This window comes from Labrus bergylta, chromosome 2 (assembly GCF_963930695.1).
Source record: "Labrus bergylta chromosome 2, fLabBer1.1, whole genome shotgun sequence".
NCBI lineage: Eukaryota > Metazoa > Chordata > Actinopteri > Labriformes > Labridae > Labrus > Labrus bergylta.
In genome coordinates this window covers 9,143,235-9,215,323 of record NC_089196.1, presented here as the reverse complement: position 1 = coordinate 9,215,323, position 72,089 = coordinate 9,143,235, and the positions used below count along the sequence as shown (strand labels likewise).

At 40.7% G+C, this 72,089-nt stretch overlaps 3 protein-coding genes across 3 annotated transcripts; 1 reads left to right on the top strand and 2 right to left on the bottom strand.

The window, feature by feature from the left end:
* Nucleotides 1–45,824: 45,824 nt before the first annotated feature.
* ccdc92 (coiled-coil domain containing 92) lies at nt 45,825–53,191 on the top strand. The gene is made up of 4 exons (XM_020631028.3): nt 45,825–46,024; nt 49,242–49,414; nt 49,984–50,025; nt 51,324–53,191. Exons 2-4 carry the CDS (start codon nt 49,279–49,281, stop codon nt 52,130–52,132), a joined length of 987 nt encoding a protein of 328 aa, XP_020486684.1. The 5' UTR covers nt 45,825–46,024; nt 49,242–49,278; the 3' UTR covers nt 52,133–53,191.
* Nucleotides 53,192–55,013: 1,822 nt separating this feature from the next.
* Nucleotides 55,014–59,343, bottom strand: chmp7 (charged multivesicular body protein 7). Its single transcript, XM_020631027.3, has 10 exons — nt 58,777–59,343; nt 58,522–58,693; nt 58,009–58,194; nt 57,759–57,892; nt 56,679–56,727; nt 56,470–56,589; nt 56,274–56,372; nt 56,133–56,187; nt 55,821–56,054; nt 55,014–55,731 (listed from the first exon to the last, which is right to left on the bottom strand). The coding sequence occupies exons 1-10, from the start codon at nt 59,037–59,039 to the stop codon at nt 55,676–55,678; spliced, it is 1,368 nt and encodes a 455-aa protein (XP_020486683.1). The 5' UTR covers nt 59,040–59,343; the 3' UTR covers nt 55,014–55,675.
* A 1,062-nt stretch (nt 59,344–60,405) lies between these two features.
* Nucleotides 60,406–69,609, bottom strand: lgi3 (leucine-rich repeat LGI family, member 3). The gene is made up of 9 exons (XM_020631156.3): nt 68,991–69,609; nt 68,119–68,190; nt 66,980–67,051; nt 65,583–65,654; nt 63,972–64,043; nt 63,545–63,714; nt 63,284–63,448; nt 63,111–63,201; nt 60,406–62,274 (listed from the first exon to the last, which is right to left on the bottom strand). Exons 1-9 carry the CDS (start codon nt 69,191–69,193, stop codon nt 61,545–61,547), a joined length of 1,647 nt encoding a protein of 548 aa, XP_020486812.1. The 5' UTR covers nt 69,194–69,609; the 3' UTR covers nt 60,406–61,544.
* Nucleotides 69,610–72,089: the final 2,480 nt, after the last annotated feature.

The following is a 72,089-nucleotide window of genomic DNA, read 5'->3' as shown; positions in this document are numbered from 1 at the left end:
ATAATGGTTAACAAAAAATTGCCCAAAAAATCTAGTGATTTCTTTGATAAAACAATCCATGTGATCAGAAGCAGTACCGTGTTTATTAATCAAATAAAAGAAAACGCTACAACTTTTTTCTTCAAACATAAAATGCTCCTTAAATAAATACAGTCAAAGTTAATCATTTAGTTTCTAAGCTATGCAGTTAACAGCCTAAAGGAAAGGCAGTCGCAGCTGTCAATCAAAGTTCCTAAATTATGCTTCTTTTTTTCCAGATGAATGCCACGATTGAGGGGCTTTCCGTAATGCTAAAGGCTAAAAGTCAATAGGACAACATTATGAGTTACAGCTGGTTAGCCAACCACATGCAAGTATGATAATAACATGCTTAACAACTTTTGGTACTTTCATTTTCAGAGCCGAATAATGGATGGATATGAGTGAGAGCTGATGGAGAGCTTCAGAGAGAGGGAGTGCCCTTTAGCTCGCTCTTTTTTTAACTCCCCGTGGGTTCATGGAGGCTCCTGTGTGGCTGCCCTCAGCATTCGGTTACCTACAAGAGTCTCATGTGTGTAAGCTTACATCAGGGGCCACCGGCTGCAGGAGCATGGCTCTTATGTTATGACAGTGTGCGTCACCTTTACTGGAAGCTGAATCACAGAGGTGCAGTTTTGGGGAGCATGCAATAAAGCATTTGTGGAGGCTACTGCTTTGAGCATTGAGTTACTGTCAGATTTCTTTCTCTGATTATCGGTAGGTCGGGTATAATTGGAGTGTTAAGTGGAGTTCATAAGTATGCTCAGTGATGATGACAATGATGATGATGCTGGAACACGGAAATGGAACACGTTTTCTAAAACAGCTTATTCAGTCATTATTTTCTTAAATATATTTTTGTTGAAAAAACTTATATAACTTAGTATTAGTGTTAGTTACATGTCATCATCTCTTAACGGTCTGATCCTAAATTTGCCCCTGCATGGTTCCACATCACTACATCATGTGAAAGTATGTTTCCACAATATGAACACAACAGTATCATAATAGTAGAAGGACAACTGAGGATGGCAGTATGGAGTGTAACGCACCATAACTTTGATCAAGCTCAGTACCCCTATTCACACTGCCCATTTAAGGCACAATATGCCCAGTGGCCTCACGCATTCACTGTGAGTGTCACATCGGGGTAATGGTGGACGAAGTGATCCCACCCACCTTCGACGCTGCCATCTGAGGTAGAAAAAGATGCGTTACAGGGGCGTGCCGAGAACGGCATAGCGTTGTGTGTTTGTGCATGCCTCAGTATGTGTGTATGTGGAGCTCTTGATCTTCACGTTGTGCTTCTGCAACGCTGTGATGTAATGTGAATTTACAGACTGGGACAAAAATATCATGCCATTGCAGAATCAATATGAATGTACAAAGACACAATGACGGTGGAGCTTCGTTAAAGCGCTGTTGTGAAATCACTCTCTGATGAGGGCTAATGACATCATCAACCTGCCCTCTCACGTGTGAGGAATGATCTACACTTTATCCTGTTGGCAACCACAACAGGCAGACAATTCTTTTTTTTTTTTTTTTTTACCAAGGATAGATTGCATAGTCTGGTTCAACAAATTTGGCCATATGTGTTCACATAGCACCACTAGCGAAAAATGTGGGGAAATATTCAAGAGTGCAGTGCATGTGTGAAAGGGGCTAAAGACAGTCTTTATATCTATTTTGTAAACCTGTCTGATTAGGGGACTTCTGTTTCTCACCTAGCAGGATTTGATTCCCGTCTCTGCTAGTGTTTTGATGTTAATAAAGGAAGTAAAGATGGCTTAGAAGAAGTTCTAATGAAGATATTGAGAGTTAGAAAAGGGAATTATCAGAGCTTCTCATGGGAATATCTAAGGCCTCTGTGGCCTCCATTTTGACAGTTTGAAGGCAGTACAGGTGGTCCAAGCATGTCTCAGGTTCTGAGCTGCTTATGTCCTCAAACAGAGTCAGCAAACACCCTCCGCCCACACACAAACACCAGTCAACCATCCCACAGCACCTAATGACCATCAATCTCCTCATCTTAGGCACAGACAACCAGGAAAACAATCCACCAATCAGCTTCTCCTCTGTCTTCATTGCCACCTTACCCCTTTATTTAGTCCTTTTTGTTAGTCTTCTTCTGCAGACACCCTCACTACTTCATTGCAATCATTCTTTTACTCACACACACTGCTTCTCTACTTTACCGCTGTATGTATAACAGGAATCCACGGCTAGGCTCCAATGAAACTCAATCCTCTGTGTGGGAGTGGAAGAAGGAGCTGCATGCTTGAGGGAGGTCACACAGGTTTATGGGGGGTCACGCTGGAGCCCACCTAACAATCCTGCCCCGGCGCTGATCAAACAGATGGTGAGGTGCTTTGATCATGCGCCCTTAGGTGCTTGCCACATCCCATGTCCTCCAACAAGTTCTGAAGTTATGTAAGTATCTCAAATGGGAGGCCAGCTTCTGGTCCAGCACAACAGCTCTGCCCTCCACCCTGACCTCCTGTCCCCACTCAGTCTTGTGACTACAGGGCACGGGGAACGGTGTTGGGCATCTGAGCCATGCCTGGAAGGTGACTCCTGGAGCCAGTGTTGGGTTTCAAACTCAGCCTACAAAGCGAGAAGCAGGGGCCATGTACCACCGCTGTCAGGGCGGTGAGGGGGATATACAGGGGGGTGGGGGAGTAGACATAGAGTTATCAGAAGAGGAGAGGGAAAAGATCACAAACCCGTAATCAAGAGTAGACAGAAAATAAATAATGGAAACCAACAACAAATGGAGTATTAATAGTTGACAGGTGAGGCTGAGAATGATTTCAACATCCATCTACAATGGAAAACATTCAATGAAAAATAATAGCTGACAATTTGGGCTCTGTAAAATTTGATTTTAATTAAGTTAATGGTAGATACAAACAGTTTATACTGCATACTGCCTACTTACATGTCTTAGTATGCCGTTAGCAACAAACTAAACTACTGGTCACAAGACTTTATCAAACATATTTTCAGTCCGAGCTACGTTGGATGAGCAGCACCAAGCTAACGTGACGGCAGTTTTTAAATCGAATTCAACAACAATATAAATAAGTTCATTAGTAATACAGCTTCTTAGTTTAAAAAATACATTATTTGAAAACATATAAGCCATATCACAGTATGACTACTTTTATTTGTACGCTACTTACTGGCTGGCGAGCTCCGCTATTGGACGGTCTGCAACCCCAATGCATTTTAGGGGAGTTTATTATGACCAGTGTGCTCCTGTATCATACTTTAAAAACATGGCCAATCGAATATAGATCCAGGCATTCCTCAATGTGATGTCATATTTAGTATGAATAGTTTTGCAAACCCCTCACACCTGCCTCTACGCCAAATATGGTAACTTCTGATAAAAAAATAAAAAAAACCCAACATGGCAATGACCACAATTCCAAACTTGAGGTCTCAAAAAAATGGATGTTGATGAACCAATGGTTTAAGTCATATTGTCTTCTTCCATTTGCTATGTACTATGAAGACACACACACACACACACACACACACACACATTAGTTTAAAATATCATTCTTAACGTTGTGATCCTAAGACTGTTATGTTGCCCCGCCCAAATATTTGGACAAACTGCTTTTTGAGTCGACTACATTCCTCTTGAACTCTCCTGCCAATAAAACCCTTTGATTGAGTCAAATATTAAATGAGAGAGAAACACCAGCTTCATAAACACCCCTGCTGCCGCTGCAATGCATGCCGGGCATGAATATGTTTCACCAGAGAGCTTGGGTTCTGACCACAACTGACAGCCCACAGACCCCAACACTGAGGGAACGCTTCATTTTAGGGAATTTGATGGTTTCTGGCACTAAATCCTAAGATTTTATATATTTCAGTTTGGTTCATAACTTGTTATTATATGTTGGCTCTGAGCAAACACTGACCACAGGCTAGGATTAGGCTCCTGCAGGGACAATGAAGTCTTAAGGATTAGCACCTTTATCATAAGCCAATGCAATATCCCACTAATTTAGAATAAAGTTATCGCACCATGAAATATGTGGTAGAGTCTTTTATATCCAACACACAGAAGAAAACTGATGTTTCGTGATTTATTGTTCACTCTTCTGCATAGCTGTCAGATCTGCTCTGTTTTTGTAACAGATAATAAGAGATTATAGATCTAAGTCCCAACAGGTTGATTCAAACACTTGAGGTGAATCCACTCCCACTCCAGGCAGGAATGATAGGAATGAACTCCTTACCCACATCCTCAATTGTCGTCTTGGGAAGCTGGTGGAGGAGCAAAGTGTTTATGGAAGGAACAGTCATGTAACTGCCATCTGCAAGATCAGTCCATAATTAAAAAACCTTTTATTACCTCTGTTGTTGTGTAACTTTGAAGTGGAATTTGTATTTTGTTGAGTATTATCAGTGAATTTCACTGAATATAATTTGACCTAATCTGTGCAGGAAGTGCCTTAAGTTAAGACAGGGGCTTTGTTCATAAACCAGTGTTGAACTCATTAAAATGAGTTGGGTTATGCATCTACATAAGAATTCAGATGATACCCAAAGTCATGACCAGAAGTGACCTGAAGTCCAGGTATCTTCAGGATTTTCCAGATTTGTAACTGTGGGTTCAGAATTCTCACCTGTAAGTAAAACTCAAAATACCTCACTTTTAAAAATCTTTCAATCAATGCAATCATTAAATCTTCATCTGTATATCACCAATTCAAAACAAATGTTATCTCAAGACACTTTACAAGAAGAGCAGCAGGTCAAGACAGTACTCTTTGTTATATTATTGACAAAGACCAACATTACAGTAATCAATCATCAGCACAGCACTAAGCAATGACAAAGAAAAAATGGTAACCTCACAGTTTAACCAGAGAACGTTAAGAATATAGCTATCAAATTTCATGGCACTTGATCTTGTAGTTGTTGAGAGATTATATTAAAATCACAACTACAAGAAAATGGAATTTCAGATTTTACAATTTAGCCTCTGAAGACCATTTATAGCAATCATTCAGTCATTACTTTTTAATATTTAAGTCCATAAAGTGGTAGAAACACACAGGGACAAACAGAACAATGTTGCCACATCGGGAGCTAGGACGCTGCTGTGGCAATTACAATAAATAACTCATGCTCCACAACCACACCTGTGACCAGAATGACAGACAAGTTAGAATGGATATACGTACTGTATGTGCTAAAGTATGCATGCATCATTCACATGCTGCACGCTCTGTTACACTAGTGTGTACGCCATTCGAATATTTTTTGCACTCTACAGAAATAAATCACAGCTTCAATGTTAATAATGTGCAGACGCAGAACATTCTGCTCTAATGTGTCTAGACAGCGGACGGCAGGAGATGTATTGGTCACATGCAGCATTCATAAAAGAGACAGAGACACGATAGCGTGATGCAGCAGTGTTGTGGTGTCGATGACAGATTATACAACAAGGCTACATCTCTGTCTCTCAGACAGAGGCATTTCTGGATCGTCCTATCACGCTCTTCCCCTCGCTCCCCTCTATATGTTTGTTGCTGGGCCACAAACTTGCAACAAGCGGAGCCAGTTCAAGTGGGCTAAACTTAACTCCCAGGCTACATGAATTTTGGACATTAATTACCACACCCTTCCCTGTCAGTGCCGCCTTCTTTCAAACACATGTGTCTCTGCCTGCAGCTAAACTAAACTGCAGCAGGCTATAACTGACTAGAGGGCAAAATAATAATGTAACATGCCAGCTAAATGTACAACACAAACAAAATACTGAGAGGGAGTCCATCTAAATATATCCTGGAACTGCACCAACTATAGCGCCAGTGGCACCATCCAAAAATATATGGTATTGTTATGGGAGGAGGCAGCAGGCTGGGTGTTTGGGCGGATTTGGATATAGTAAGTGTCTTTTTTTATACCAACAACCAGACTGTTGCCTGGAGAAAACCTGAGGCTTAAAGAGATGATAGATCATGCTTGATAAAATGTCTACATCTTTTTGAAAATATGCAACAAAGTTTAATTACATTTATCTGTTTCCCAGTGTGTTTTTGTGAGAGGTCAAAGGTGAGAGTGGGAGTAAAAGTGTGTTTACATTTCCCAGAGTTCTTATCAACACTGGCAGCTGAGAGGGAAACCTAATCTCACCTTGACCTTGAACCTGGGAGGGTGAGTCCCGCGTAAAAAAGCTCCCACCCAACACACACACACACACACACACACACGCACACACACGCACACACACGCACACACACGCACACACACGCACACACACCCAACACACAAATCACCTCCCACTAAGCAGATTTTACACATTTTTTGTAAACATGTCTTATCTTTAGTTTTCACTTACCACCCTCTTGCAGAAAAGAATCTGGCATGAAGTTTTTTTTGTTTCAAAGGAAAATCCTGTCAAATCTGTATTTTCATTCCATTTACCTAACTACTAACATGACTTATGGGCTGATAAATATTGAATACCGGTTGCGCTAATGGATCTCATCTGTTTTGGAAACTCTTTTAAAAATGTGATTTCAATGGACTTTGCGTCAATAGGTTGCTCTTGTGAAAATAATAGGATCTAGATGTGCCACTCCTTCTAGCTGTATGACCTGATTAAAGGGAGTTTGTCTGAGGGATTTTACTGCATGTAATCCATCTCTGTTTAGATACATGGGTAGATCCTTTTTCATGCTGGAACTGTTGTGTCTAACATTTCTGGCAGCAGCAACAGCAGCACGGTTGCAATTTCTAAAAGAATAAAGAAGAATAATGGAATAGTTTAATCCATTTAAAGTCCAAATTCATTGAGAGAAAAAGACTAAATGTAAATGAGACACTGAACCTTTAATAAATGCTTCAATGTTACTGTCTTGCATAACTTTACATATTTAGATTGTACACAAAGATGCTAAGAATCAGACAGACTGACTAGATTTCCCACTCATAAAAATTTTATTTCTTCACTAAAAGGGCAGAAAAAAAAGTGATTGTTTTTCACATCTGCATTTAACAGCTTTGCTTTCAGAACTGGGCAAATGGTCTGTCAGCAGAGTTTTACTTGGACTAATGTTAAGATATATTGCACGAGCTTGTGGGCGGTAAGAAATCAAGTGCTGCTGACAGTCATGTAGTCAACCAAGACTTAGTGCTTTTCTGGGAATCTGAGCTCTTTATTAGATTGGAGGGGAAAAAGCTACTGTGCGTCTAGTGAAGAAGTCCTCATATTTCTCTATCAACACCAGATCATCCGGTCCGACCGTGAGAGCGGATGTCCGGTGGGCCGGTCAGGTCGTGGTCAACCTGAGGCTCCATTACTCCTCTTCCACCACCGAGCAGAAGCTGTGTTACCTGGGGGCTTCTGTAATGTTTTTTGTCTTATAGTGGGAGAAAGAAATGGTAGTTCATTACAGAGCGAGATTGAGAAAGCAGCAGCTGTGCAAACATGGAGTCCAGCAGGTCTGCGGCACATAGGGAGCAAGTGTTAGAAGGCCTGTGGACCAGGAAGAGAGACTTTTTCTACTTGACGCTTTCTGGTCTGCTGATGTGTTTGTCCAGACTGCAGATTTAATCTAGTCTCTTCCTCAACTGGCTGATGGTTGTCTGAATAGGAAATCTCCAGGTATATTATGTTATTCATTGTAGCTGAAGTTTCCTGTGAAGAGGACATTGGGTCATATCCACTGACATCTATTAATGTCATAAAAGGCAAGTGAGAGAAGAAAAGTAGTTGATTGATTCCTACAATGTGATTGCTTCTCCCTTGTGTTAGGGACTGGATAAAAAAATAGAAACCACTTTTAGGGAGGATATTTTATAACTGTGCAGTAAATAAAAAATTCCAGCCTTCACAAAAAAACTTCACCTACTGGCACTTTTTTTTAACATGTGAAACAGATAAGGAAAAAGGATATTTAAGAACTTAGTAAAGTTATACTGGCAAAAAAAAAAAAACTCTTTTCACCTGTTTTGGACATTAGAGAAGAATGAGGAAGTTAAACTAACAATCCAGACTAAAATCACCACAGCTGCATTAGCCAAATGAAGGAAAAACAACTGTGAGCAATACAATCTGAGCATGAATGCACACATTTAGACTTCTAAAATCACTTTCCATAATAAGTGGATCAGAGATGTGACTATAATAACATCTACCCCATTGAGAAGTAAACCAGCTTCTTATTCCTGAAAACCGAGAGTTAACCCTTAAATTACCTCGATAGCTTTGAATCCTGCTTTGTAGTACAGACCCCAGGTGCAGGAAAACATCAAGAAGAAAAAAACATCAAGGCTAACACCGGCATCTTTTCCTCTAGCTGATTGCCGGAGAAACTGTGACCACCATAGCGCACATTCTTCCATTAATAATTCCCATGCATCTTGCAGGGATTGAGAAAATTGCTGTCATAAGTGGTACACAGACATATGGTGTTTCCTCCATAGTAAAGTACACACAAAGGAAACCCCACCCTCTCCTTTGTTTACTCTGTGTTTCCTGCCCCCAAACAAACAGCAAGATGGTCTTAATCAAAACATTGTGAAAGTGCAAATGATTTTTGAACGCAGCCTGCTTGTCTAACTTGAGCAGCAATCCCATTTGAAACATGTGACAGAGAGTAATGTGTAGCATCTCTGTGCCTTCTAATTCTCCTGCCCACACAAACTTTTCTCTTTCTCTGCAGCCTATTTTCTCTCTCTGCCTCTCATCTGTTCTGCCTCTCATTTCCCCCGCGGCCTCGGCCATTAATTAGCGCTCGCTTATAGGAAACAGATGACTTTTAACAAATAAGGGTCATGTTTTGAATTGCTTTAATACTTCCATTCCCAGTCCTGAGTAACAACATGAAAGCATTACTCTGTCAGTTCAACCCAATGGCCAAATATTCACAGAGGTTTAAGAGTGGCAGGACAGCTGGAGTGAGAGCTCCAACACACACACAAAAACACACACACACACAGGTTCTGAGTTATCCTTTTGGCCACCACTGCTCACCATGTTTTCCCAGGCGCAGTTAATGTTTTGATGGGCAGGCAGGCCGATTCACAATCAGTGCCTCTATCTAGAACACTTCCTCATAACCATTTCAGCACTCACGATTAAGCCCAGGCAGTATCTTACCTTAGCCCTGCTTTCCTCTGCACTGTAAAAAAAAAAAGTCATGATAACATAAAATTCTAAGTTAGTTTTACTTCAACTCGATGAAAATGTTGTGTTAACTCAATTTTATACATTTATGTCACCTGGAAAAACCTGTCCTTCATGAGTAGAAACACATTGTATATCCCTGTTGACAAAAACATAACACATATTACCATTACGTCACACCGACAAAACCATGCAGAGTAACGATTCAGAGAATAATCCTGAAACACAGACGGATGAGATTCTTAATTCCCCCGTGTTACATTGCACGGCTCCTTTTTGTTTGGTATACAGAGTTTTCTCCGAATTACACAAAAAGTTTACCTTCAGAACCCTCATATTTCTGTGTGAGGATATAGTGGTATGTTTTCTCGTCACCACTGGATGATTTCTCTACCAAAGCCTAAAAAAAAAGAACCTACATCTTAATGTTGGTAATGAAAGCCATGGAATTATTACAACTGGTGACATCAAAGCCATGGGTGAAATCAGACAAACATTTCATGGCCAGTCACAGGAGTTCACTTGTAGTGTGCCTTATAAACACTCTTACCCTGGTAAGAAGGATCTCTTGTGGGGGACTGTTAAGGAACAAGCAGTAAGGCATAAGACAAGTTTAAAGAGCCCGGCAGAATGAAGGCGATCCAAGAGAACTTCCAGGTGTTCCAGGTGTTCTGGCCACATGTTACTGTAAATGACAATGTCATCCAGATATGCTGCAGTAAAACCAGAGAAATCACACTCCATAAGTCACTGGAAAGTTGCTGGAGCGCCATGCTAACCAAATGGCATTACTGTGAACTGAAAAGGGCCCCGTGGTGTCCTGAATGCTTTCCTAGCCTTTCAAGCAGTTCATCAATTCTTGGTGTTGGATAGGAATCAAATTAAGAAATTTAATTCAGATACCTGAAATCAATGCAGAACTTTATGCTTCCATCCTTCTTTGGTATGAGCATCACTGGGTTACACCACTCGATGATCCCCCAGGGACAGCAACAGGTCAACCTCCCTCCTCAGCGAGTCCAACAGGCCCTCAGGGATCCTGTAACTTAATCTTCTCACAGAAGCACCTTCTCTAACAACAATGTCATGTTCAACAATATTTGTTCTGCAAGGACTTCCCTGGAAAACTTCTGAATTACAAATAGATCTCACCTGAAGCCTTTGGCCTTCTGAGAGGTTACTGAGATCATGGTCTACCAGGTCACTAGAGAGAGGTAAGTATTGTTCATCCACTTCTTCTTTATCCAGCACACTTCTTTTTAGCATCACTTCTTTTTTTCTTTTAGGTCGTTGCACCCAGTCATTTAAGAGATTTATGTGTAGCACACTACTTGAGCGTCAGTACCCTGGTGTTGATACCTGTAATGTAGTTGGCCCAAGCTTCTTTAGGATTTGGAACGGTCCTTGCCATTTAGCCAACAGTTTGTTGTCATCACTAGTTAGGAGCACCAACACTTTCTGTCGAAGGATCTCTACCTGGCTGACCTGTCGTACCAGGACTTCTGTTGCTGCTGGACGTCCGCCATGTGCGATTGGGCCAGCTCAAACCATTTTCTCCAGCCACTCTCTCATCTGGATGACATAGGATACAACGTTAACAGATCACCCACAGATCTCTCTCAACAGTGCCAACGGCCCCCGAACTTCATGTCCATACGAAAGTTCAAAAGGAGAGAAACCAGTGGAGGATTGGGGTTCTTCTCATTGATCCCAGTCTGTACCAGTGGCGTTTACAAACTTTGGAGCATCTTTTTGAGGGTCTGCTTAAAGTCCTCTGTTAGCCTATCCATTAGAGGATAATATGGTGTGGTCCTGAGGCTCCTGATACCCAGTAACTGGAACACCTGTTTCAGCAGTTTAGGCATAAAGTTAGTTCCCTGATCAGTTAATATTTCACAAGGGAAGCCCACTCTTGAAAAGAATTGTACCAAACAGGAGAGCAACTGCTTTTGCCTTTATGGATTTCAGTGGAAAGACTTCTGGATACTTGGAGCATTGTCTGTTATAACCAGCATATAACGGTTTCCTGCTGTGCTTCTATCTACAGGACCAACAATGTCCATCCCAAGGCATTCAAATGGGGTGCCAATAATGGGTAGTGGTTGAAGTGGAGCTCTGGTGGGTGTTTTAGCAGATGTTATTTGGCACTGAGGGCAACTTTCACAAAACTGAGCAACATCTCTGCGCAATCCAGTGAAAATGTTTTTTAATGCGAGCTGCGGTTTTGTGTTTGCCCAGGTTGCCAGCCCAGGGAACTGAGTTCCTCAAGGCAAGTATGGTGTTTCTCGCTGCTTGGGGAATCACTAGTTGCAATGCTGACTCTTGTAGACGATAGAGTATGCCATTTTGCAGGATATATTGTCGCTGGTACTGCGTCGAGGATTTCAACAGGGCAGATCGGGTTCGATGCCAGGTCTTGTGGCAACGACGGATATGGGCTTGGACAGATGGGACCAGAATGTCCTTTTCCTGAGATGGAAAGAGTGGTAGTTGATAACCATACAGGCATTGGAATGGTGACATACCTGTTGCAGAGGATGGCAGGGTATTATGGGCATATTCCACCCAAGGCAGTTGGGAGGACCAGGAAGCGGGGGTGGTGGACACCAGGCAGGGGAGTGTCTTTTCAAGTTCCTGGTTAGCTCTCTCCGCTTGGCCATTGGTTTGCGGATGAAATCCAGAAGAAAGGCTGATGGTGGCCCCTAAGGCAGAGCAGAAAACTTTCCAGACAGCAGAGGTGAACTGAGGCCCACGGTTGGAAACAATATCATAGGGAAGGCCGTGGACCCGGAAGACATTCTTCACCAAGATGTCAGCTGTTTCCTGAGCTGAGGGCAGTTTAGGCAGAGGCAAAAAGTGTGCAAATTTACTGAATCGATCAACAACTGTTACCATCAGAGTTACCATCAGAAGCAGACAGACCAGAGACAAAGTCAAGGGCCAGATGGGACCATGGCCGACGAGGAATGGGCAAAGGACGCAATAGACCAGCACTGGGTCGGTTGGGTCGGAAGAGTTCAGTTAACACCAGGGTGACAGGTAAGTTTCGAGGAATGAGCCCATTGAAGCACACTTGACTTGACAGCATCAGGAACAAGCGGGAGTCCCCTGGCCTGAGGGTCTTATCCTTCTTTTTGACGAAGAAGAAGCCAGCTCCAAGGGGTGATGCAGATGGACGGATGATCCCCGCGGCCAACAAGTCCTTGATGTAACTCTCCATTGACTCCCTTTCAGGCTTGGAGAGGTTGAAGAGGCGGCTACTCGAAAGAGGGGCTCCAGGCAGGAGGTCTATGGACCAATCGTAAGGCCGATGAGGAGGTAGTCACTGGGCTCGCTCTTTAGGAGGTAGTCACTGGGCTCAAGTGAGCTGGAGGTGGCTGGCTGGCAGGCTAGTTGGCAGTAGAAAATCTGGGAATGGCACAACGATCCGACAGAGGTGTGTGATGTGTGCAGGCAGGTGTGTTGATTGAAGATCCAATGCAGGTGAGCAGAGTGAAGAGGACAGAGTGGAAGGGGGAGGGGAAAACAAAATGCACCACTCACTCAGTACTCACACAAAATGCCCAGAAATAAATAAAAAAGACACAAACCTCATGCAAACTGGAGTCAAGAAGCAAGTACTTTACATTCCAAGTCCACATATAGATAACAAATTAGCTTTTTGCTAGAGGGTTTTGTTGGCCTGCTAGCTGGCTATAGTCATTTCACTTACTTCTTGGATGCTTTTACCTTTTGGCTGGATCCATTTCCCAAAGAGCTCCTTGAGCCTCACATACAACTCTTCAGGGCTCTCATCAGCGGCCAGCGGTGACCAGCGGCCGCAGCAGTCGAGACACAAGACGGGCCTGTTGGCAGCAAGCATTGAATGTGCAAATTATTGATTTTTTGAAGTTCATTGAATCTGAAAATGCTGAGAAAAGTGACCGATAAATGGTAAATGCAGCAAAAGAAAGGCAATGGTTTTTTGCACATTATTGGGTGGAAATGTTTTTACAAACAAGCCAGCACAGTATTTGAGGTCAAAAGATTTAGATTTGCTATCTGATCTGCTTTTAAAGGTTGAAGAACTTAGGTTGGTTGGTTTCTATGATAAAACAAATTACCAGTACCTTTTTGTAATTGTTATTTGAAAGGAAGTTGAAAGTTTCCACTAAAGCAAAGAGAATCACTAAAAATGTACCAAACTGTTTTAAGTTGACTAAAATAGAAATATATTTTCAATTTAAATTGATGAATTCAATTAACTCAATATTTTAGGTGGATTCAACTTTTGATAAAGTATTTTTAATTTTTGATTTCAAGTCAAAAGAAATTGATAGACCATTTTGCCTTAACTAGATAACTTCACAGGAACTGAATTGTTTTCAAAAGTTTTGTTAACTTAAATATTTAAGTACAACTGACTTGATGTCAAGTTTATTTAACTAGAAAATTGTATTTCTTTGGAATAATCACACATTTATCTCAACTTATCTTTTAAAGTTCAGTTAACTTAAAGTTTTAAGACAGCCCCGGACACTAACTTTTTAAAGTTATATCAACTTTTTTTTTTTTTTTTACTGTGTGGAGTCGACTGCTTCCAGACATTTTGTGGTTACATCTCAAGTTCTCCACTTCAGGGAGATTTCCCTGATTACTGTCAAAGTGCTCGGTGGGCGAAAATGGCTGAGATTAACCCTCCTCATCTAGTGCCTCGCCTGTACAGCCAGATTCTTGTTTTCCTCCATCTTTTTACATCTACAGGATTTGTCATGCATGCACTGCAGCTCTAATCCTCTTTAAACAAGTCTCTGCCAATGTCACACTGTGTGTCCGCTCACTTTCTTTTAGTTTCATTTGACTGGACTTGTGTGGCCTCCCCAGATTTTTTTTCCTCTCGCTCTTGGCAACTTCAGAGGCACAAGCGTGAAACTCTGTGTAACATCTGAGTTGGACGTCAGCCCGATCACTGCTGAAGGATTAATGTGCATTGATGTTCCCTTCAGTGATTAGCAAAGGCAAACAAACACAAACCAGTTCTTGTAAGCAGCTGACCTCCCAACCCCTTTTTTATGCACCTCATAAATCCATGTGGTCATTCTTCCTTTACCACGTTATTTTGAAAATCTGTTACTGCAACATCTGAGTCATTACCCCATTTATTTTATTTGTATTCCACTTAATTTTAGCAGTTCAAATTGCTTTAATAATGTCCAACTCTCTTTTTGGCTGCTCACAGCGTAACTAATCCTGGTATGGCTGGCGTTCTGCTTCTGCACTGTGTCACTTTCTCTACTCTACTGCATTTTTTGAAGAAGAAAGATGGCTTTCATTTAGGCGGAGCGAAACAGAGCACCGGGGGAACTTGGTCCTCTGACATTTCTTTACTGCACTTTGTGAGCAACAAAACCAACTGGTTTTATTCTCCTAATGAGACAGATCATTTCTTGGCTAAGTATGGGTACTTTTTCTTATTGACCACCTTTGGCTTTATGAATTTGGCATTCTATGACACCACAAATCATTGGATTCAACTTTAACTGCATAAGCTGTTGAAATTTGATGGTTTACAAAGGATTATATAAAATACTCTGTTTCTTTCTTTGTTCTGTGTGAATCGATAATCTCTCTACTGAAGAGAACCTCCATGTGTAACCGATTGAACATATAGGGGAGCAATATATTTAAGCCTTTATGGTTGATTTAAACCATCTAAAAGTGATCAAAATGTATCTCTACGCAGATGATACTGTTTTATACTGCAATGCTGATGACCCCCACGTGCAGCGAGCACTCCAACTTTACGCACACAGAATCCCCAAAAGTTTAAGCACAAAACTCCTCAAATTCAAGCAAAACTTGCATAAAAGTAGACTACCATCAATTTTAACGTTTTAACATTTACTTGATCCAAAAATGCTCCAAAAAAAAAACTACCAACCGAACAGTTTAACTAGGTACTGATTACCAGACAAATACAAAAAAAAAAACATCCATTCAGTTCTCTGGATCAGGAGATGAAGATACATGTGCATATCTCCACTAATTAGATTTAACAGAGATGAAGAAGTGTTAAGAGTATGAAAAAAGAAAAGAGAAAATGAAGCTCACCCCTCTGACCAGTAAATGGATCATTTGTTGACATTCTAAGGCCACTGGTACATCATTGCTGGTAATTATGACACACACCACTGTGTTATATATGATGAAGTAAGTTGGCCTTTCCAGTCAGGGATGCAATTTTCATCAAAGCCATTGTAAGTGATTTTCCATAGCCTACTGGGTCCACAAATCCTTTCAGTTATAAGTTGATTTTTCAGGAACCAGAACTTATTTATGAGAAACTCCCTTTGCATTACATTAATCAGTATCTGGGAGCTGTGATGTCAAACAGAAACACATTAACATTAGTGAGTTTATAAACCTAGACAAAACTTCTGAAAATTCTGACTAATTTTTTGGGGTTAGCTACTGAGTTTATCCATAATGTTTTGTGCCAGCCCTCTAGTAAAAGTGAGAACGTAACAGGATATGTTAAGGAACATTCACTGCGAACAAGCGAGGCATTTTTTTTATCAAGAAACCAGTAAGTGACTGGTGTGTTCATCTTACACGTAATGAAAGTGCTTCATACTCTTTTCTGCTTGCAAAAATGTTCTCGACCTCTTTTTTGATACAGTGAATACGTCCAAGTATACATAGTGTTAAAATAGTCCCCCCCTCCCCCCTCCTGTATCACAGCGGAAGTCTCTTGCTGTAAGGTGCTTATACAGTATGTATGTGAACGAAGAATTTCCAAAGCAGCCTGGAAAAAGAAAGCAACAGTGTTGTGTTTTGAAGCAACATTTTGTTACTTGAACTAATGGTGTGCGAAATGTAAAGGTGGGGTGAATTATTAATGTCTTCTCTATTTCAATAGAAATAATACAAGGTTAAACGTAGATGTTTTAATTATACCAGAGAGCAGCTTGATTTAAGAAGTAGACAAACTATTTGACTATAAAATGGCATGCATTTGTCCTGGGTATGTTCACCATACCCTCTGTTAGTGGGGGGTTCTGGCAGCTCCTTAATGCTTCCTCCATAGTTTTAACAAGTATTTTTTTTTACTTGCCTCTGTGTGGATAGGCCACATTCCTGCAGCGTCATGCTCCCTGCTGCTGCACAGGAGAGCAATTTTAACTGCACTGCATAGCATTGAACAAAGGTGAACACTCACTTTCTGTTGTTAACTTCCTTTTTTATTGCCCTGAAGTAGCCAGAAGAGAAAGGTGCTATATGAAGGATTTTTTATTGTCTGTGTCTGCTAACCAGTTTAAAGATATGGTAAAGTGCACAAATTCAGGGCTGAACTGTAAGAATTGGTGATGAAAATACTTTGAAATGGACCATGGAGATGAAAAAATCCTACCCTACTGTACCTAACAAAATAATTATGATGAGATGCACAAGGCACAAATGGAGGGACGGGTGTAGCGCTGCACCAATCAACCTCCCAGGCCAACCCACTCCTCACCCTCCTAGTCATAGCAGTGCTTATTGGCAGCCCCACACCCTACACTAAACAAATATACAACCTGGTCTGGTGCTGTTTAGCTTCCTCTCCCTCTCCTGCAGCCTCCACGGGCTGAGATGCCCTTGACTTTGTCTTTTGTGCTAATTCTCCGTGGTTAGGAGAATAAACACCACACTGTTGGTCCTGAACTCAGGGGAGGCCACGCTTCCTGTCTGCACAACCTGCTCTGTGGGAGAAAGAACAGAGGACTGACAGGAAAGAAGGTCAGGGAGACAGAAAGAAAAGGCAGATGAGGCTAAGAAAAAAAAAGGCAATAGAACATGTGTGTGAATAAGTGAAAAGGCAAAAATGGGGAAATATAGTTGCAGAGGAGAAGAATGTAGTGCATGTCTGTGATTTGTTTGACTTTGGTATTTGAGACTGAACAGTCTGGTGAAGTTTCTGTAAACAAACTTGATCTTTTCATCTTTTTCAGTCTACTTCACTTCCTACAAACAACAACTGCTTTCATATTTGCCTTGAATGCAGTCTAAGTCCTGTACTGCATTTTTTATTGGCCAAACAACTTAAACTAATTTGGCTGCTGATACATTCTCATATGATCTTTTTGTTTTTCAGAGAACAAAACTTAAAGGGATACTTCACCCATGCATTAAGCTTTTTATCATTAGAAACCTGGTAGTATTTATGAATGGTCATGCATCCTGCCCTCATTTTCCCCTGAGATGGGAAATCTTTGTATTTCTAAGTCTGAAAAGGAGCTTCCAGTGACGCAAAATGATGATTTTTGCGTCAGTGGACGTTGGCCGCAGGCCGGGCTCCGCGACACAAGACCGGCCTGTCGGCAGCAACCATCTCGCGGCTATATTGCTATATTGCCGCTATAGAGAAAGCTTATAATGCCGAAAAAATATAAATATAGCGGCGGGACGGCCCTAACCCTAACCCGGCAGCAACCATCTCGCGGCTATATTGTTATATTGCCGCCGCCGGCCGCTGCCGGCTCAGCAGCAGAGACATGATGCCTGCTTGTCGGCGGCGGTGAGGACGAGAAGCCGGGGGTGGACTGGTAGTGTCGGTGCTCTCACTGTTTGCCTATGGTCACAGACATAGAGTCTGTTTTCTGCCAGGAATTGCCAAGATCAATTCTGGAAGAAATCTCTGAATCAGTTGAGGAAATGGCCTTATGTGTTGAAGTAAATATGTCTGTAAATGTTTTTATTACTATATTTCTACTGCTATATTGTATATTTTGGAGAAACTGTAGCGATCGAATTTCCCTCTAGGATTAATAAAGTATTTCTGATTCTGAACTAGAGGACCTTAGTGGGAGTGGCCTGTGGTGCTGTGCATTCTGGGATTTGGTGTCTTTCATCAACATGAACCAAAAAGACACTTTCTGCCTTTTCACGGCCAAGAAGGCACCAACTTCAAAATGTATTTCACAATTCTACTACATATATGACCCAATGTCAATACAGATTCATGTTTCAACAGGTGAAGTATCCCTTTAATCTTATTTTGCCTTCAATTCTTACATTGATTTGCACCAAGTGGCTATAGAAAGTCAGTCTAAAAAGTCAGTGCTGTAGTGCACTTAAACTGCAGTTCCTTGAGTGGTCACTTGAGGCTTTCCTATAGGGCCCTATTTTAAAATGCCTAACTTTACTGTTTTTTACGAATGAGTATTAGGGCCAGATTAAGGGTATTTTCTCTTTTGAAATTTTGTTATTTAAGTCATGAATTCACAAGATTAAAGTCGTTATTTTAGTCTTTAGTTATATCAGTAGAGCAGCAGCCACCTGTACGAAAATATGGAACATGGAGCATCTTGTGAGGTTTTACTTTAGTAAACAGTGTATGGGTGTCAGGATTGTTGGCTCTTACCTGCAGGGTGTAGTAATGAGAAGCAGGTTTAAAGCTCCAGACTGTTGAAAAACAGAACACAGCAATACAATAAGTAACCAAGACGATTAGAGCCCTGTTGCTAAGTTCTAAGTTTAGTTGATGAATCATACAGTTGCATCTCTCAGTTCTGTTGGCACTGAACATGTTACAGTCCCAAAGAGCGGAAGAGATATTAATAATATTTTTCTAAAACGAGAATTGTTTTGGATCTATACTTTAAACACCATGTCTTCTAAGGGTCTAAATGAAGAAATGGACTTTTGTCCTTTTTTGGTCTGATGTTGGTTTTTCTCTTAATGTTGGTAATAAATATTGTGAAGGTGTGGTCCACCACTTACCTATCTTTGTCTTACTTGATAACTATTTTTTATATGTGCAGGTACACAATTTTTTCTGTGATTTATCTGAGATTGCTCAAGTAGTTGTTCATGTGACTTTGTTCAAGTGTATTAAAGATGGTGCTGTGCAATGTCACTTTAGTCTGATGAAGAGCAGGTTGCTCGAAACATCACTGCTCTGGTCAAATACATTTTTTCTGGAGTATTAGTGCCCTGCAATGTGTCAGCCATCTTTTTTTTTGTCTTTCATCAACTTCCTTGTTCGACGCAACACCTGCCCTCTGTGCTTTGGATGTGCTCTTTGAAGTTATCCATTCATGTGGACTTGTAGCTCTAACTCTGGAGATGTGTTGGATTGAGCTTCTGCAAGTCCTCTATGTTCCGAATTGTATTTGTTCTTCTAAATATTAATACATAGATAAGTTTCCTGCACCCTGCTTCTTTATGATTATTTTTTATCTGTTGATATTTTAGGTTAAAAAGCGAACAGGACACCAGCTTTTTCTGGGATAAATGAAGATATTGCATTCCATGAAGATTTTTGAGCCTTAAGAAAGCTCAAACATTTGACGGGTTCCAAGTTGCCTCTATCGCTTCCTTTTCCTTTTTCTCTGTCTTCAAGACATCTGGCTGCAAGCATCTTTCAGATTCCATCAATACCACAGTGAGGGGGGAAACCCCACAGCTGAAAAAAGCAGCCTCAGCATTTTGAGTGTGGGCCAGCTCATATCGACTCCAACAAGCTCTCAGTCATCTCACGGAGCTCTCCGAGCTACAGACCTGTCTCTGCCAAGAGGAGGGGAGCCAGAGGAGTGAGAGGTGAGGTGCGAAGAGGGAGTCCATATATGTCCCAGTAAAAACCAGGGGGTCAGTGGCAAGAAGGAGTAGTTGTGTGTCTGTGCGTGTTTGTGTGTGTCTGTCTGTCTTTGAATGGCAGCAAGCTCCAGCTGTTGTGTTTCATCTCGGCAATTAGCTGCAATCAGCTCTCTGAGCTCTCTGGGTGTTCTGAGACACTTTCACACGCTGGCGATCCACCGGATATCCCCCATCTCCATCTCCAAATAATGCGCGCACACACACACACACACACACACACACACACACACACACACACACACACACACACACACACACACACACACACACACACACACACACACACACACACACACACACACACACACACACACACACACACACACACACACACACACACACACACACAGACTTTTACCTGGAAACTTAACACTATAGTGTGAAGCTTTTTCCCCTGTAAAAGCAGAGAATGTACCAAACACGGTTTACTTGCACATGTATGTGTGTTGGTGGTTGTTTGTAGCCAGGTCTCTGTGGGCCTCTGCAGCCCGTGGCTCTCGCTCTGTTCAGACTCCACCATGTGCTGCACACATGTTCCCATCAGCTCTGTGAATCAGTCTTTGTGTAGAGCAGCATCCTCCACAACAGTCACTGTATTTCCCCTTAATGCGTACACAGAACTCATCCACCTTTTCACCTGAGTAAAAGCACCCTCACCCCAAAATGCTGGACAACATGGATACATACACACACAGGTAAATGCACACACATAGTTTAAAAATTTCTGAACGCATACGTGATAAATTTGTTATTGTGGACACAGGCACACAGAGAACAAATTCAATCCCCTACCTTTGTTCCATTATACTGTGACTGATCCCTGTTACCAGGTGGATTAGGGGACAGTCCTGTGAGCTTGCTGCCACTTGTGATCCCCCTGCAGGGTGTGGGTCGAGTTGGCCTGAAGAGACACCGCAGGCAGGCATGGATGACTGCTGTTCTGCTGCTCTGGGCAACAGCTGCTGAACAAAACTGATCTGAAAATGTCCACTCCCAGCTCCCATAAACAGGACTGAGATTTGATTCGTATGAGGTACTTAACAACTGTGAGCTTACCACTTACACACATACACCATGTACACATGAAAATTGGTCTTTAACACTGAGCTTCAACTGTTCCTTCTATATTCTTTAGTTCAAAAATACACCAAATCCCAGAATACATTTATTAATTTAATTTACAAACATGATTGCATGATTATTATCCTAATTCACCTCACACACATTAACGCTATCATAAGAGTTGTTTTGTGCGTCAGCTCCATTGTTTGCTTATTAAATCATTCAACAAAAAAGCTATTGTAGCTTTTTTGAACACTTTATCATACTAGGGTATTAGAAAAAAAAAACTATCCTTTCATCCAGTGTATCCTCTGGAGTAACTAGGGTTCATCTTAAAAGCAGGAGATATGGTGACTTCACGTCATCTTTATATGACTGAATTGCATTAAAAAACTACAACAGGCTGTACGGCTAATATACAAATAGACTATATGAAGAATACTAATTCTAAGAACTCAAAGTTACATATATCAATACTGTGTTTTTAATTCATTCAATAAAATAATTGTAATTCATTTCAATCTGTGAACATCTTGTTGTCATGTCCAGCTCGGTGTCTTAGGTTGTTTTTATTTCTACTTATTTCCTGTTTTGGGTCACTAACCTTTCCTCTCGTTTCAGATCCTTCACTTCCTGCCCTCATGTGTTTCCCACCTGTGTGATTGTCTGCCCCGCCCTGATTGTTCCCAGCTGCATCTCGTTGTCTTCCCCCTCACCTTTAGTATTTAGTCTGTGGCTTCCCTTCCTTCTGTGCCAGTTCGTCTTTGACCCTTGTGAGAAGCGTTCAAAGCCTTTTGGTTCCTCTTGGATCCTCTTGGATCACTTTATTGGATTCTGTCTGCTTAAGAAGTAAAGACTGTTTTTTTTTCCCCAACCAAAGACTGTGTTGTGAGTCGTGCTTTTGGGTTCAGTTACCTGTGGTTTCGTTATACTTGTCCAAATTTGCTGATTTGATTTCCAGAGATACATGTGATAAGGCAGGAGCTTTCCCTTTCAGAGAAGCCCTAATTTTCACTACTTTCATTTTTTGATCACAAAAAACATCCAAAAAAGTAATTTTGCAGTAAAATATTTTTAACAACCATCCGTTTCATAAACTAGACATGTTCAAGTTATGAAAATGGTTGTGCTTTGTTCTACCTCAGACAGGGGTATCTCAACTTTTAGGGGCTGACATTTGTCTACTACTTTCTAATAAGAAACAACAGGAGGGAGACAGATCACCTTTTCAACAGCACTTTACTGCTCGCCACATTTAAACCATATCATTTAGCCCCCATTTAGAGACAGGACATTGATCAGTCAGAATCCTTAGGGAGAGAGAGCGGGGAACGACATGCAGCTACAGGTCGGAGTCGAACCCGGGCTGCCTGCTTGGAGTGCTTTAGCCCCTGTACAGTACATAGGTCAAGCGCACCAACCACCAGGTCACCCACGCCCTGATTCAGAATATTTCTATCATAGTAACAAGATGCTAAATAATTTGCATGTAAATATACAAATAATAACTTTTTTAATCTCAAATTTGTAAACACTTCCCTATATGAATGTTGTAGACATATAGAATAACTCAAATATAAATACATGAATTAATTTGATTTTTAAACCTTGCAGTAGCAACAAAGTTAAATCAAACTGACTGACTGTACCAGTTATTGGTCAGTGATTTCCCCCTCTGGCACTGAAGGACCTCTATCACTTGAGCTCTTTGTCTATCAGCTCACTCTCCCTAAACCCCGCTCAAACACACATGAATACTACCCACATATGATCACACACATACACGAATACTACACACATATGAACACACTAACACACACATACTGAACTGACCCTTGGCCGGAGTGAAGCTCAGCACATTCTTGCGGGCCATGTTGACACCCTGGCAGGATCTATGAGGAGGGTCTGGCATCGAGAGCATTTTTGTTATTCCAATGTTTCTGGTCCTATGAACAGTTCCTCCCCCAACTCAGAGCCACAGACCAAATAAGAACCCAGCCAAGTATTTCATCGGCACCACATGCAACATTAGTGGATTTTGGATCAGTACATGAATGGATATATATTATTACTTTTCTGGCTCAGTCAACTTTACTGCTCAATGTATTTTCATATATTTTTGCTAAAAAATAGTTTGGCTGCAATGCAAATCTCTGCGGAGTGCAAACAACTGAAGACGTGGAACTGGGCAAATGGTAAGAGCCAAAAAGACAAGCACATTCACATATACAATCACACCTGCTTCATACATTTTTTAAAACCAAATACCATCAAATTATAGTTCAGGTAGCCACAATAATGTTCAGAGCACAATAATTGACCATAGTGGAAAAAATGAGCTCCGCATTCCTGTTTCATTGTTAGACCCAGAATGAACAGCTCAAATGTAAGCAGTTAGATATTACACTATAATGCCATACATTTGCCTTTCTTGTTAAAACCTGATGCCTACGATTCCAACAATGCATCTCCTAAGCTGACAGGTCAGGTGGAGATTCTGGTGATATTCTGGAGTAGGAGCTAATGTAGCCTCAAGCTGCTAGCATCAATAAGAGGTGAAGAGCAGACTAAAGAGTTTTGTCACACAATTTGTTCGATCTCCACATACCAAGATTTATCATTTTGATTTTAAAATTTCAGTCTTCAGCTTTTATCAACATTGCCTCAAGTGAAATCACATTGACGCACAAATCAAGTCCCACATGTAGAGATTCTTAATTTGTATGCAGAATCTGTAAACAGACTACCAGCCTAGCACCAAAACAGCAGAGAGATAATGTCTGTGAAGCATGATGAGTTAGACAGAAAGAGACAGATGTTAACCTCAGAAAAAGGTGAAAGCGAAAAAGGGGTGAATATTGGGCAACAGTTAACAAAGGGGGTCAGTAAAAAGTCTCAAATTGAAGAGATGCTGTAAATGTCTGATTTGATATGTTTCTGTTAATACTATTTAAAGATACAAAATGTTGTAAGGCAAATTATTTTTGACAACATGTCCGGATAATTACAAAATGCTGGCAGATTTACATTTTCACAGTCTCTGCCATAAATGTCTTAACTTTTGTGCCCCCCCGCCCCTTGTTTCACTACAGTTCCAGCTCTGTGATGAACCTGACTAATTGGTGGAGGCTTGTTGTGACCCAGCTCTATAAATAGGCTTCCTTGTGCCTCGGGCCTCCTTTTAGTCAGCCTCTCTCAGAGGTCTTTGAATGTCTTTACCAATGTGGGGCACAGGACAGCTAATGTCAAACACATGTGCCGAGGAAAAGGGTTTACGGCAAAGGAAAGCAAAGGTGCCTCGTCTTTCAAGTGATAATTACTTGATTCCTTCTCTGCTTCTCTCAGCATTAGCCTTTGATCCCATGCGAGCCGACGAGAATACGATTACAGAGAGTAATGAGTTAAAACGCACTATATTTACAGTAATGCATGTAATTAAGGAACTTCTTTCCCTCCCTCATTCCCTGCTTTATTCTCCCTTATCGGGCCTCCTTCACAAACAGTGCATACGCATGTGCTAAAATGGTTAGTACAAATGTTTGACACATAAATCTGGGATTCATATATATGCGCTTACTTGAATTTGTTTTAACATTGTGAACAAAGTTAGAACTGCTCTCAAACCATGAGTACGCACAAAAGATGGAGGACCAGCTTTCTCAGAAAATGTCAAACACACCTTTTTAACTAAATACATGACGTATTAAAACTACATTCAGTAAACAAAAAAGCCTTTAATGGACAACGATAAATAAAGCTGTGAATTTACTAATGCATTGATTAAAAGTATTAAATAACAATGAAATTGGTGTCTTTTCATCCTTATCATACTTCAAATCTGTAATCTTAAATTAAAGATGTTGTTTACAATCGAGAATATGACAATGTACATATTGAAACGTAACAGTTTTGACTTGTGTGTGACGTCTTCCACCAATAGTGCCATGAAAATGGGCATCTGTTGCCAAAACCAACTAATTAATTCAAAACATGTTTGAAGACAGAGACGAACGACTAGTCAGCCGATCCTGCCAAGGCACGCATTGCTACAACTTATACCCTGAAACTGCATCAAAGCCTCCAGACACACCGCTCTTTTTTGCCTTTTGGGGCCGTCTCTTACAACTTCTTGATTCACCAATCAGATGTCCTTATATTGAGAGATGGGGACATGGTAGTATGCTAATTGCAGGTTGTGGGTAAGCACCTGTCAATGTAGAATGATTCTGATTCTCTAACAACATACATATGATTCTCATGAATACACAAGTGATTAAGAAAACACATTATAAGAACATTTCTATTCATATAAGTGAATGATGCCTAATGTCTCTATTATTTAAATTTTGACACTTGTGTGTGTGTGTGTGTGTGTGTGTGTGTGTGTGTGTGTGTGTGTGTGTGTGTGTTTTTCTTCGCCTCTTGACACATTCACCACTGACCACGGCGTGACTCAGATGCCAGTGGAACAGGGTGCGTCTCCTCCTGCCAACTGCACATATTTTCGAAGTCAAGATTTGCAAATGTCTTTCAGGGAGCCCCCTCCCTTGTAAATAGAACAAGGGTCTGTGGGAAGGAAACTGGACTCCAATTTGCAGCAGTTCACCATGCTGAATAGTCTATTGTGCTTTCTGAGTGTCCCTTTTTAGTAAAAATCTGAAATGTCAGAGTGCGGTTCTGACTTTAAAAGAAAGACAACAAAAGCACTAAAGCTCTGCCCAAAATGAAAAATCCTTCTCTTACTTGGTCCAGCTTTTTATAAAGTGTGTGCTCTTTGAGTTCGTGCTGACATGCACTGAGCTCCAAAAACTTAAGAGACCATTCAGTGCCGCAGGGCTCGGTCTCTGGCCTTGTTTGCCTCCTCCCCCTGTCCTGCCTGTACCTCTCTCCATCCCCTGACCACTTCCTGCTGCCTTTGAAGCTCTGTGCCCCTCTTAGCCGCTGCCAGACAGGATACCCCACATCCTGTGAGAGGCAGGAAGAAGCTCTTGACGCAAAATGTGCACTCCAGCAGCCTCAAGCAACCCCTTCTTCTCTCTGCTCACAGACTTCCAACAACAAAAGTGTAACTCCAGTGAAAATATGGAATCAACAGTGACTGCAGCTTGCTTATCCAACTGAAGCAAACCAACTTTGATCGAAGAAAGGTTAAAACAGAAAACATATCAGAATCAGTTTTTAGAGGTGTACCTCAAATCTGTGAGGATCTCAACAGCTGACACCAATTTGCCTGAGCCTCTTTTGGAAGGGCTCGCCCATGCTTCAGTGAACACAGGCCAGACCTCCATCTGATGCAGAGTGAGCGGTGGTTTTGGTTGCTGAACTGATAAACCGCATGCAGATCAGGAATTTAAGTTAGCAGTATTATGCAGAGGTTTTCCTTGAACTCATACAAATGCACAGTCAGATTCTGTCGAAGGATAAGCTTCTGTCTCAGAAAATGGGCTTTCTTATGGAGGGTGATGGTGCACCATCCAGGCCTTTGGAAACAATCTGTGAAACTTGAGGAAAAGAAGAAGAAAAGGGCATTAAACTGTTTGAAGTACACCTTAAAGGAGTAAAAGTGTCATTCATTCACTCTCCCTCCGCCACTCACCTCCCAGTCTGTTGACTCATGGCCCAGGAAATGCAGCGTCTGCTCTAAGTCAGAAAAAGGAGCTGGCCTGTTTCAAATTGCAGCTTTATTTAAAGGAGACATTATTTTTAATGTTGACATGTATTTAGATTTTACTGCTAAATTTGACATACTGCAGCCTCACCCTTCACCTCCGCCCAGTGTCGCAGCAACTCTGTGAGGCTGTTCCCTGATGTGGAGCTGCGTCTGCTTTCCCATCCGACTGCAGTTTGAGGTCAAAGGGAGTCAACTCGGGACCCAACGCCCCAAACAACCTGCTCTGATGCTCAACTGTCACTTCTTTTTGGACAGACAATCAGTTTGTCAGAATATTACTTTTCAGTGCTGTTAAAATAGGCACACACCCAAAAATCTATGCCACCTCTCAGCGAGTTGAGAGGAGGCAGCTGTGAACAGTATAGCTCTAAAGCTTTAGGAGAGACGACTGTTCGCAGTCCAGCAGAAATCAGCCTCTCTGCTCCGTTAGCTCTCAGGTGTGGGAACCTTTCCTCTGCCAGGCAGCCATCAAACCCTATGCTTTAATTTTAGACCATTAAGATGCAGCACAGAGGTCTGAGAGCTGCTGTACGGGAAGCTGGCAGATAGATTCACATACCACTCCCTGCTTGAAATGGCCAAAAAGAGAGATGGCAGGGAGGACGATTTATGAGCCAACTGAACTCCTTCACTGAGCTAGAACCTCCTTAAGTCACATCAGATGCTTTGAATGTTTTTGTCTGCTTTGCCCATTTATTATTTATTTTGTACATGAGAATTTGGCCCTGATAGTCCATGAGGTTCCTTTTTGCTGCCAGAAGTTGCTCTGTGTGACTGAATTTGTGTCCGAAGGCTCATAAAGTCTGTTCATGGGCCCTAAAATAGTCTCCATGTAAACAGCTCCAGCTCACACCGACATACAGCAAAAAAAATTAAACTGAAGTCTGAAAATATGAAGCAGGAAAGCCAGAAAAATATGAAGCTATTTTATGCAGGGCCTGATGCTTTTCTGTTCTATGCAAGTTCATCCAACTTCTACTCCTCTTTGAGCTTGTTTCACACACGTTTTTTTTTTGTTTTAGTGATGACAACCTGTTTCAGTCGACCACATTCACCAACTCTGTTGTATTCAAAAGCCAACTCTTCAGCTTTAATATATGAGCCGTATGTGCGGATAATGCTGCTGTTTTTGGACACAAGGTGCAGTGTCTGGCATGCACTAATGCTAATATATGACCGCTAGCTATAACACTGTGCTGCTATGTTTCTGTATCAGTGCAGAGGGAATGAAACTGAGTGTTTGTAAGCAGAGACAGGAGACATCTAGTGGCCTGTTTGGATTTTGGTCCAGAAAAAACTGAGCTGGTAATAGTGCTTAAATAATTTGGAGATAGAAGTGATCTGATTAGAACTACCAAGGCATTAATTTGGACTGTTTTAAAGTTATGTCATGTGATAACTTTATTGAATTAAATCAAATATATGACCCTGATCATACTAAATGTGTGTATATTTTTTACATTATTTTCTCAAATTTACACCCACAAGAATTGAAAGGAATTTTACCTTGAATGGAAATAACAGTTTTAATGACCACTTGCATCATCCACATTTAATTATAGTATTCAGGGGCGCCTGTAGCTTACTGGTTAGTATTTCTTCCCCATGGTCAGAGGCTATAGTCCTCTCAGCGGGTGGCCCGGGATTGAATCCAGTCCGTGGCTCCTTTCCTGCATATTATTCACCACTCTCTCTTCTGTCTCTATCCGCTGTCCTATCTCTAAAATAAAGGCATAAAAAAACTTTCAAAAATAACCTTTCAAAAAATCATCATTGAGTTTAGGATTTTTCCTCCACTAAGTGTAGCGTGTCTTGTTGCTGCAGGCAAAATGTTTTCTTTTTTTTAGAAAGAAAATTGAATTTCCCCACGCGGGATAAATACATTAAATACTCTTCTTCTTTTTTGTGGTATGGCAAAGCATAAAACAGGCTTTAACGTTTAGCTTTAATCAAGGGGGGGGGGATTACCAATATATTTTCCTATTATGATATTTTCAATACATTTACAGAATAGTCTTTGTTTAAAAAAGAAACACTGACTGATCTGGATTTATACATTTTAAACATGTCCATGAAGGTTTATACACTGCATTGTGTTATGGATAGATTCCCAAGGAAACTAGGGTCACAGGTTTGCTTGCTCATCAGGAGCTAGTGACTGCACCCGTGATGTTCTCCTTAAGAGATCCAGCACGTTGGCAGTTTGTTACTCAAACCTTTTTTTCTCACAGCTGTCGAGCCATAACATCCACATCTTGCCAATCAAAATCATACTCTCTGCCCAGCTTGCCATGCAGGCATTATAATGTTCCAGAGTTTTGAAATGTGTAGACGTCGTCAGCCTTCGTTATGTACATTAACTCCAACCTCAACAGTCGAGCAGCTCTGCAGCTCAGAGGAGTGGGACCACATGGGGACACGCTCGCATGATGACGCTTCAGCTTTTAAGATGCTTGATTTGGCTCAGGAGTTCATGTAATGCTTACCTTACAATTCAGGTTTAATTATGCCCTGACTATGAGCCCCGATCTGCCATCAGGCCCACTCACCGTGATGCTAGCCATGCCGATTGTTTCTGCAACCCGTTAACCTGGCTGTGCTTTGACGCATTTGTTGATGTTAAACAGTCGGGTGGGTCAGCAGCTGAGAAAAGGTGTTAATTATTAAATCAACAGAGCTAACGGTCCAAACAATAAATATGATCCACATGAAAAAGTCAGTCCTTCCAGAGAGTTGTTAAACTGTTAACTGTCCATTTAACTTGGATTAAGTCTATTGACCAATCAGAGTCTATCCCCCTGACTTTCCACAAGCAGAGGCTTTGTGATGTTTCAGCACTTATCCCAAAGTGTCACTCTAAAGATGAGATAGTCCTCAAATTGGACCCTCCCCTCTCACACTCCTTCAAGAAGTGGACACCTTTTTAAGTGACCCTCACAGTTTATTCAAGCATCTCCATTAAAGTGGGATAAAGTGGCAAGCTTGGGGAAAAAGCGTCCCTCACTTCATAAATATGAATGTTGTTTAACTATGGTATATGTCACACATCGAAATTAATATTCTACAATATATTACTGTGAGGCAGACTCATTTAAATCACTTCACATCGTGAGAAAATAACTGCCTATCTTATTTGATAGCATGTCTTTCTGGTAAACACATCAATGTTTTCATTTTAATGCTTATTAGAGACTTGTTTTTTCAAATCCAGAAAAATATAAAAATCCTTCATAATAAAATGAATGTGTACAATTTTCAGGAATTTTCCCCAAAAATCTAAAGTTTTAGATGTTAGTCTTGATGTTACTGTTCCATTTAAAACAGAGCCTTCTTGAATACAATATCAGTGTTCTTTTTCCAATTTAATTTAGTGTCCAGGAAGACACCAAGGTATTTATAAAACTGGATGATCTTGATCTGCTGACCCCTAATGATCACTGGAGAGATCACTCGTCCCTCTTTCTTCTAAAATCAATAATACGTTATTTTCTTGCACTTGCTCAGTAAAATAGCCAAGGTGCAGAATTGTTGTTGGAGGGCCGAACAACCCACTCTATTGTCAGAGGTTTGAACACTCAATGTGGTGCCAAAGGAGTGGAACTGCTCAGGAAGAGGGTGTAGGGGGTGATTTGAGAAAGGCCTAGACTAATCTACAAGTCTCTGGTTGATGGTTTCATGCAGCACCTGAAAAAACAATTGGGAGCGTGTAGATGTAATAAATAACATGTAGATTATCCTTTGAGCATTTCATGGAAATTTACTGAAGTTTCGTTAACTATCATTAATTTTAGTCTTGGCATGGAAATCAACCAGAAGTGATGGCTTCGTTGGAGTGTTTTTTTTTCAGCTGCTCAAGGTCGATGTGTTATGATTTACACATAAATAATCCTCAAAACATTATGACTTGTATTGAAACCTTTCACAACATCAGCAGCAAAATCAGGAATTTCAGGCCACAATAATGACACTAAAAGGCTGCTAAATCCTGTGGGGGGGAATGACAAGTTTATATACTCAAAAAAATATGTGTGAACATTAACTTCAGAAATCTATGTATACAAAGTTAATCATAGAGACCTATAGGTGAGTGGTTGGCATTTAAACTACTTCTGCATTGCTTCTTTGCAGTAATAGAGAGTTGTTTGTTGCTCGGCCTCACGTTGGAGGTGGGTCATCGCTCAGTCACACAGTGGCTGTAACACATACATCACATGTGCACCTGTACAAACATACAGAGGGAGGGAATGTGGCGTCACCATCCAAGCTTGAATTTGAACTGGAATAGTAGGCCACTTTTTGTGCACAAAAAAGGCTCTGTAACCAGGGTTTGTTTCTTCTTGGAGCCTCAGCCATGAGTGACATAGGTTGATGCCATGTAGGCTCGATGATTTAGGCCTACAAATACATAACTACTGCATGAGGAAGACGTGTTCATTTTTTTGTTGTTTTCTTTTATATTAAACTTGTTCCACTTTGTGGTTAATCTCAGAACAGGGACTCAGGCCTGTGACAAAGCCAAAACCGCAGAGGGAATATATATTTTACTGCCTTATTTGCGTGCAGCAGCAGCACAACAGCTCGAGCTCTTTATAGGTCAGAGCCTATAGCTTTGTGTTACTCAGCAGTCTAACCACTCACACAGATGAATGCAGTCAAGCCGATGCCAAAGCCTGTGTGGTTTATAAGTGTATGTTTAGGCATGTCTGGAAGGAGCAGGGTGTTATTTTATGTCACAGGTCTGCATTCACAAAAGCAGAACGTTTCTCTGAGGAGAAGGCTTCCTTTACAATGAATCAAAAACAACATGCAGGATACAGCTAATTTACTTTTTTTATTCTTGTCAGAAAAGAGTGATGTAAAAATAAGCGTTTCATTGTTAAAATAGATTGTTATAAAGAAACATGAGTGACAGTTCTGCTTTGAAGTAGAGTTAATATTTCAACATATTTTTATAAACTCAAGATAAACGTCATAGCTCTGAAAGGCTTCACATTGGCACAGGGGTGCTTGGAACCAAATGCTGTCAACAGCATGCTAACAGGCTCACAATAACAAGACTAATATGCTGATGCTTAGCCAGTTTGAAATTTAAAATTTTTATTCATTAAACCAATAGTTACAATCCCATTTCCTAAAAAGTGAGGACGTTAAATGTGAGGATTTGCAAAACATTAAAAACCCCATACTTAGACATCTGGGTTTTTTTTTAATGTCCTTCCACTGTAGCCGGCTTTCTCTTCCTCTTCTCCTTTCTATCTTAATGCTACTTCTTGACTTTGTTGTTAGCTAGGCTGTCCTTCCTGCTAACCTCTGATGATGATGTAATGTTTGTAGAAATGTTGACCTGAATAGTACTAGACTCAAAATTACTAAAATTCACTCTTTCATTCCTTTACATATTAAAATAATATTCCAAAATCAGAGAAGTGCAAGTTTACAGTCATGCTAGCAGCTTTCTAAGGTCCTTCAAGTGGTGCTTCAAGCTAAATGCCAATGCTAAAACAATCAAACCTTTATTTATTCTCAAAAGGACATTGAGGTTTCCCTCATTTTCAATGCCAACACTAAATGCTAACAACAGAATGCTAACTTGCAACAACAATGCTAACAAGCTTATGTTAAGCAGGTATAATATTTAGCATTTTACCAATATTTACATTGCTACTAATATGATTTGTAATGCTACAATTAGCTTACAAGTGCTTTGTCCTCTGGGCACATGCTCATGAATCAGGGTCAAAGTCTGTCTGAATCCTGGGTTTAAAGAGCCTACATAGGAGGAAACTTAGTCACTGTCCATCAGCCTGACATTGTATGCTAGTGCCTTGACTGGCACTAGTTTGTCGGGAATTTAACAGCTTTACCTCAGTGTGTAAATGTTTTTACAAGTTTACTCACATTGTCTGAGAGTTTGTGATCTCTCATGTGAAAAGGTGTCTGTCCCACTGTCTCTCCCCCATGTCTGTCTCACTCTGGCATAATGGGCCGTCATGTATGACCTCAAGTAAACAACCTCTTCAAAGTTGTGCTCTTTTAAAGTATGAATAAATTGCTGCTGGCCTGTAAACTTTAACAGCTGTTTTGTTGCCCATTTGCACTTTCCTGTGTGACTGTTTTGCGTGGAAAATGTCCCTGACAGCTCGCCTGTTTTGAATCTGCTTGTTCCCGTAAAACATGTCTTTATTTCTGAAGAGGTTTTTTTTTTTTTTTTTTTCCAGTTCTGGGGCTTGTAGCTCAGTCGAGACATTTTTTTTTCTCATTGAGGGAAGCTTGTAAAGACAAATTCCTGTAAAGTGGTTTGTTAAAATAGTTTATAACTCCTAGTTGATTAAGGAGGTTTTATTTAAAATTACAAACCATTATAGTGCATAAACAGAAGATACAATGAAATACAACAGATTTGCATTCTGAGGTCGTATAGAGACTGAGAGCAACAGGAACCAAATGTTTCTTCTCCCACATTTCGTCTTGGGTTTGATTTATTTTCGTAGGGACTGTTTTGTGTGGGTTGTTAACTGTGAATCATACCTTTTAAAGGATGATGGTTTTATAATGTTGCCAGTAATCCTCTGAATAAGCCTCAATTAGGGCTGGTACACCTGAGCAAACAGCTGCTGAAGACGCTGTTGGTGTTGGATATTGGCCTCCCCTTCCCCAAGTTTTATTTTGTGGCACCTGAAACGGGACGTTCTAGATCTTTTCACTGCTTGGAGATATATCTGCCATATATATCTGAATATACTAAAAGTAACAGCTGTCTTTACAAGTAACATCACCTTCAAATACACAGTTTTTGTACCTCCACAGATCCTAATTATGGTGTCCTGTTTGAGCATTTACGCCTTGTTTATCAGAAAGGTTGACACCAGTGTGTGGTGTGTACACATCCTAAAACATTGTTGTCCCTGTTGGCAGCAGCAGCCCATCATTTTCAGAAAAGTAATAAGCAAGGTTACTTGCAGTCATAATCAGCAGTGCGTCTGCATGGCTGCTGCAGCAGATGTGCCCACTCCGCCCCTCATGGTTCAGAGGAGACAGGCTTACTGTGGGAAACTTGTCTGAGGAGAAGAAAAGGGCTGAGTCTTTATTAGACCAGGGTCTACTGAAGTTCAAACTGATCTTTATACTACATTTGTTGTTGGTGCTTTTTGACCTCTTTGACAGCTTCTCTGTAGCTTGCAGCAGTACAAGCCTGTCTTGTCCCCTAGGGGACGGTTCGATATCATGAAAAGAACTAATTGTTTAATGGTAAATAGGAACAGTTAGACATTTTGTAAAATGGGCTTATGTTCTGCCGTACTGGGAGAGAGCTGAGAACACCACTCTCATGTCTACTAAAGCTTAAGTAAAGCGCTAAATCGCTGATCTCAGCGTAACAACTGGAAAAATCTGACTTGGTTACGTTGAAAAATACGCCATACATAACACACAGACTTTTGACGGTAATATTTTTGCTAACCCCAGGTTAACAAAATAGACTATCCTAAAAAATGTCAAACTATTAAAGGAGATCTATCATGCTGATCAATATTTAAATTAACAAACATAATGTTACGATGTTGGATGTCCATACTAAATTTCGGAAACAACTTTGTCAGACTTGGTCAGGAAGGTATTAGAGCAAAGCATGGAGGAAAGTCGTAGGACCTGCCCAGCCTGGCAGCTCGTTCAAGGATACGCCCACCCGAAAGTTCACTCAAATTTCCCTGCGACTGCTTATAGAGCTGGCCAATCAGATGAAAGTGGGCACTTTTGGAGGGGGGCCTTAAAGAGACAGCAGCTGAAATGAACCATTTCAGGCAAAGGCTGAAATTAGCGATTTTACCAACACCAGTATAAGATAAATAAGGAGGTTTTTGAGCTACATTTCTCACAACACTACTCAATAGGTGTCCCAGACTAACATAATTCATGAACGTGAAAGTTAGTACAATAGATCTCTTTTAATTTCACACTTTTGGCTATCAGTAAGTCTTCATCTAACTTGATTGATGTAGCAGAGCTCTGTGTGGTTTGGTTGGTTGTGTAGTTTACACCTTCCCGTCAAGTTGTGGCCAGAGTGTGGGGTCTCTGTTTATTTATATATGAGAAACGCAGGAATATATGTGGGCTGAATTAGAGAGTTGGAGGCTCTGCAGACCCACTCAGAGCCCACCACCAGAAACCCTCCATTACACCACAACTTTATTTTTAGCCCACATTTTTTTTAACCTAACAAAGAAGTCATTCAAGTCAATCAAGGAACAACAAAAATATAAATGAATATAAGAGTTATATAAATAAATCATGGCATTTATTTATACCCCTGTGCGGCCTTACATTTGCTTCTGCTGTGTGAATGCACAAGATATTAAATCCAAACTTAAATATTGGGTTTGGTATTATGAGGAAAAGTTTTTGCTGGGTATAGCCTCTTCATAAAGTATCAGCTGGAAGAAAAAACAACGATCCTGCTCATTGGGTTTGACCGCTCCACTTCTTCAACAACATTTGTACATTCTTCAGTGGCATTAGAAAATATTTGGAGAGGGAGAGCGAAGGAGAGAAACCAAAGACATAAACACGTGGAGCTGGGAGAGCTAACAGGCACAAGAGGACGACCTGCCAACAGGCGCTGCGCTTCAAGGAATGTGCACAAACACACCGCCTCTCTGTTACCCTCAGAGCCGGGTATCATCTGTGCTCCCATTTCTCTTGATGTCTGTCTCACATGCTACTTCACTTGCAGACCTTTTTAAAGTTGAATTGTTGAACGGAAAACTGATGAATGCAAATCTTTTGTTCCAATACAGTTAACTTTTTTCTATTTTTTTCTCAAAAGCCCTTAAAAGGACAAATTGTTATTGTTTGCTGTTTGCACAATAAGAATTAATTTATAAGCCACTCTGAGCCAGTCTCTAAGTAGTGTAGTGGTGAGAAAACAACAGCTATAGCTAAACCAGGGGAAAATGGTGAGTCCTGCTTTATAAAATGGTTGAGAAATCTACCTGTAGGAGCTTTAAATCTCTCTTATATGTGTATTGTATTTGTTTGATCCATAATATGATAGAGTAGCAGGAAAGACTCCATTATGTTGAAATTATATTGTACATTTTGTACACTCACAAAAACAGTGGACATCAAGAAGTTACCCAGTCATCAGTGGCTAGCATTTTGAAGCCTTAAGTTTTAAATTGTTTCTTTTTCTTTAAGGCCAGAAGTGACTGGATTGAAACACCCTGTTGGATACCAGGAAGGTCAAGTTTAGTGGCTTGAATTACAGCTAAGTTGAAACTTTGAAGCTCACCATCAGAAACCTCCTACTAATGGCCTACCAGTTAATAATGCACAGGAAAAAAATGAATGATAAAAAAAAATTACATTTATACAAATGAGTAACATTGAGCTTTAGAGACCTAAACAGGCTGTTAATGTGTTCATTTATAGGCAAAGTTTAACATTTTAATATGGGTAGGGGTTAGAGGTAATTACCAGAGTCAGTCCCACGTAACCATTCTATGATTTTTTTTTTCCCGAATCAGAATCAGAATCAGCTTTACTGGCCAGGTATGCTTAAACACACAAGAAATTTTACTTTGGTAAACTGTGCTCTCTTTGTACAAAGGTATAACATTAAATATCAACAATAAACACAAAAATAAACAAATAAGCAAAGACTAATATCTACAAGGCTAAATAGGATAATATAAGATAATAGTGCAGTGGTGAGTAGTGCAAAGATGCTGAAGTAAATATGAGGTAGTTTTTACAGTATTTACATACATTTACATACACATTTAAATTAAATAATATATGCATATTCTGCTAAGAGAATTGTAACATTGTATATGTCCATTCACAGTGACAGTTTTGTTCCAGGGTTATTTCACAGCGACAGGTCTGACACTCTGTGACTGTTTAGCGTTCATCAGAGTGACAGCCTGGGGGAAGAAACTGTTCTTATGACGGGTTGTTTTGGCGTACAGTAATCTGGGAGGAGTTTGAAAAATTTGTGTCCAGGGTGTGAGGGGTCTGCAGTGATAATACCTGCCCATTTCCTGGCCCGGGACCAGTACAAGTCCTGGATGGGGGCCAGGTCGACACCAATGGTTTTTTCTGCAGTCCTGATTGTCTGTTGCAGTCTGTGTCTGTCTGTGTTTTCACCCATTGCTCTATGACGTTAGCTTCATTTTGTCATTCCCGGAGATTTCTGTATGTGTTAATTTGTTAATTCTTTTAACTTCATTACCTCCAGGTGAGCAAAGCTAGCTTTTCCTTTTTCCTTTGTGCTAAAGTAAGATAACTTTGTGTTGAATTGTAGCTTTACATTGGAGACATATAGCCTACCTAACAAATTAAGTTATCAACCCAACCCCTTACCACCCCCCCCCCCCCCCCCCCCACCCTCCATTTAAATAACGCCAATATGAAACAGCCATCATGACTGGACAAAATGAACCTGTGGTTTATACTATTGCTTTCCTTGTCCCCTTGACTAAGGCATTACCATATTAGGCACATAACTAGTGATGGTGGTATGTTGTTGTTCCTGCCCAGTTCACTTCACCTTGACGGCTCAGCAGCTGCTAGCTCAGCAGTGAGTCAACAGCACAGACAGCAGATTAGTTTACACAACCCCTGATTCCAATTTTTCCCTCCATCAAGTCTGTGTCATTTATTTCATGCATGTCTAACTAATCAATATAATTACTTCATCACGCCTCTCAAGTACAGTTTTTGTCACCGATTTACAGAGTTTAAGATTTGGTGGACTTTAAAGTGTTTGTCTAACATTAATGCTTCACACCAGATGGTATGTCCTGTTGTCCTTGCAGCATGTGTCAGCCTGACCTTTTCGGACTCATACATCTCAATATGATTGTACAACATTGTCATGCAGGTAAATTCTTATTCTGCATTTATAACATTACTGCAAAGTATTTAGAGGTGCAAGTCAGAACACTGTGTCATCTGATGTTGTTATTAAAGTCTGTGAACGCTGCCAAACACTTGATTTACTGCACAGAAACAAAACAGTCAGCGGAGTGATTTATGTCAAGGTGTGTTGATCAGTTTTATTGCTGCAGGGAATAAAATGGTATTTGAAAATTACAGTCTGATGGGGCTTTGCCATATGCTGATTTATAATCACAGCAGTTCAGTTGATGCAAATGTAAAGGAAAGTGAGAAAGGCTGCACAAGGAAAGCCTATATATTTTTGTCAATCAAGAAGGTGGATACACCCTCTATTCAAATTGTTGATTCTTTGTTTGAGTAATAAAGACTAATTGTTTTTGGCAAGGTGTCATTCGTGGTAATGAGTTTGAGTGAGTGGCAGATAAAGACTCTTTTCTTTCTTTTTCGCACTCTGGGGCTTCAGAAGCAGGCTTGTCATAGAGTTCCAAGGCAGAGCTGAGCTGCCGCCTGCATGAAAATACAGCGTGGAAAGAATTTCCTGAAATGAAACTAAATCACATTTGCCACTAAACAGCAGAATATGCACAGGAGGAGTCATATGCAGAAGCCTGTGTTTGGGTGGCTGGTTATAGTCGTTCTTGAAATGTAGAATAGAAGCACTCCAATTTAGAGAAAATAAATAACAAAACAACATGCAAAAACTCTATTTGTTGAGAACATGATCTTTAATCCAAAATGTACTTTTTATCAGAGTAGAAGTCCAGATGGAGTGTCAGCCAAGGACAATTTTGGTGTTAGTGAAGATGGTGTGGCAGTGGAGACCATAATCCATGGCTTTCCTGTGCTGACTGGTCTCACAGTGCCCAGCTGGTGTTGGGTTTCCATCCAAGCAGCTGGGCTGGGGTGTCTTGTGGTCCTCTTCAGTCCTCTTTGAAAAAGGATAGTCAAGTCGAGTCCCTCCATGAGGCCCCGAGGACCCTGACACTGCAGCTACACAGAGAAGAGGAGACTTGTCCCTGAATCAGACGTCTAACAGAACAACGGGCCAGCAGAGAGCAGCTGGAAGACTCTGAGATGTTGGCAACAGGTGAACACAGCACCAATGAGAAGGAGAATATCTGGCAAGTGACTTGGAAGGTCTTAAGCCAAAGTGGGAAGTCGGGATGTTGTCAATATGGGTGAAATGGGTCAGACTCAAACAGTAAAGAGAAATTAAAGTCACTGATCAAAAAGATTTTCAGTGACAGAATGTTTCTCAGACAGGTTGGGGTGAGCTGAGTGTGAAGTAGCTCTCCTGCTGGGAGAGGCACATGGTTGGTTGAAGTTTTCACGTACCCCCGCAGAGGAAGTGGACAACTTGACAGTGTGTTGACTGGGCCTTTTCGTCAATCTGTCTGATCTAGAGTTTCTTGATCTGAGGCGGCCTCGGGGTTGAAATGGTTTCCTTGTATTTTGCCTGGCCACACAGATGGTGGAAAACAGCTCTGTAGTTGGTTTTGCTTGGCGAGGCAGCTCTGTTTTATTTGGAGCCCTGCGCCTAAGGATGAGTCGCCCAGTTTGACTGGAGCACACCCAAGGCCTTTGGAGATCACACAGGCACTAAAATCCATATGTGAGACAGACAAACAGCAGCCAGGGTTTATTTACAGCATTTGATCCTTCAGCATGTATGAAGTGCAAGCTAGCTGCAAACGCTGAAAAGAGGAGCTTAAGTCTAGCATACATGGGTTGAAAAATAGTAATGATTTTATAATGAACCCAAACTGAAATTACTTTCATAAACATATTTTTTCAATGGAATTTGAGTAACCTGATACCAATAACACAATGTAAGCTTCTTCTTTGCATATTATAGCAACCAAAGACTTCAAGGGTGCTCAGCTTGCCCACCTTGAGCATCCATTTAGATAAAGGGCAAATTTTAACATTTTGGGAAACGTTTTTGTCCTGATGAGAATAATATAACTACAATATAACTACTCATATGTCTGTAAAATAAAAACTGGTAGCGTGCATCCAGCAACTGAATGGCTCAACCTCCCATAAATACAATAAACTTTTTTTTGTCAGGATTAAACATCAGAATATTGTTACCACTCCTACGTCTGTATGCTAAAGACTTTGCTTCATCAAGCAGCTGGTTATCCCGGGCTTTGCAAACAAAGTGAAAACACTTTTACCAACAGTTTACCTGGCTCCTCCAACAGTGACAAAATCTCCATATGCCATATGCTGCAAGTGGTTGTTTCCAATACAGTAGATTAAACCATCAAATATCATGTTCATTTATAAGTGGTGTTGGTAGTCACTCCCTACACCTGTCATTATTCTGAACTAAGCCTTATTCTAAACAACTGCAAGATGTAGCAAAAAAGCAGAATGTGCATTTCTCAATGTGTCAAAGTACCTTTGAAGTGTTGCGGATGTGTATGAATTTTCACTTTTTCTACCTTGAACAGTTAAGTTTAAAGATGTGAGTCGATGGTTGGTGAGGATCAGGGTCTTCCATCACCCACAGGATTGAACTGCAATTCCTTTGGGGACCTGAAGTAGAAAAAAAAGATACATTCCAAATTTTGAAGACACAGTTTTGTAGTGGAAATGGAAACATTATTCTGCCAATGCCATAACGTTGCATTTCACCTGAGTCAGATCCATATGACGCTGATATCATGTTCTAATTCCACTCTGTAAAGACACAAACAGGCACAATGACATTTCAAGTACTGATCTAACACCAACAAGTCTTTTAGAGTTTCTTTAACATTTCCATGGAGTATATATAGCTTATGTGAAAGTTAGATTCTCTATACATACATGTTTACTCAACAGTGGTTTTGATGTATAAACATTGGCACATGAAAACAAGATGTCAGCAAAATTCTCATCCTTATTGTGAACAGACACAAGAGTGAAATATTTATATTGAAAACAGGGAATATCTACAATCAGTCTCCTCTTTCTTTGGCAAATAGAGTCTTTGGACTGTATCTGAGTGCAGTGATTATGGTTGTGCAGAGTGGATGGCTGAGGTGGTCGAAATAGGAGCCTGGAGGATTTTATGACTGCTGTGAATCCAGGGAAGGAATGTCTGCTTCTGCTTCTCTTCTGGTTGTCAACCAAACTGTGATAATCAGGGAGGAGAGTGTCAACCACAAACCACACACTGTTTTGCACAAACTGTATCACACATTAGTCAGAGGCATGACTTTATTTAGAGACTCAATAGAGCTTTACCTCAACATCCAATGAATAGCACAAACAAATACTGGTAAAGGTAATTTCTATATTGGAACAATAATAAGTATCATTTATGTATTTAAAAGCATATTAAACAGTTGCTCATATTTCTAAATCTAAAGCACAGATATCTTAAAAATCTAACAGCATGAAGTGCGATAAACTTACACTTGAACCTTCCAGTAATATAAAGGTGTACCTCAGGGATCAGTGTTAAGACCCCTAAATTAGTCTATATACTGTATGCATGATCTTGATGATCTTTAAAACCAACAAGGACTATTGAAACAATCAGACTTTGTCTAAAATTTTGGCAAATTGGAAGGGAAATCTCTAAAACCAAAGATGCCATCAGGGGGGAAAAACTGCTAAAAAAAAAAAGAACAAGAATAAAGGTCTGGATTCAAATGTAATGTTTCAATGACCATGTAGAATATTTGGAAATCTGACAAATGCAACTTGGCAAATTGTAGAAAATGGTACAATAACATTTATTGGGGAACTAATGTAATTATTCCTACTTGATTTGTTTCTTTTTGAATACAAATTACCTTGCTACAATGTGCCTTGCTTGATGTTTGGTTGTGGCACAGAACTTATATTTTCCAAATGAATTGTGCATTTCAATCAATATTTTTTTCAAATACGTTTTACTTTATATGCAATTACTTGGTAAAAATGTAGGCTTCAAGAAATGATACTTAAGTCTTACTCCTTGTTCCCAATTTGTGTTTAAGGGCAAACATTTTTTATTTCATTAGCTAATTTCAACAGAATGCCTCATCACAGCTTGTCTTAAACCAATTCTTTTGGAGGGATCACACTATGGCACACATTTTTCCTGCTGAGGCTGGCAGTGCAGGCAACCTGAGTTACAGCCACTTCAAAGTTTGATGTTAGTGGTCCATTAACCGCTAGTAATTAAAATGTCACTTTAAATGGCAACGAGCTCACTGCTCTCACTGGACTGTAAAAAACACTGTAAAAGAAAAAAAATTGCATAGAAAGCATGGTTTCCTGCAGTCCACCCTCATTACCAGAATAAAGGCAGAAACATATTGGCAGTGGCCGTGCAGTGATTCCAGAGCTAGGCTTTCCATGTGGGCTCGATGTGACATGTTGGCTACAATTACCTCTCTGTTTTCACCTATGTTTTGTCAGCTTGTACATTTGTCAGGACTTAATTGGCAGGTACAAAACTCTGTCGGTGAAGGTGATTGCTGTTGAAATAACCTTTTCTTTAAGTGCTTGTCACACATATACTGGCTGTTCTATATTAAAGCTCCTGTTAGGAGTTTTTATGTGGATATGTAACAGACTGAAATTAATACTGATGTCGCTTTAAGAGCTACAAAAGCAAAGGGGACCATCAGGAAGAAGATTGATTATTTCTATTAAGTTATTCCTTATTGTCTGTAGACGCTGCTTCAGGGTGGATGTCAAGCGAGGAGACTAACAGGACACTGCAGAAACTGACATTGTTTACATTTTTCACAGCAACGATTCACGGTGAGTGATATGTTTGATAAATAAAGTAAGATGAGATTTTCTGTCACAAAACACAACTTACATACATACGGCACAAGATCAACAAAGAGATAAGACATATGGCTTTGTCCATAGGGGGCACCAAAATTGACAAAAATGGAAAGGTCATCACAGGAGCTTTAAAATGGCCTCATATGAAGTCCAGGTGTTACTGATGATCGCACTGTTGATACTGTGGCAGGACCTGAAAGGAGGACAAAGACTTTCCATACCACACAAAATAGAGTAAATTAAAAAATAAAGCAAGTTTCTGTATTCGGTTAACATTAACAAAGAGAATATTTGTTTTTTTGTTAAAGACTTATATGTGGCTCAAACAGGATGAGCAGCACTGTACCAGCACATTATGTTTACTTCTTACACTGTCGAGAAATTATAACATTTGTACAATGTCATATCAAAATTTGTGCATATTCCTTGTTTCTCATTCTGACACATTAGACCCAGTACGAAATACTAAAAAATGAAGTAGAAATAAGTTGATGCCAATGTACTGTCACTGACTTACTTTGAAGTTTTCAAATAAACGACACATTCAGTTCAACAGTCGAGAGATTATGACTTTCCTTGGACTAGCATATAAAAAAAAAAGGGTCTTGGAAAATTAAATTAGGTTTTCATAGTTTTAGAGCCATTTTCCCTTGCCAAACTCAACATAATAACTGTAAAACTATTACAACCTGAGAAGTGTTGGTATTGGCTGCCTGTCAGAGCAGGGGCAGTAAAACAGGGCCAGAGCAAGGCTGCCGTGTGCTTGGATTTCTTTTTTTTATTGCAATAAAAATGACAAGGACCTTCACTATCTGCTCACAATCAAGCAATTAAACCAATGAGACTCATTCAAATATGCTGTAAGATATATATTTTTTACAATCATTGATGCTCAGCAGTTGTTACAAAAGCTTAATAGTTCACTCATTACTTTTCCAGCAGTGTGTCCAGCAGCCTCACCACTGTCTGTATGGCACCACTTGGAACATTTCTGGGTGCATGGCTGAGTTTAAAAGAAAGAATGTATTTCCTTGCTTTCTTTACAAAAAGTAGTATAAATCTACAGACACACTTGGCTGTAAATCTCAGACACATGTATGAGGGCTTCTAGATTGTTAAAGGAAATCCCACTGTGGTCACTTTAGCAGGAGAGAAGCTTTGGACAGTTTCTATGTCGGACATTTCTCAGCTGGATCTTTTCCAGCCCCGGATCACCTGCAGGCAAAGGCCTAAAAACAACGTCTTTTGGGGGTGTTAGAGCCATAGAAGGAGGTCGAGGTCAGACAGCCTTGTTTTACTGCTTGTTTTCTCTCATTTTGCTGCTGCTTTACTACCTGTTATGATATATTGAGATCTCTTGCAGCGTTTAAGTTAAGGGAATCACAGAGAAAGTAGGGGTCTCTATTGGGGAATTATTTTTCACCTCACTGTTGCAGGGGCGAGGATAACTTACCTTCTGCTAAACTAGTTCCTTTCTGAGGGCAGCTGGGAAGTGTGCCAGAGTCACTAAAAATACAGAAATGAGAAGAATTTAATCCCTATCACAAACATGTCAAAGCCACTGAGAGATTAAAGGCTGCTTCCAAAAAATAACATTTCTGAATGGTGGACAATAATTCCATTTATTCCACAAGATATTTTCTTTTCAAATATGAGACTCTTTTTGTGGGGTCAGGAATAAAAATGGATGCTTTTGTTTTTGGTTTGTATCATTTTACGCAGTAGCTTTGTCACTTAGGAATTTCTCTTGCCAGGAATAATTTAAGGTGATATTATAGGTCAGTATGAAAAGGCTACTGTTTCTCAAGTCTTCATACCTTAGACCAGGAAACTCAGAGTTAATAGTGCTCATATCACTTACAATTAGATAAAGTTGAATTATTCCTCTTCAAAATGGTCTTCTACGTATATCCTAAATTTAAGAATAAGGACAAGTTCATTGTTTCAAGGGTAGATATCACTGAGCACTGCCCTGAACACAAAACTGCTCTGAACACAAAACAAAAAGGGGGATGAGAAGGAGCAGGAGTTATGAATAAAAATACACACAAACATAGCCTGAGAAGAAAGGAACATTGCTGAAGTAACAGAAAATATACCATACATGGTTAAAAGCTAGATAAAATGATTAACTAATTAAAATCTCTCAGCTAGGTTCTTTTCCTTAATATGTGTTTATTTGTGTGTTTGTTTATTTATTGCTAATGAAGCAATACCACACTGAATTGTGCTTTTATTTAACTGACAGACAATACTCTGTACTCTATATAGGGCCTCATATCTGTTTTAACACTTGAAATAGATGCTTAACACCATTTGATGTGCATAACAGGGGCATGTCCAGAGGGCTCGCCAGGGGTGGCATGGGCCCCCCTAGAAATCTGATTAGCCAACCCGGGTGCTACCCCAAAAATCCTAAACTGTGATTGGCTATTTTTTGAAAACCATATACATATATATGGTATCCATATACAACTTTGCACATCTGTGTAATAAAACAGGTGCATAGGAAAGTAATGCACACTGTCTTCCTTGTAATGACCTAACTGGCCATTGTGATGGGACCAAAACATTGCTAATTAATGTATTTTTGCAAGTTAGGCTGTGCAAGAGTTTACATGCAATATTTTAAGTAGGCTACTTTAAATTGTGACTTTGAAAATAAATCTTCTTTTTGTTTCATTCAAAAATTAAGCTCATGTTGCCATTATCTTGTGTTAAAATATAGCTATTATTGGTAAGGTTAGAAAGGGTAAATAATTGATAGTTAATTGTATGTGATTGTGCACATATTACAATTCAGGTCTCCCCTGCATAAGTCAGGGCTAGAATGGCAAACTGTGCATTAATCTTTTTTAATTTTGCTATGATAGGAAACAAACATCAAGTTGTATGTATTGCTATAGGTGCCCATGTTTGACATTGGCCACATTAGGGTCCAAAGTTTTATTTAAACAAGCATTTCAACCTATACATACATTCATGCGAAATATTAAATAGTCTATTATCATGAAAAATTAGAGCAATTGAAAACCAAAGACCATTAGCCCCGGCCCCCGTGTGTTTTAAAAACAACAACTAGATTTTGAATCATCTAATGGAGTGATCCCAGCTGCTGTAGTTAAAGTCCCTCAATCTGCCACTGAAGGACAACACCCCCCTCTGCTGTCCACCAGCTGTACTTTGTCCAAAAGCTCTCATCTGTTTTCATTAATATAATTACCTCGACAGTTTGACACATGATGGACATTAACCCCGACACTCAAATACAGTGCTGTTAAAAGTGTTAATTGTTATCAAATTTCTCTCTTATTGCAGTAAGGCTATTTCCCAATGCTGTCACTAGATGGCGTAAATGCATCACTATGGAACAGGTGACAGACTCAGTTGCTATGGTGATGACGCTGGTGACAAAAACTAGAGCGACTATCTGGCAACCTTTACGTCAATGTTTTATATTATACAATGGTAATACAACACGTTTTAAAGCGTTTATCTTGTTAAGACTGTAGTTTAAATTTGTTTTGCTGACTTAATGATTAAAGGACTGTGATTGAATGGCTCTAGGTTTAGATATAATTTCCCCTGGTATCCCACAATGCATCGCTTTATTTTGTCTTGTAGCTCAGGGAGATGATAGGAAAGTGACACAGCCACCCTCCCCTCTCACCCGAGTCGAGGCGAGCCCCCCCTGACAGCATCACCGACATGCCCCGCAAGGCTGGACGCACTTAGCCGGTGCTGCTGGTCGGCTCAACGACAAAACACGACATTTTGCAAGATATTCGACGATCGCTTTTATTATTAGCCACAAGGTAAGCTCTCTACCAGATGATGTGCTGCTGCTAGCCTCGTTAGCTTTTCCAGCTAGGTTAGCATCATTAAAGCCTCACACGTCCTTCCTATGAATGGAGATTGTTTCATTGAATGACATCTTAAAATTGTATAATATTAGTGTCGCTTTGCTTATTCGAAGACACAATAAAGCGTATTTTTGAGTACTATAAAAATGTTTTCTGCATTAATGCCTGCAGGTTGACTTCCTACATTCCTGCTCCTTTGTTAGAATATATTGTGTATTTATTTTAAATAATTTGCAGCTGTTTTTTTACGAGACTAACCTCACTCAATTGTATTGACAAGAAGAGCCATTTGATGGATTAATCATATGCCGTATGTATCAGTATGTGTGTGATAAACTCAAACCGTGGTTGATATATTTCATTTTATAAAGCAGGCTGTTATTTGCTTGACAGATTGTAAACGAGGTTTGACGTGTAAATATGTGTTTTGTTTTTTTAAAACTGGACAGCAGCAGTACATAATATTAGCTTGCAAGGGCAGCCTTTTTGTGATGAGCGGACGAAATGCAGTGATGGCATCCGGCAGCACAGCAGGTCATAAAACAAGCAAAGTGTGGTGTTTTTAAGGTGGTTCACTGGCACACCTCGCAAGCCCCGGGGTTTGCGACCACTTGTGTTCTGTTTGATAATGATAGAAGAAGGTCAAGCCCCTGAATGATGACGATGTCTGAAGCTTGACATTTTCAGGCTTTGTTTAGGTGATGATCCTCTGGCAGCCACACAGCCAGGAGCAGCAGCAGCAGCAGCAGCAGCAGCAGTGGTTAAATGTGAGATGGGGGTTCTGGGTGCTGTCCGCAATGCAGGTGCTGAAACAGAAAGTGCCGTGGAAAGTAAATAAGCGTCCCTTCGTACACGCAGTTTGTGCCCTCATATAACAGAAGACGGTGTTATTGCTTGTTGTATTGGTTTAGCTTGAATTAAAACCCGGCGTTTCTCTCTCTGTCAACCAAATTCTGTTGTCATTGTTGCAGTGGTAGGAGTTTAGCTGTTGAAGTTTTCTATAACATAAACATGTGCAGGCAAAAATATTGATTCTTTTACAACTGAAATACAGCTGCAGAAATAATGAAAACAAAACAAAAAAAAAACATAAAGAAAACAACAGTACACTTTCTTTAAAGCAAAGGTGAATAACGGACAGGTGTGTGAAGATACAGCTCCTTCACAGGAAGACCAGTGACTGCTTAGCCCTTGTTGTGGCTAAGGATGGAAGCTACTAGCTAATGTTTCATGCTGCTGCAGTTCATTGATTATTTATGTTCTCTGTTTGAGGTATGCTGGTTTGTTTATAAAGAAGTCCATGCCTGAGTCATGCTTTTTGTATTATTCTCTGTCTTTTTAAAACAGTCATAGTTGTTCGCATTTACCCCCCCCCACACTGTGTCCCTGAACAAAGAAAGGTAAACTTTGTCTCTCTTCAATGTATTGATAGTATGTTCACCTTTTGCACCACTGTCACCTTCATGATTTGGCATTAGCCATGTAGTGAAGCTGGCTGAGGTCATGTATTTGTAAATGGAAAGCTATTCTAGGAAGAAGCTGGGGGGAGAGATGTGCCTGCAGCCCAGGGTTTACCGGAAGGACTCCACATTACTCATCAATAATAGATCATCTCCTCAGCCTTTATGACACACTGCTTGCTCTTTATTTGTGATACTAGTCTTTGTTTTGGTTTCCTTTTTCTTATCTTATGCCTCAGTTGGTAATGACAAAAAAGACTCACACAGACAATTACTGAAACCAGGGAGTGTGTCCAGCAAGGTGTCATGGGATTTATTATTTATGTAAGTGAGCTGATGATGTAAGAGCGAGAGGCTCTGGGATGTTTTATTGAAGCACACTTATGTATGCAGGGAGAGGCTTTCTCTGCACTCAGGAGGGCTGTTGCAGGGATCAATGTGCTCTCAACTCTCAGCACAGCACAGTTGTCTGGCAGAGGGTGGAGTTGTTGGAGCTGAGTGATTGTTTCTCTGCCTCTGGCTCGTGAGACAAGGAAGACCAGGGAAGGGAGGAGGAGGGGGAGGAGGAGGAGGAGGAAGGTGGGGCAAGGCAGGGAAACAAGGAAAAGGCATGCTTAATACTAGCAACCTCCATGCCACACCCAGTGGTTTTCTGATTACTATCAATGCGTCTGGTTTATTTTTAAATTCTTTATTACTTTATAATAAACAGGGACATGACTCAACATTAAACCAACAGATTTAAAGACCCCAAACCTACCTTTAAAGGCGGTTTTTCATTGACAGTCAAAAACAAGATACTACATTACAGTAAAAAGCAAATGTACATGAACACAGTCAAATAACATTGTGTGTGGATAAAGTTAGAGATATGCTGCTGTGTTTTTTTTCTTTTTTGTGCTTGTTTGAACACAGAAAAGTATGTTTTCTAGCAGTGAGAGATGTCTGTTACATTCATTATAGTAACCAATGGAAGATAAACTGTGCTGAAGTGTACTGTATATCAGAGAAAGAGTCTAAAGAGAAGACCTTTCTAATTCGACTTTCACTTTATATTCTTACCTTTTTGTCTGTTCTAAGCAAGCCGAGATGTGGTAGGAAGAGTATTCCCACTGTTTGTCCTAATAACATTACAACAATCATTGTGTATTAGATTAGTGTGTATTAGATTAGGGTTACCTTACCTTTCAGATGTCTGACTTAAAGGGTCGCACTTCTCATTCTATTGTTTTCAATCGACAGTTTACAGCAGACGAAATGCTGCTGTAAATGAGTGTGCCTATTTATGGTCACCAAGCCTTTCTCTGCTACAGTCACTCCGCAGTATTGACCCGGCCTTATAGAAGTTGATAGCCTACACACCCACTCTGCGTATTCATAAAGGTCTTCCCTTCTTTGTCTTAGAATGTTCGCTGCTGTTTTGATCAACAAATAGGAATACAGGTTTTACACTTGATTTGTTGTTTTAAGTGCACAATAGCCTGCTTTGCAAATGCATTTTTATAGTATTATATAAACAATTATCAGTTCAAGCTGTCATACAAATCCGAATGTCTCGTCTAGCTGGCAGACAAAGCAATGTTGTAAGCCTCTGAAAACCCCCGATGTTTATGGGATAAACTGTAAGAATTGACATTTTGGTTTGATGTATTGACTTTTTATTTTGCTCTCCTTCGCTCTCTTTTTCACTGCCTCTCCTGTGACTGGAGGTTGTTAGGGCTGGTGTGTCTGTGAACATAATCAGCCATGGCGTCAACAAATGTTACACTGGAAAATCAGCTGCACAGTGCACAGAAAAACCTGCTCTTCCTCCAGCAGGACCATGCCAACACGTTGAAGGGGCTTCATGCAGAGATCCGCAGGTTACAGCAGCAATGCACAGGTGAGCACGGCCACGAGCAGCCGCCGCCCTTCTCTTTCAAACTCTCACATTAAAGAACTTCTTAGAGGCTCTCTCTCTTTATTATGAAAGCAGAAGGCTTGCTTGAAAACAAACAACAAATGTCAATAAAGATCCCATTAGTATCCTTGAATTCAAAACAATGCACATGTACGTTGTAAAACCTAAATGGATGTTTGAGACCTAAAGAGAAAAGATGCAGTGGTGCCACTGTTAAACCTTTTAAAAGGGAATTGAATGGCTTATTGGAAATGCACTCAATGGTAAGTGAATACACCCCGCACACAGCAACATCTGCAATCAGCACATCAGCACTGATAAATATACTTATCGATGGTGACCCAGGAATACAGAACACTGTATGCAATAGCCCTGATTTAACCTATCACCGAAGCTGACGTGGCACTCACACTAATCTTGCTCTGCCATTTGGAAAGCACTGACATGCATCCCTGCTGTTTGCTCAGTGTGAGGATCATGCTGTTTAATAGCTGAACTGTTGCAACATCATGTGATGAGGACATGTAATTAACCCTCTTCTTTTTTTATAGACCTGACATACGAGCTCACTGTGAGAAGCTCTGATCCCTCAGGTAAGCCCCTATAATACCGAACAGCACACACACACACACACATCTGTTTTTACACTGATGTCCAGTTTCTAGGTTGATGCATTTCCATCAGGAATTGAAATGATAGAAAATAATTTAATGACCTGATTATTTTAATCTGTGATTTTGTCAGGGTAAAGCCCCATGATTGTTGTTTCATTAAGAAGCAGTGATCTACTGTGTGAGTTACGGTAAACAAACAAATACACGGTTAGATTGGACAGGAAACACCTCAAGTATTTAAATCAGGTTCTTGTTTCTTCAACCTGGTTTAATAATGACATTTATTCTAGTAAAATAGCAGTAAAGAGCACAGCAGCAGTAGGAGACTAAACTTTACAAAAGTCAGCGCTGTAAATCTGTGTCAGCGGATGGGCCTGTGAGCAGAGAGCTCTGCCTGTTTCCTGGTAACACACATTCCCACCCAGGAAGCGTTGCATTGTGGGACTCCCTGCTGTTCATTAGAGAGCCCACTGCTGCGCCCCTCCCCCGACGTTACCATGGCCGTGACATGGAGTCACAACCAGGTCCACTGTCTTTGTACTGGCTTCAAGTACAGCCAAGTACAGTCAGGGAGGCCTCTGGTAGACTGCACACAGTCTAATGTATTTACAGGCTGCTGCTGCTGATCACACTGATGTGTGTTTTAGAAACATGTTTCAACTCACCAGGATTAACTACACGTTGGACTTTTGTCTAACCCGGATCTGACCAGTATTGTTAGGACCTCCAGCTAGAGGCACTATCATGTTAATGTGGGGCATCTCAGAGATTGGAGTGCAGGAAATCAGATTATCTGTCACAGCGCTAATGCACAGGCTCCATCCTGCTTAGTGCAGCCGGACTCAGCTGATCCAACTTAGGGGAAAAATTCACCAGATGACGGGAAAACAACAGTTATATGCACATCTTAAGAAATAATAATACACAACTTTATGACATTGTGTTGTATTATATAACTGTATTGGTTCTTGCAACACACACAAACATGACTGTATGTGCTGTCTCTGGGTGGGGCAGGTGGAGGCAGCGTTGGTGAAGGTCAAAAGAGGGCGATGTGCTTATTGTCTGGCAGAGCTGTAATGTGAAACTGGAGCTCTCTGCTCACTGAAGATGAGTCTCTTTAGGATCAAACTGTCTCTGTCTGCTGACAGACTGCCCATATTCAGCACTTAATGTATTAACGATTTGTCCAGTCTGTGTATGAGTGTATTCCTTGTGTGCACCTAATGATGTTTACTTGTTGTGTTCTTAACTTTTTTTGAAAATTGTGTATGCAGACAGCAGCGAAGTCCGATGCAAGGAGCTGCAGAGAAGATGTGAGGAGCTGGAGGCCCAGCTAAAGAAGAAGGAGGAGGAGAACACAGAGCTCCTTAGGGACCTTGAGCAAAAGAATGCTATGATCTCTGTTCTGGAGAACACCATCAAGGAGAGGGAGAAGAAGTATCTAGAGGAGCTCAAGATGAAGAGCCACAAACTGGCTGTGTTGTCTGGGGAGCTGGAGCAGAGAGCGAGCACTATAGCTTACCTGACCTCTCAGCTTCATGCCACCAAGAAGAAGCTGTTAGCTGGCAGCTCGTCTGAGGCCAGCCCCAACGTTAGTCCAGTCACCTCCTACAAGCCCACTCCTCCCCCTGCCAAGGACAGGCAGCCTGAAACCCCGCGACGTCGCATGAAGAAGAGTCTCTCTCAGCCTCTGCACCCTGAGTTAACAGAGGTGTATCGGCTGGGGCCGGATGGTAGACGGCTGGTTCTGCGGGAGACAGTAGAAGCCATGCCTGACCCCACACCTTTCCTACAGGCTGGGAGGGACTCTCCTGAACCACAGGTCGTGAGAGAACGTCCTGCTGTTATCCCCCCTATTGCCTCTGAGCGCCCCCCTGTAGCTCATCTCGGCGCCACAGCCAGCCCGCGTCACAGCCCAGCTCGGGACCGCCAGTACAGGGCTCATGTGGGTGTTGCACACCGCATCCCACATGGCACCCCTCCACTGGCTCCACCGCAGGCGGAGCTGGAGACTTTGGCGGTGGACCAGGTCAAGGAGGAGAAGGTTGTTCGGAAGCGCTCAGGAGCTGACAGGACAGTTTAACACTGCAATGCTAACACGCAAATAAACACACACACAGACACACACACACACACACACACACACACACACACACACACATCTACTGTAAACACACAACACTGCAAGAGCAGGACGGAGCCTGACCCACTGTGTAGCCTGCTTTCTACGCAACACTGCAATATGAAAAGAACAAAACATAATCATCCTTTTTTTATGGTATTCCATAAAAACTTGTTTTTCTTAATATACATTCAAAAAAGGACGACTACAAAGCATGCCAAATGTTTCTTTATCACCCATTGAGATTGTGTATTATATACAGCTTGAATTTTTGCTTAGACTTTTATGTCATTCTGTCTCCTTCAGCCAAATATCTGCATCAGTGCCTGCTCCACCTGTTCAAACGTACACACGCTGTGTAGAGTAGTTAAGGCTTACAGTTACCATTACAGGTCTCTATCTGCTTCATCTTAAACAATAGTCTGGACATATCAACAAGTATAACAAGATTTCTGCAGCTGCGTAGGGTAGAACTGATAATATAAACTGAACATACTCTTCATACTACGTCTGTCATCATCTCGTCATATCGGTATAATAACTGTAGGTTAATGTTACTGTAGGTATGAGCTGCTAAATGTGCAAGAAGCACTTGTGGTGCACATGTGTAAATGCAGTATGAAAACGATGGTGAACAAGCAGTGTTGTTTGTGTCCGAGAGAGTGAGGGAGAAGGGTGTGTGATACAAAGCGAGACACTGAAGGCCTTTGAGAGAAGTGTGGACTTATACGATATCTCTTGATGTTATTTGTGATACACGGGGAATTTTTAAAACACTGCTGTAATAGGATTTTGTGATATAACCTACTGTTCTTTATAAAGGCTGCACATTTGTAAGGAATTCTTTTTTAATTTATTGTTTCATAGAGAACACAAAAGCACCTCAGATATTGACAGAAACCACTGCAACAACGACATGACGGTAATTATACTCGATTAATAACCTGCTTTTCACAGTAATATCACCTGTCCTTGAAGTATATGTATAATTCAATACAATAAAGCAATGCTTTTTTTGTTTGGGGACTGGATTTCTTTTGTTTGGACTGATGGATGAAAAAAATAAATGATATGTATTTTGATAAGGGGACGTTACAATCCTACATCACATCTCTGCTCCTCAGAGTCTCCAAAGATCAACCATGGGTGTTCAGTTGATTTGATAAAGTCCGGAGCATATTGTTCACCTCCTATTCTGGCTCATTGAACAGTAAAGTGCCCACTCGTGCCTAATAAGCCTTCGGTGTAAGAAGAAAAGTAATGATGTGAAGGCAAAATCCTGTGAGCACTCAACTTCTCTGCTGGATTAGCTGGAAATGAAGTGTTTCGTTACAGTGTTCTTCAAAACTGAGTACTAAGGAGAGAAGGGGGGAGTGTATGTACAAAGGATTATTTGTCAGTACCATCACATTGGTTATAGTAATGACATTAGTTCATGTTAAATTGACTCATTAGAGTGTGCTATACCTGAACAGAGATGTTGTTTAGAGATGAGGCATGTTTCCAAGAATACCAACATGAATGCAGTTCAGACAGTTGGCCACTAGGTGTCCTCATTTACAGTAAAAGCTGATTGATGGAAGTCAATGACAAACAGGCCATACCATCAGTATCACACCAACTACACAGGACTGTGCCGTATGTATTCAAGAGTTTCACACAAAGACCAGTGTTCTGTTTGCGTAGCCGGACGAGAATCCAGAAGAATATGATTTTAAAAACAGTTGATAAACTTTCCACAACAGGTCTTCATGAAAACAAGAGTACAATATCTTCTTAAGAGGGAAAAACTGGTTAAAAGTAATCTAAATTAGTGTCATTATAAGTGTGTGTGTTTTAGGTAGATAAGAAACACATCTGAATTTCTTACCTTTATCATTTGATCCGTACGTTTGATGTTCTCAATTTTCCTGTAAAAACAGTGACTTCCTGTTGTTTTCTCAAGATCTTGAATGATTTATCTCGAATCCCCAAAGTTTCAAAAGCACAAAACAATCAGAAATAGGCTTCACTTACCTCCTTAGTGTGGGCAATGACAACACGGCATGTCATGGTCTTGTCCATCGCAGTGAGCAGCCAAATGCTTTGTTTTCTAGTTATCCTGAAAATTACCATGTTATCACGAGAAAACAACCTTTGTCTTGAAATGATGTGAAAATGAATCTGTTAAACAGCGGGGAGATCAGCATGGTTATTCAGAGATATGAAAACCATGTTGAGATCTTAAGAAAACTGAAGTTTACTTATTATCAAGGTATGATATCATGTATGTACGAGTACCACAGTTACTACTGCTATGTTGTGTTCATTTTAGTCAATGGATATATGAAGCGGCTGTGTGAAACTATTAAGTTACTACAGAGCTAATGAAGCAGATCATTTACCTGGTTGAGTCAAAAATATCTATTTGATGGACAGCGACCCCTGGTGGCTAAAGCACTGAAGGCATTCACATAAAAGATGTAGAAGCAATAGACTGGAAATAATGGTAGAGGCTCTGCATTATCTTTATTCTTTAACAAGATTAATTAGTAAAATACGTTTAAACTGACTTTATTAACCATGCTATCAAACAGGAGTTTCATGAACCAGGGGCTGACTGATCGATTCAGACTTTAAAGGTGCACTTTGTAGATTTGGTAGTGAAATTTGAAAGTTGGAGAGGTGAAACAATTATATGCAAAATTTTCTGAACTTAATCTTGTGTGAACATTAATGCTTCATGGCACAAGTTTAACTGGATTCAACTACTGGATTCAATGACTGTCAAGATTGAGGAAGGAGTGTAGTTAAGGTGTTTCCGTCACAGCCACTGAAACTGACAAATCACTCCAGGCATATATTTGATTAAAATAAATGTTTATTTTGAGAAACGTATTTCATTAAACTCACTTAAGGAAGGCTTTTCTGTCCTCACACATATAGTATGTTTCAGTGGGACTAAATACTGTATATGGTTCATTTGATGAGATCATTCATTCATTTGGCAAAGCACTCTCTTTACTTTCATATTTACAGGTCAAAAGGCCAATGAGTACACTTTACAGCACATTTTAAAACACTAACACACAGACACAGTTGTTCTCTCACTGTCAATAATAGCAAAAAATAAAAGCTTCACTGGTGGCGGCATACCAAAGAGAATATTTTAAACCATTAAAATGTTTTTTCACTCGAGACCTTTTGAATCTTGATGGCAGAGTCAATCTAAACACTTCAAGTTGATGATTTAACAAAGAAAAAATAATAATATATATTTATTAAAACGTTTTGGTAAGCCTCCACAGTAAAGATCTTGATGTAGTTTTTATTAGGTAACAGAAAGTGCTTCTTTTTTTTAAATCCTGAAATAGATTTTACAACTATTACGTCACTGTAGAAGTCATTCATTTAGTTTCTAGTGCTTGATTTGAAACTGCTATGAACTCCGGTTCACAGAAATGCTTCAGGAGAGTTTGATATGTTGATGCAGAGCTTCAGACTTGCCATGCTTTGCTTGTGCGTTCAGTGTGCCGGCTCTAGTCTCTTGGCTGGCGATGTTGTTTTCTTCTGTTCAAAGCCTGGACGGAGAGGTGAAGGTGTGTGACGTCAAAACATTTATCTTACAATGAATAGAGAACAAAAAGAGAAGAAACCTGAAAGTACAAACCTGAATCTGTAAGTGTTAACTTATTCAACTCTTCCTCCAGCTGCTCATCGGTCATATCCATGGTGCTGTAAGGTACAGCAGACAGAGAGCTCAGCAGGTCCATACCTGCAAGCCCCGCCTCCCGGGAAGGTCGCAGATCTGTTGTTGGAACATCAGGAAAGTCTGAGATTGAATCCGGTTTGGATTCTTCCATCAAAGATTTCAGCTCCTGCTCCAATTCATCCACGTCTTCATCTACAAAACACAACACACTTAGACCTCCTTCATACCTGTAATCAATTAAAGACTGTGGCACTGACAGTTTCACCATACCTGCACTGGCCATGCTGGATATGGTCCGGTTCACCTCATCTTGAGTGTCACATAGCTGGTTAAATCAAAGAAGAGGTCAATTATGATGTTAAGGGTGTGATTACATTTAAATAATTGGATGTAAAAATGTCAAAGAATCACCTCCTGTATCTGATCCACAAGGTTCTCAGCACGTTCCACCGTCACGTCCTTGAGAGAAAGTCTCAGAGCGGCCACTCCAGCCTGATATGTCTGCATAACCTACAAACATATTCAGTGTGCACAGATTTAAAACATTGTGACTGCAAACCGTGTCACAGATATCTGCTAGAGAGAGCGTTCATGTCTGCACTCTCACCATCTTATCGGTCTGTGACTGGGCTATTCTGTCCAGGATTCCTCTGATGGACTCCAGCTGAGCACACAAGTTGTCCGCTCTCTTTTCTACCCTTTTGCGGCCTCTCAAACACCTCAGTGCCTGTGGGAAAAGGGGACATTGTCAATGAACCCAGTGCAATGGGGTTTGGTAGCATAGATTTGTTTTTGCAGTTAAAAGGTTGATGGTACCTGGGATTTCTTTCCTTCCCGAAGCAGCATCCTTGCTTCCTCTTTACACCTGCACTTGGAAAATGCATGGCAGCTTTAGCAAAGCTGCTAAATGGTTTGTACTTTACACTTCAATCCAAAATACATCCATTCAAGCACATTCATAGACAAAAGCAGAAGCTGGCATGCAAAGTCCCAGCCATGTTCATCAGGATCTAAAGGTGCACTCACACGAGGCACCGTGTCCAAGCACGTTTGACCCCCAGTGTCATCACTTCCTTGGCCCTGGCACAGTTGGAAGAGGTGGGCTTCAGCACTGTATGCTTGCTCATGCACAAGCACGGGAACGCAACGTGGGCATGACGTAATACCGAGGCCCGTCTTGCATTATCGAGAAGTGTCCAGGAGTGTCAGAAGGTCATTCATGTTCTCTGTGTTGTTCTCCATACTTAGACTAGCCTAGAGACAATTGGCTGTACCACTATAATATAGTCTTTGCCTGCTATTTTACAACTACCAGAATTAGTACTTTCTTCCCATTTGTCCCTCAGCATGAGTTGACGTTGTGAATCAGTCAAGGCTGCTTCAATGTCAAAATGATAACTGAGCATTGTGTTTGATTTTATCGTCTCTCTTGCATGACACACTTTAGTGGTGATCAGATTTTGAAGCGCTCAAAAAAGTGTAAATGAATTTCAACCAGATTATGCAAACTGCAAACTTTCTATTTACTCTCTTTGAGAAAAAAAAGGTGCAGCACAAGAGGTAACCATGCTCAGGCCCAACATGTGAGTCCTAGCCAGCGGGGGACTGGGGAAGGGCGACAACTGTGCTTCAGTGGGAACTATGCCTAGTGTGAGTGTGCCTAATTTAATTCACACATTTTTAACACTCTCTGAAATTGACTGAATAACCAAAGGGAGCAATTTGGGGATCATTTTCTTGCCCAAGGACACGTGGACATGATGGGATTGAAGCAGCAATGTTCTAATTAGTTAATGGATCTACATCCTTAGCTCCAAGTCAGCTGTTTATAGTTTACTTGCATACATTATAACTGAATAATAGTTCTTTTTCTACTTTAAGTTTGAGTTAGTTTACTTGTCTGCCTCGAGGCCGAGTTTCTCCACCCGCTCTCCCAGCATCTTCTCACTGCGCTGCAGCTGGTAGATGCCCATATCCACCTCACTGACCTGGGAAACACGATCCTGGCCAGGCTGACAGAACTTAACAATCTGTAATGAAGACACACAAACGTGAAACATAAGGAGGCTTTCTCCTGGTAGGTAATCTGCAACAAATGCCTTTAATGTCATCTAAAGAACAGGTCGTGATATGGTCATCTCTTTACCTTTTCGCCTTCGTGCAGTGAAACTGTCACTTGTTTGTCCCTCTGTAGCTGCAGGAGAGCCATGCACAGGGTGCTCTCGTCAGCGCACACATCAGTGGAGAGAGTGCAGAGCTCTTGAAAAGAAACGACGGAGCTGCTCGCAAATTCACTGCTCCTGTACACGCCGAGTAATTCTGCTGCTTTCTCCTGCAAAACAAAAGACACATTTGTATCTAGTAGCTGCTACTGTCACCGTTATTTTCCATTGGAAATGTCAGAGAAACTGAAAGAGAAACCATTCAGCACGGCTGTATCAGGACATTGACTCACTAGAAATGCATGTTAAGTTTCAGTTTACTTTTAAATGTCCTATGATGAAGTTAGCTCATTAACTTGTTTGAAAAACGCATGGATAATGTGAGTGTATGTGTGTGTATAAACGACACAATCTTACTGCATTAACTGATAACAATGCTAAAGGTATGGCAGCTCCAGTTTGATAACCTTGTATTGTAGTCGCTCAGTTAGACAAACCTTGACAAGTTCAATGATAACAAAGGACTCCTCTATGGCCACCCCGCTGCTTCCCAGAAGAGTGGAGAAGGTCCATTTCAGAGGCTTTACCAGCAGCAGGCCAACACCCCAGGACAGCCAGCCACAGTCCACATTGGCAGCAAACTCAGACTCCCTCTGGATCTTACCACATCTGGCACGAGATAAAACACATTGTAAGAGCAGACTCTTCAGATCAGACAGCAGTGACAGGTTAAGTCACATAAGAGCACCCACCTGGCCATAGACTGGATGACAGTCCCCAAGCCCAGCGGGGATTTCTCTTTCCTCCTGAAGCTCTTATTCAGCTCATGCAGGCTGACACACACGGTGCCTCGGTCCCTGCAGGCTTTTATGATCAGAGAAGTCCAGAAGTCCATCTTACTGTCCCAGTCCGTCGTGTTAACTTCTCGGTTCTCCTTGAAGTCGGAGAACATGAAGTTCATCCTTTCGTCGTCGTCCCATTCAGGTGGCAGTGACATTTTCGTAGATTTGGACATTTGATTACCTCAGTCTTAACCTTTATTACCTTGAAATGGTTATATTATCTTATCTAGACCCAGCAGACAAGACACACCAATGAGTCACACAGCTAACGTTAGCTTAGCTACACTCACCTTTTGCCCGAAACAAATATCAACACTCACATTTAAGCTGAAATATCGTCTGATGTGGGAAAAGTCTGAGGTGTTGCCGACATGTCTCCACCAGCTGTGAAAGTAAACCTCACCCTGCTGAGGCGAGACGAGCTAAAGTCTCAGATATCAACAAAAACAACACATGGTGACGCGTGCTTTACTACCAAGAAACACCGGGAAAAGGCGGTGACGGCTGACGACAAGAGAAGACGCCTTAACTCCGCCCTTGCGAGAAACCGTAGAACTTAAAACAGGCGTACCCGGAACGTGCACTGCCGTCTGCTCGCGGACATTGTGTCTGCGTCGTGAATGCGCATCTGGGCGTAAGACATTTCACATTTTTTTTCAAATATACATTTAAGGCAGGGGTGTCCAAAGTGCGGCCCGAGGGCCATTTGCGGCCCTTGAGGGGATTTTTTTGCGGCCGTTGACTTCAAATGAAGAATCAGAAGATTTTGGCCCGAGGCCTTGATTAAGATTGGCGCATTATCTTATTTTTCTTTTTCATGTTAACAAGGGCTGAACAATACTCCTAAAATAGAAAATGTTCAGTAACATGTATGTTGTTGTTTTATTTTAAAATCTACAGCTTTTACTATTTTCCACATTTTTTTGCAAACAAGCAGACTGTTGTTTAACCATTTAATGACCTGAGCTAAATGCAGAAAGCTTTTCCAAAAAAATGAACCACATTACAGGCTTGATTCTGAGAAAAAAACAAATAAAGTAGAACGAAGAAATCTAAATATTTGATTTCCTTTTATTAAAGGGATTCTTTAGAGAGCCCTTTGATTCTGATCTACAAAGCCTTACTATTTTTTCAACTATATTTTAAAAAACAAAACCTGTGGCCCGCGAGCGATTCTAACACGACAATTTTGGCCCGCAAGAAAAAAGTTTGGACACCACTGATTTAAGGAATATAAGATTTCAGCGCCCGCTTATTTCTGAAATCATGCAAGTGAGTACAAACTGCTCGTCATAAAATACGATACATTAATACTAATTCTGATCATTGAGTTAGGTTAGTGCTATGACTGTTTGCCTACATCACAAATAGAATCATACATCCATCTTCCATATTTAACTGCAGATACAAGTGCAGATTGTAACATCTTTGCAAGACTCCTTTGCACTTTAGTTATAGAGAAGCTGATTGTGGCTGCAGTAGTGTAGTTCAGGGGGGTTGATATGTAAATTGCAGTCAGATTAACAAAGAACCATGATGTTTTAGGGACCATCAACTACATTTAATCATTCCCTCTTCCCACCAGACTCTCCATGTGCAAATATACACAGCAAAAAGTAAAACACAGTTTGTGAATCTACATTAAAAAAAGAGGACTGGAAAAACATATATAACTTTAATAATACTCCGATCTTGTTATAGCTCCCACAAATCCCCTCATCACCAACACTTTCCCATTTCTTTTAGTCAAAAACCCAAATTTAGGCAGCAGCTATATGCTGCTGCCTAAATTTCTACCCATTAGTTTTGCAGTCAGTTCTAATACCCAGTCCCATCAAGTGAATAAATTCGTAGATGCACATGCATATCATTTCCACATTAGTAAGGTACACTTTACAAGATCTACGCCAATGTCAGGAAGTTTGGTGACGTTTTTTTGGGTTTGGTCATTAAAACAAAATCAGATTATAAATCTTTAGAATATAAAGTCATATGGCAAAAAAACAGACATAAATATTCAGTTCATTTCGAGGCTTCATGTTGCTCTTTCCTCATGTTGGCTCTGATCCCCTGTTTTTACTGCAGAATGAACATTACATCTGTTACAACCAAAACAGATTCAGAGGTATCTCCTTTATAAAGATAAAAACAATCAAAGATCTAAAGTATTGCCATGGTTAGTATTGCTTGTTTTACATAGTTTTATGATTTGAACCATCACATGCAATATTCTACACAAATGACCTACACAGGGTAACCTATGAACCTCAGAAGTTTTAATCATTTCTGATATCCTGTCTCATCCAGCGAATCAGTCAGAAGCTGCACATGCACATCGTTTTCACATTATCAAAGCACAATATACAAGACATTTCTTTCAAAAATATTGGCCTGGATATATTTTATGCAATACAGAAGCGGTGATGCGGCAGTGACAAGACACTTGTGTTGGCATGTTGCTGATGCTGTGTGTTATCACATCACTTCATTCAGATGTTACGGGATAGTGCATATAATAGTTAAATTATTTAATTAGTAGCCTAGCTTTTACACGCTTGAAACAGCAGACCTTTAGTTACATGGCTTAAACATCTTGCAGTCTCTCGTTTATTTGGCACATGTTGAAATATACTCGGAAACACCTTCTTTTACTCTGCAAACATGTCTACTGTACATGTCTACTTTGCACTGAGATCCACCACCAGGTGCTGGTAGGCCAGGGTGTTGCCTTTGAAGCTTGCAGCCAGCAGGATGTCCTTGTTGTCAACAGAGACCAGGCTGAACGCCCGCGGGGCCCTCATGTTGAGCTCCTGGAATGGCTGAAAGCGCTGAGTGAGGTCATCCCACAGGTAAACTCTGGAGAAAGAGAAGTCACTTCCCAGGATGAGGTACTGCCGGAGGCCCACTGTGAAAGGATACACCGCCATCGAGCCACGAGACGGAAGAGTCTGGATCTCCACGAAGCGCTGCCCCTCCCAGCGCAGGATCTTGGAGTCACCTATGAAGCGCGTCAGGCAAAGGTAGAGAACCTTCCTCACCCAGAAGTGCTTCACCATCTGCACGTCAGCCAGCTCTGTTATCTGGGAGAAGAAAGCAAACTGCTTCTGGTTTCGGTTCCACTGGTAAACCACCGGAGGCTGAGAGGCGCTGGAGAGGATCAGGTGAGGCTTTCCTCCAACATCAAGGAACTCCACATGGGTGTCCCGATGCCAGGGGTGGAGGGACTGGTGGTAGTAGAAGCCATTGCTGTTCCAGCGATAAATGCTGGTTGAGCCTGCTTTGGAGCTGTCTGCCACCACAAAGTACCACTCCCCATCGATCTGGAAGGTGTCCACGAAGTTTGGCTTCCTAACACGGGTGGTGTCAATGTCTTGGATCTTAACAAAGCGTTGTGGGTCCTCTTCCCACCTGTGGTAACACAAAGGCTGTTATAGTTTTCCTAAAGTTAGTTCATGATTAAAGTCATAATTAGTATTTTAGGACTTTACTTGTTTGAATTCTGAGAGTGTGATTGTTACCAGTTGGCCTCATCACAGAAAATTATACAGTATCATGCTACAGCAAAATGCCGATTAGCTAAGCTTAGTATTACACTGAAAACAGATGGAATAAGCTAGGCTCTATCCACCAACCCTCATATTTTTAACATATAAAAACAGAGGAATAAAAACGAAAATCTGATGTTTTATTTGGCCGACTATTACTTGGCAGAGAGCAGTCGCTAGGCAATTTGCTGAGAATTAAAAATTGCTGTTCCCAGACAAGAAAGAGAATGCAATAACAGTCAAACCTTCCTTAATTTTTGTGCATTAAAGGTTAAAGGTTTAACAGTTGTGGCTGCTAGATGTTTTATATAGAGTCAGACTAGTTTTTCTTTCCTTTTTTTGCACAAAGAAGTAATATTAGTGTTTATCGCCTCACACAACTCTCGACTACATGGCAAAAATTTAAGAAATTACAATGTTACAATTTCATTTAGCGTACGCTTTTTTCCTAAGCAACATACATCTGAGAGTAAGTACAACCAGTGTTGCCAGATGTACGCTAACTATCGTATTTGTACCATGATTTTGCCCTCTGTGCGATGTACGATCAATAATTGCAGAAAAGGCCAAATGTACGATAATTCGGCAATAATTAATTGTCACCACTGGGGGCACCACAGAGGAGTCTATAGCAACTTTATAGAGTCATGGTTTCTTGATAAGCTGGAGGAATTTATCAGGTTACAAGGTAAGCCTTACTTGTAGATATGAGATCCACCAAAAAGTTGAGCCACAACCATGTAAAGACCGTCTGTGATCACCACAGGTTTGCAGTACACAGCTGAGCGAGCTGCAGAGAGAAGAAGCAATCAAGATGCAGTTTGGACACATATAATGGTCAAATATTCATGCTTGTATCGACAGAAACTTACAGGTTATGTTATGAAACTGCCTGAAGACCATCTCCACATGATCCCACACATACAGGGTGCAGAACCCTGAATCAGGCTGAGCAAAGGCAACAAACTGATCCCCATTGAACTCGTAGGACTCCACTGACACAGAGTGGAAACGGAAGGTCTCATAAACAGCGAAATCTATAAGAAACAAAGCACAATCACAATTCCCATTAACCAAGAAGATCTGCTTTGTCAACCACTTTAGCAATTAACTGGAAAGAGACGAGGTGAGACCTGCGCTTATGCAGTTGAAGTCTCGTGGTGCAAGGTCATGGATCCTGCGTCCCTGGAATTCAAAGGGGCTGGCACAGTAGATCGCAGGAACTGAGGTGTTGGTCTTCTCCATCCAGTCCACCAGCCACTTGATTTTACAGTCACAGCGGAAAGAGTTTCCCCGCAGGTCTCTGAGTAACAGAGGGGGGAAGTGAGAAATATATCAGCATAGATCTCAAGAGCTGAAACATAAATACTCTAAAACCTTACAAAAAGAACACAGCAGACAAAAGAATGTGACAGTAGGGACAGGCAGTTTGGCAGAGTTCAGGACTCTCTTAAATCCCACAGGAGATTCAGCCAAGCAGTGTTTTGTAGTGACAGACTGTGGAGTCAAAGCCCTCGGGATGTGAAGATGCTGCTTTGTTTTGAGAGAGGGCACACTTACAAATCTGTAAGGATGTCAAGGTGTTTGAAGAGATCTCTCGGCAGCTGCTGCAGGTTGTTGTTCGACAGAGATCTGGAAAAAATATAGAAATAATTGTCTGTTAATTTTATTCATCATTTTCCATCTTGTTTTAAAAATATTTTAGCATCAACTAACTAGTCTGTTGTGCAAACTAATCACGGGGGTTGGTTACTATCTGATACGCGATTCTTTACGTCGCCCATGATAATGATAATATCATGATTCAGGGATTCTGCAATATTTGAAAACAATCATACAGTGATGCCTCACAATATCTGATTAACTGAAGACTATAAAATGCCCCTAAAAAGGTAAATGTATTTATTCACTGCCCTTTGGTGTCAGTTTCACCTCTTACCACAATTCTTCCTTTAAAGGTCACATATTATACTCCTTTTTAATAAGTTTAAAATAGTCTCAGAGCTTTCCAAAACATGTCTGTGAAGTTTTTAGCCAAAAATCCACTTTTATCCTGTATTTGATCATGCCTATAAAGCCCTCTATTTCAGCTCTTCTTAGAACAGGCTGTTTCTGTGTCTGTAGCTTTAAATGAGTTGTGTTTGACCACGAAGGTCTTGGGTGGCTTGGGCTTACTCGCTCCATGCCCAATTGTTTATGGTGAGAAGGCAGCAGTGTTGCCAACTTAGTGACTTTCTCGCTAATCTGGCAACTTTGAAAATCCTCTTGGTGACTTTTTTGTCAAAAGCTACTAGCGACAAATCTAGCAACTTTTTCTGGTGTTATTGGAGACTTTTTTGGTGTTAGAAACTGACGTGAAAGCACGTATTGCTCTGCAGTTACTGTCCTCAACGAGCAGCGGGTGCTGCCATGAGCCCCTCCCCCTTCCAAAAGCACTCACAGGCTGTCAGTCTAGCCTCACGCAGCAGACCCAGCTGCAGTCAAAGCAGAGAGGAGACCCAAACCACACTGCGTCCAGACTGTTCCCGCCCTGGTTTACAGAGCTACGAGTAAATGTTTCTTCACTTTCACATAAAAATAAAACACTGTATTTGACTCGCACAGTCTTTTGATTAAATTTGATATTCTAACATTTAACAATACAGGAAAAAAATTGATTTATGTAAAGTGGGTCTAAGCATTAAAGTCATGAAACGAGAAAAAATAATTGTAGTTCATATTTGGTAAATGGCAAATTATGCAAATTAGGTGATGGCATCATTTAGCAACTTCTAGCGACTTTTAGGACAGCCAATAGCTGCTTTCCTTACTGTTGGTAACACTGGAAGGCAGATTCAGAGGACAGAACAAACACCTAGTTTTTGGAGCGTCACCCACCTTTGGGAGGGCGTTACTGCCCTTTGTGATGTCACAAAGGGAACATCTCCGAACAGCCTGTTTGAGCACACATTTTCTAAAAAGTGGAGCAGGCAAAAAACGTAGAGGACGGACTTTTGTCGACTAGGGACACATACTAGTATTGGAAAACATTGTAAATTGTATTTTGCATTATATGTGACCTTTAACTATCTTTCACCCTCTGTATGACATTATCCTGCTGTCTTCTTCTTTTATCCCACTGTCAACTTACCGGATACTCAGGTTCTCTTGTTAGTATAACAGAATACTTACAGGTGAGTCAGGGATTTGAGTCCTCTGAAGGTGTACTTAGAGAGAGCCTGGATGTCGTTATTCTCAATGAACCTGTGAAAAGAACACTTCAGATGTCACGCAGTAATGACACAGTCTGGAATTCAGCCTGCATGATATAATATTGTTTTATTTTGCAAGATGCTAGTGCTGTCAGTGCATGATATGAAAGGAGCATGACTACAAGCAGAAATTATTTCTGTAACTGCAAAGTCTGCATCTGTTGGATGACTGATGAGAAACTGAAAAGCATCAGGAATAACATGAGAAGAAATGAGGAAGTACAGTGCAGATACATGTCTAGTTTTTGTACTGAATGATCCTATTGACCCATTAAATGATTGGAAGAAAGAATTAAAAAATAAATAAATAAATGACTCCTTACGTTGAAAGCAAATTTCCTGCTTTTGATTACTGAGTTAAAAATAAGACTGCATGCAGTGAGATTTACAAATGTGTCAGCAGCATTTGATCCTAGCTCAGTTTTGTCTATTGATACATGAGAACATCCTGCACGTGCAGTCCCTAGAGGTGTCTGGATATGAAAACATGACTTTATTAGTATGCACAGCGGGTAGCAACAGTAGTGGCAGTGATGCAGAGAGGCCTGATGGCTGGTCCGCAGCCAAGAGCCACACAGCGAGCAGCCTGAGGTCGCTGCCATCACAGAGAGCTGCACAAGCAATCAGCTAACTAGTTTCTAAAGCCCATCAATTCCCAGAATGGCAGAATCAGCTTTATCACACTGTAGAGGCAATATGCTCGCTGTCAGGATTTATTTGTATTTTTTCTTCTGATGTTTTTTGCCATAGTGCAGCCTCGAGTTAGATGTATTACAGTAAGTAAAGTTGATTACATAGCACCTTTCATGAGCAGACATCACAAAGTACTTCACAATAAAAGATTAAAAGATGACTCACTATTAAAGAAATAAACTCACTAAGATTACAGTTATCATACACAATAATAAACAGAGGTGTGTAGAGGTAGAGCAAAGTTGAAAGTCTGCACAAATATTTCCTTTGAAGAAAGTTTAACTTCACTTCAGATAAAGCAATCAAACATATTGGTTGGTACTATACTATAATGTTCAACCAAGTAAGCTTGTATCACCTAAACTCCTGAAAGCAAGGTTGTATTTTACAGTGAATCCTTTTCTATTTGTAATAGAAGATAAAAAAGAGTGTAAAAGCGGTTTCTCAAATGCTGCAAACGTTCACGTTCAAACTGCTCTTCAATAAAAGAAACACTGTTGTACATGCATCAAACTCCATAAAGTGTTTTTTATTAATAGTTTTGTGAAAAGATTGACGAAAGGCAGTGACTTCAAGCAAAAATACACTGTGTGTCAGTAGCTCATGATAAGGTAATACACTTACAGGTACTGCAGGTGAGACAGACCAGCAAAGGCATCATCAGCAATCATGGTGAATGTATTGGAGTTCAATAACCTGCAAAGAAGAGGAAAAAACCATCAAGTCAAAAGCCCCCCTTTTCCACTGGAGACACACTAAACACAGCACTCGGCTCACTCCCATTGTTAATCAATGAATCCATTTTTAATTCAATACAGTCTGATTTGTACAATCTTCCTGGAACTTCAGGCAGCCGTGGAAATGCTGACATGTTGACACTTTATATTTTTGGTTTACATTTTTAGTCTATCTGCACTGTCGTTAATTTACTGCTCTGTGCCTTTGATATGCCCCCCGGGGACAAATAAAGTTTTTTGAATTTGAATTTGAACCAAGGGCCACAGGAATTAGTTCCTTGGACAGTTTTGGTTGAAAAGGGGCTTTAGAAAGTACTCCCCCCCCCTCTTTCTTTTTTAGGGGTAGATCTTTTACCCCAGATCTTACTGTGATTTAGACCCTGGTTCCTGCAGTCAAAATGCACATAGTTCCTCAAAAGGTCCCTGTATAAAGGGGCTTTATACAGTGAAACTAGAGATCAACATCAAAACAACCGATGTGAATATCTAAAAAAAATCTTTTCCACGTGTCTCTGAGAAAATGTCGAAATTTCCTTTTAAATAAGTGAAAAACTGTGTTCTAGTCTCGATCATATTAAACCTTCAGATTAAATCCAACTGATCTTATGTCGATAAGTAGATTTCTCTTTTAAACTCATACACAGACAAACAAAAACACTTGCTGGGACATGAGCACACGCTCATGATTGCATTTGAGGAGATAAACGTCTCTTTGTCCTGCAGAGCTGAACTGAAGGGAGTCAGTGATCGGCTATGACACTGATACAGAGACACTCAACTCTTATTACTGCTATGTCACCACTGTTTTCAATAACCATTCACTTCTAGTAGCTGAAGTCACTTTTATTGTAACTGTTAAACAAGAGATGTTTGCAACTTCAGCTCAGTGAAAACACAAAGTGTGAGACCATTTTTTAAAAATCTACATTCTTTTTACCATAGAGACCACCACAGACATGGTTTGATGGAGAATTAAAAGTTAATGATGTTTTAGAAAAATGATGTGTTGTGGGTGGGGACACTCACAGGAACTGCAGCAGGTGAAGGTGTGAGAAAGCTCCCTCTGGGATTGTAGTAAAGGCTGCATTCACCATCGTCCTGTTAAGAAAAAAGAAGTTTAGTTATCACGACGTGTTGCCATGATGACACAGACTGAGCCATAGCTGAAACGTATATGACGTCATGTGTTTCATGTGTCATCCACAGATCTGTTAAGTCATTCTTAAGTCTCCTGAAGCCCCCCCCCCCCTCTCTTAAGGGAGGGGAAATCTTTTAGAAACTGGGACACATAAGTTTCTTCTTCACTTCTTCTCTGTTCTCTAAACGAGGGCACCTCAACCAGACTGTGCTCTGTTATTCCCTTGACTGTTCAACTCTAAATGCAATCCAACATCAGATGTAAAGGCGCACTCTGTAACCTTCTCAGTATAAGATAACCTCCCCTGTTTTTAATCCTTTGTGCTCACTTGATTGAACATATCTTGTTATCCTCGTAAAGATTAAATCTCTCAGAGGAGAAGCTGGTCTCCTGCAGTGAGAGAATCTATTGTTAGTGTCCCTCCCTGGAGCTCGACAGGATTATACCGCTGTGATCCCTCAAATAAGTTCAACAAATGGAATAGTAAAGGCACATCTTTTTTTTATACTTTTTTTGGAATGTGGTCTGGAATAACTCCCTGCAACTGTTAAGAAAGGATGCTTGAAGAAAACATCAGCAAGAGAACTACCTGTCTTCACGTTTAGCTATTAAAAGACAAGCAGGGATTCATGCTTCATTACATAATGTAGGGTGACATCAGTGATGTAGCCATCTGTACCAGCCTGCACACTGCTGAGACCTCATACAGGTTAGGAAAAGATGCTTGCGGTGAGCACACAGACACAAACGTTGCACTCACAGAGAGATGATTCCTGGTGGGAAGCTCTTAGGGATGGCCTTGGTGTCCACACAGAAGGCACTGTCTTTGGTGCAGGAGCAGGTCGCAGGACAGCGGGGGATCTTGGGGGCTCTCCTGGCGTTCGATTCCCTCGGCAGGCAGAGACACAGACATAGGAGCGACAAGCAGATCAGCCTGATCCATCTCTGTTTGGGATCCAGCATCCTTTAGCTTCTTGAAGTTTCTCCTGTGTGAAAAGTGGCTTGTTTGGAGGCAGTGATCAGCCTGCCTACTACACCAGCAGCTCTGATAATGCTGAGCGCAGGGCTGGAAGAGACAGCATGAGAGAGAAAGCAGGGGAGGGGGAGTGAGGCTCGTCCTGTGTGTCCTCGGTGTGCAGCTTCCTTGAATCCGTGCGAGCTTTCTCTGTATCTCTCTCAGGAGCTGCTGCTAGAGTGCACACTGCAGGAATGACGAGCTGAGCTGCTTTCTCTGCACCAGGACCTGTAGGCAACGTCGCTGACTATGAATTATTGACTATTGCACAAGCAGTAAAGCCTAAAACAAAATGAAGAGAGAGAGGTTGAAGAGGAACAGGGTTAAAGGCTCACATTAGTGCAGATGGAAGATTATACTGCTGGGTTCTGCAGAGCTCTTATCAGGGTGAAGTCTTGTCAGGGTGCTGCAGTCATGAGAGCAACCGAGGAAGAAACAGAGAAAAGATGCAGGGAGACTGTTTTGTTCAAAATGTGGCCACTGTGGTTCAGGGTGTTGTCCAATCTTCAGGATGTATTTAGCTGCAAAACAAATATCTAATTCTTTAATGCTTATTTATGATCTTTTGTTGCTGACGCCTCTGTTGAACCCATGCAGAAGAAATGACACAAGTAGGCAGTTGATGTGCTCTTTGGTTGTTGTTGTTGTTGTGTGTGTGTGTGTGTGTGTGTGTGTGTGTGTGTGTGTGTGTGTGTGTGTGTGTGTGTGTGTGTGTGTGTGTGTGTGTGTTGTGTCCTGTGCATATACTGTGCATATACTGTAAGAGGCCATGTTTGTGTGGGAGGTGTTTATGTTCTGGCAGTTTCTTTCTTTACAGCAACAAATGCTGAGGCATTCTCCAAAGAGAAACATTACTTGTTTGTGTCTGCAAAAATATGTCCTTCAATGCATATATAGAGGTAAATCAGAGATAAAAATGATATTTCTGTTCTGAACCAGAGATAAGTGGATCGTAGAAGTTTAATATTGTTGTTTACTTCTGCATGGCACAGATTTATGATGAATAAGGAATGGTCTGATTCGATACAACAGAAGAAAACTTATCCTAACTTATAGTTTTTAGTATTACCATCTTCTCTAGTCCCTACAGTTCCCATAATGCAACTCAGCAGGGTGTTGACCCGTCTTTCCTGGGAAACACGCACCTCTCAAACATCTGCCTAAAGTTTATAAAATGATCTCTTGTTTCATAACAAGACAGTTTGTGTTTCTTTCTCATGTGTACAAGCTGCTCCACACCAATTGCACCAAGAGGGATTAATAAAGTAGTTTGAATTGAGTTGAATTGACCAAGTTGAATGATAGACAACCCCGATGACGTCACCATTTTTAATTTCTAAGGCTCAGGTAGTGTAACAAAGATGTTGTACAACTTTTACAAGATCTACATGCATACAACTGGTGATGTTCTCTAACTTTTGATTCAAATAAATGTAAATGTCTGCAGAGACAATGTGAAAGAATTTACTCTATTTTTTAACTCTATCTGTTTTGTACTTGAAGGAAGGATGGTATTTTAGAAAATTAATTCCATCAAATGTTGCTTTCTTTCTTTGAATTGTTACATTTTAAAACATCAAATAAGTAGCACATTTACCACAGGACACTTAAAAAAACCTATTTTACCAAGTGACTCAGGCTTCCGCCACCAGAGGGCGCTCCAGACTACAAAACAAAGTTCATCCATGGCGGCGGACAGTGCACTCAGTGGGAATGAGAGGCCACTGCAAGGATGCAGCCTCAGTGCCAGGCATTACCAGCCTGCCCTCACAACAAACCTGTTGTTACGAGAATGAGACCCTGAAACCTACTGACTGTCCACTTTTTAGACCATTGTTCCCACCCAGAGATGCAACAGACATGCATCATAATGCATCTATATGTCAGATCCACAGTGGGAGAGATTTTGCACCAATTCAAAAGCCGACAACCACTACAGACAATGTTTTATTTTGTTTTCCCCTAAAATGTTTTCTTTCTTTCTTTCTTTCTGTCTGTCTTTCTGTTTGTCTTTCTGTTTGTCTTTCTGTTTGTCTTTCTGTTTGTCTTTCTTTCTGTCTGTCTTTCTGTCTGTCTTTCTGTTTGTCTTTCTTTCTGTCTTTCTTTCTTCATTTCTTTTTTTCTTTTTCTTTCAAGTCATGGTCCCATTTTCTTTGATTTACGCCTACTGCAAGCCATAAAATGAAATAAAAAGCATTATCTAGATGGGTGAAAGAGGGAAAAGGCTCAGAATGTCTTCAGGGGATTCATTTGAAATCTGTTGGATGTTTTCTTAGCCCAGGGATCAGCTTGCTGTTTATCTCTGAAAGGGTTCAAAGAGTTGTGTGTGTCTGAACTGAAATCTGTAAAGTCTTACTGTACTCAGCAGTCATTTTTCATTTCTCACGTGAATCAGTAACAGAATTATGGGTGGTGTCTCTTTGTGCCTTATCCAGTTATCCTGCAATGCCGTTTCCTGTGCAGCAGTTATTTTTATGGTTTATTTTCTTTTGTGCTTCGGTGCACTCTGTTTGCATGCGACTTCTGACTGTATTTGTGAGTTATGCCCAGTGAGGAGCAGATAATGCCTCAGCTAACTCCTTGTTGAGCTCCACCCAATACTAACCTCCGGTGGGAACCAGAATAATTGCATGGCATAGAAAACAGAGCATGAGACAGCAGCTGGGAGCCTGAACATGCCCTGTGTGAGGCACAGGAATCTGAAATGCTACCAGGATTAATCCTCCAAATTCTCTGCATACAAGTATACAAACTAAATTATAGGTTTCCGTCTAAATACTGTTTTGGGAAACGTGCTTGGTGACACTTTTGGTTTATATGCTTTTACACTCTTGCTTAGAGTTA

Bases quoted from the DNA above. Each gene is read 5' to 3' on its own strand.
- ccdc92 (XM_020631028.3), top strand. From the start codon at position 49,279: ATGGCGTCAACAAATGTTACACTGGAAAATCAGCTGCACAGTGCACAG. The intron at 49,415-49,983 runs GTGAGCACGGCC...CTTTTTTTATAG, and splicing joins GTTACAGCAGCAATGCACAG to ACCTGACATACGAGCTCACT. The intron at 50,026-51,323 runs GTAAGCCCCTAT...TTGTGTATGCAG, and splicing joins GAGAAGCTCTGATCCCTCAG to ACAGCAGCGAAGTCCGATGC.
- chmp7 (XM_020631027.3), bottom strand. From the start codon at position 59,039: ATGTCCAAATCTACGAAAATGTCACTGCCACCTGAATGGGACGACGAC. The intron at 58,694-58,776 runs GTGGGTGCTCTT...ATCTCGTGCCAG, and splicing joins GTCATCCAGTCTATGGCCAG to ATGTGGTAAGATCCAGAGGG. The intron at 58,195-58,521 runs GTTTGTCTAACT...TTTGTTTTGCAG, and splicing joins TTATCATTGAACTTGTCAAG to GAGAAAGCAGCAGAATTACT.
- lgi3 (XM_020631156.3), bottom strand. From the start codon at position 69,193: ATGCTGGATCCCAAACAGAGATGGATCAGGCTGATCTGCTTGTCGCTC. The intron at 68,191-68,990 runs GTGAGTGCAACG...TTTTCTTAACAG, and splicing joins CCACCAGGAATCATCTCTCT to GACGATGGTGAATGCAGCCT. The intron at 65,655-66,979 runs GTAAGTGTATTA...TTCTTTTCACAG, and splicing joins CTGTCTCACCTGCAGTACCT to GTTCATTGAGAATAACGACA.